Raw genomic sequence first — 72,089 nt, 5'->3', positions numbered from 1 at the left:
AGATCTGATCAGGTGGAATACTCAGTTATGACAGTAAAAAAGCAACAAGGGCAATGATGTGAGCAAAAGGCAAATTCTTAGGGAGTATCAAGACACAAAAACTCAGAAGGCTAAATTTGTGTGCAAGTCCAAGTGGTCAATTTTGGGTTTAAAATGAGATACAATGACAAAGGTCAAAATCTAAGTACACTCTGGATTCAAACAGGGAGTAAAAACAAGGAAATGGACAAGTTAAGGAAAGGTCAAGGCTACTGCCTGGAAGTGAAAGTGCTGGAGATTCTCTACATGAGACAGAAGTCAGTGTTTAAAGTAGCAAATTAAATAACACAGCAAGCAAAAAAAATTGGAAAACTGGATTCCATATCCGACAATATGATAGACCATATGTCCAGTTCCAAGCCTACACTGCAAAATGATTTCAACATCTGGATAATTTTTTTTAATCCTCTCACTCTTTTTATATGCATATAGTTGTGCTACCAAGAAAGTAAGGGAAATTCTCAAAGACCAGAAATGGAGTAACAGGCAAAATGATAAATACTATAAGATAGGTGAAAATCCCTGGATATTAGAGTAAGAAGATGTATCTTACATCTAATCGGAGGTTTAACAGCATTGATAAAGGCGATATTCCTAGAGATAAAGCCTGAAAGTTACTAGACTAATGAAAGACAAGAATCTTCAGATTTAAGATTTCCAAGCCCCAAGATGGATAAATTAAAGGACTTCCACATCCAGACACATCATAGTCCATTACAAAAGAGCAAAGAAAAGAAGATTGTAAAAGAAGCTAGAAAGGAAGGCAGATTAGATACAAAGTAACGGTGATTTTACAAACAGCTGAATTCTCCACAACAATGGTACTGACCATAAGACAGTGGAATCATACCTTGAAAATCTGAAAAGAAAACCTAGAATTGAGTACCCAGGAAAATAAACTCTCACTTAAAAAGAAAAAGGGTTAAATAAAACATTTTCAGACAAACAAAAATAAAGAATTTACTACCAACAGACTCTCAGTTGAAGGATTCTAAAGGCTGTATCTCACACACACAAAAAAAGAAATTGAATCTGGTAAGATGTGATGTGAGAGAAAGAATAAAGAAAGTGGTAAACATATGCATGAATCTAAATAAATACTGACTGTAGAAAACAATAACAACATCTAATTTGGGAGACAAAAATTAAAAAAAAAAAAACTGTTACCCTGGGAAATATTATATAAGTTGGGGGAAATTATATTTAAAGTTTTCTTATGTCCTTATATCATTTTAGAAGAGGCTAAAGATATTGATTAACTTTGTGTTTTGTTGCAGACATTAACACTAATCCTCAGTATTTATGGTTCTCCTCTCCTTTTGGAAATGCTGGGGGTCTGGACCTCCTTGCCTACTGGAAGTTACCCTTGGCCATGAAACTAGTTTTGATCAATGAAATATGAACGGAGGTGTCACTTCCAACAGGACGTATTTAGGAGCTGGTTTGAATATCCATTCTCACTTTCCCTTGCTGCTGGGACTAGTAACTAATGAACCTTCAACAGCCTGTAACCCAGAGGATGAAATCTTGGTTCTTTCTGAAAATTTGGGGTTGTTCATATAACAGTGTAACTTACTTTATCGCAACAGAAACAAGCACTAATACTGGAAGCAGTGAGGAAATGCATATTGAAGGTGAGAAAGACGTAATGCCAAAACGCTGGGTAAAATGTCATCTGCCACAAGTTGGAAGACATCACACACCTAATCAAGTCATATGTGACTCCAGGGGAAGAAGTTGGAAAACAAAACTTTCCTACTGAATGACGGTAACCGTTGGCTGCATTTGACCATTTACTAAGTTCAGGAAAGAATTTCTATGTTTGCAAACAGGAATAAAACAGAGTAGAGGGAATATAAAAATTCATGGACTTTCAGAGAGAGAAAACAAAACTACCTCACCACCCCAAAATGTAAAAGTTAAATGTAAGAAAATCTTTGAGCAACAAAGGCTAATTATAACTCAGCTTTGAGGCAGAGGTCAAATTAAAAGTGCGTCCATTATAATTTTGTGAAAACCACTGGATGGATTGAGGACTTCAGGGCAAAAAGCCAATTAAGGGTGTGGTATCCAAAAAACTGCTTCATTTAGATAAAATAACTCAGGGTAAAGAGCTAAAATATGTATCTTTCTGAGTGACATCTAATAGACTCAAGTTATCTGATATTAAAGAGGGTGGGGATTTAGGGATACATGCCTGTGAAAGAAGAGAAATATAACACTCTAGGGATGCACATCTTATAAAGAACTGTGGATATGAATCCTGGCATATACAGCTGATTGGAATAAAATAGATAGGAAGTCTATTAAGGTTTGGGGAGTTTTATTGCAAGGTGAAGTAGGGCAAGAAAAGAGCTGAGAAAACTGTATGGCCCACAAGGAGATTCTGCTGTCCTCTATTTCAAACGTAGCCAAGAAGGATAATGGAAAAGGAAAAACTTTCTAGAAGTTAGAGTTAGGGCCACAGAGAACCACGGAAAAAGAAGTCTCTCCACTCTTAGAGAGTAGATTTAATCAAGGAACATTTCTGACTCCAAAAATGGAGAGACTTAAACATATTTGCCCACTAGAATTTGAGAATTGCTATGGATCAGTGATTGCTATGTATCACAACATTTTTCTTTTCCAAATGGGAGCACTTTTCTGGTATGCTGTGCCTGTTTCATCACCGTATATTTGGAGCATGTAACAAATATAATTTTTCTTCTTAGCTCAAAGGGCTTATATCATAAGTCACCACATCAAGATCTGTTGTAGAAATTGCTGTGTCTCCACCCTACCCCACAACATACAGGAAACCTGACTCTGAGCTGAATTTTCTAACTAGCTGGGACTTTTGGGTTATCTACTTTGAGGTGGGAGTAAGTGTAATATACATGGGAGAAAAAGCATGACCCAAATATTTGGTGAGTAGAAGGGCAAACTGTGGTAGACAGTATATCTCCTCACAAATATTTCAAGTTTTCCTCCTCTTCTACTCACACAAGATGACTGCACTTCCCTGCTCCCATGAATTCGGGTGTGGCCATGTGACCTTTGTCCAATGAAATATGAGAAGTGAGCCAAGGCAGATGCATTTAAGCACCTGTAAACTATCCATTCTCTCATCTTGCTACTACAATTGGTGGTGTTCCCAAATGGTGGATCCTCCATCAGTCTATATTGCAGAGGCAGAATGGAAACCTTTATTGTTCTAAGCCACTGAGAATTTGGAATTGTTTATTCCCTGTACATAATATAGCCTATCCTAATGGATACTGGCATACAAGTTAAAATATATAGGGAAATAACTTAAAAGAACATAGAATATAATTATAAAGTATTAAGGGAGAAAAAAGTGAAAAAATTTAAATATCAAGAAGAAACAACAGGAGAAGGAATACAGAGAGAGAGAATGTGTGTGCTAAAGGACAGCAAATAATATGGTAGAAATAAATTTAAACGTATTAATCAGATCTCGTTAAGGTTATCCTGCATTAATAAGTCATCCCCAAATCTCAGTCACTTACAGAATCTAAGGTTTATTTCTCATTCACATTACATGCTAGTCTTCAGCTGGCTTTAGCTATTTAATCTGGGACCCAGATCAAAGGAATAGCTTCAGTCCGGAACACTGCAGGTATGTGGCAGAGGGTAACTCAGAATAAGGTGTCTCTAAAAGCTTCTACTCAGAAGCAGCAAATTTACTTCTACTCACTTTTAATTGGTAATAAAATAAAATAAATTAATCATGTGGCAAACCTGTTAATGGGCTTAGATGTTACTGGGGTTAGAAGTACAATATTTCAACAAAGACAGGCCTGGAAAAGGGGCCTTGCAAGGAGGAGCTGTTAGGAAGGATCAGTGAAAATTTTGATAATAAAATAATCTACCATACCAAATATAAAACTGATCCCCCAAAATAGAAACTGTCTAAACTATCCAATGAGAAGTCAAAGATTGTCAGACTGGATTAAAAATAATCCAACTCTATGCTCTTTATAAGTCCCTCACCTAAAACACAGGGACAGAGAAAGTGTGAAAATCAAAGCACAGGAAAAACAGACTAGGAAAATACTAAACAAAGAAATCTGGTGCAGCCATACTAATATCATGCAAAATAGACTTTAAAGCAAAAGTATTTATGGAGATAAAGACAGTCACTGCATAATGATGAAAGCTTCAATTCATCAGGAAAATACAACAAATCTAAACTTTATGCAATTAATAACATAGTCTAAAAATATATGGACAAATTCTCCATCACAGAGGAAGATTTTAACTAATTTCTCATAATAAATTAAACAGACCAAAAAATAAGGATATTTAGAATCTGATTAACAATTAACAAGCTTAATGAAAAGGATATATAGAGAACACTGCACTCAACAGCTGCAGAATATACATTCTTTTCAAGCACAAAATATTTACGATAGTGCCTAAAACAAGTCTCAATAAATTTCAAAAAATTGGTACCATGCAGAACACTTACTTGATAACCATAAAATTAAGTTAAAAATCAATAACAAAAAGACAAGTAGAAATACTTACATGCATTTGGAAATTTAAAAATTTATTTGTAGGTCAAAGAAAGTCATAATGGAAATCAGAAAGTTCTTAGAACTGAATGATAAAAAATGTCATATTCAATACTTATGAGACGCTGCTCAAGTCTTACTTTGAGGAAAATGGTTAACTGTATATTCCTAAGTAAGCACAAAAGAGGCTCAACACTAATAAACTAAGCATTTAAACTTTAGACATTACAAAAAAAATACAGAACTTTACAAATGCAGGGAAAATATAATCAAGTTTTTTATTAAGGGAGAAATTATATAATTACATGAGAAGTCTTGGAACAAACATACCCCTGGGCTGCCGGTTTTAGACTGAGCAGCATATCAACAGCCTCTTTTAAGGTCCATCCTCATAACTGTATTAAAAAAAATCTGTAAGGGAATGAGGGCAAACAAAGAGGCTAAGGGAAGAAGCAAAGCAAGACTGTGGTGTCAGCTGAATCTAGTCTCAGCCTGAAATCTCCAGGAGCTGACACATACTCTGCACCAGTCTTTCCCACCTTATTGCAAGGGAGTGAGGCTTTAGTTCCTCCACATCAGGCATTAGGCAGTCATTGTTTACAGGCCCTTACAGAGATGAATAGCGCATAACTTCCAGACATCTCCTGGTGATGTTGCTCCAATCTACCAAGGGCAAGCCTCCTGAAAATGTTGCAGGTGTGAGCCATAACAGCATCACATGCAGCAGCTGGACGAGAATGGGCACGTCGAAGCAATAAAAGGAAACCCAGGAGATAACGGACCGAGCACCAATACTGTCTGCTATGCTCCACCCCTTGTACCACTCAAGGCCACTTGCTTTGCACATTATGTTCGCTCCATTCTTTTACAACTTCTCCAGGATTCTGGAGAAGAAATTGATCACAATTTCTAGGAAAACAAGTTAGTGGAATGAAACTACAGACTCCACAGCTGCAGTTGCTCCTGAGGTTGGAAGTGATACTGATTATTTCCTTTTTTTACCACCCATTCTACACTTCCCTCACCCTCAGCCAGCACTTCTGCTGGTCTAGGCAGTTTGCCTGGTGGTGTCTGAGATTTTTGGTTACTGTGCTGTCGTCTGGCCACAGCTGAATTCTACTTGCCAATTTACAATGAAAACCAGGGTTCGGATTACCAAGAGATACCCCAGTGGCTCACGAGTGCTAAATATATTCTTCCCTGCCACTATCATGTAGCAGCAACCCCACCTACAAGATTATCAAAGTCAATTACCCCTTCAAGTATGTTAACTCTTTTCTCTTCTTGCTGGTCTACTGGCAGAGTGAGCCTAAAATGATAAATGGCAGCCACAGCCTTAAGTTTAGTGGAACTATTAATGTGTCCCCTACTGCAAGAGTCCCCGTTCTAGAAACCAGGACCTCTAGTTCTTAAACTAAAGAGCCTCAAGTTTCAGAAACTGGAACCGAAATCTTCCCAAGTGGGTTGCTGGAACAGGGCCATCCTCCTTCTCACTCCTTGGTTCCCAGCAGTAACCAGAACCATACAATGATTACTGGTTTAAGACAAGAGTGACAACTTTTTCTGTAAAGGGCCAGACAATAAATATTTTAGGCTTTGTGGACCCTACAGTCTCTGACATTACTCAACTCTGCCGATGTAGCATGAAAGAAGCCACAGACAATATGTAAGTGACGAGTGTGGTTGTGTTCCAATAAAACTTTGTTTGTAAAACAGCAGCAAGCCAGGTTTGGCCTTCGAACCAGTTTGCAGACCTCTGCTTTAATATATATACTGCGTCCTGAAGGATAGTGCTCCATCATTCTGGGATGTCATCTCCACGCTGTTCCTTCAGCTGTGTTTCTTAGAGGTCATTCCATTGCTCTCTCAGGCTAGCAGCTCTTGGGTGATGTGGGATGTCACAGAACCAGTGAATCACACAGGGATGTGCCCACTGCCGAACCTCTCTTTTCATAAATTGGGTCCCCTGATCTGAAGTGACAGTATCTGGGAGATTACATGTCAGTGAATCAGATACTCTGTGAGCTCCTGAATAGAGGTGCTGACCAAGTCGATGCAGGCAGGAAAGGTAAACCCACACTTACAAAACATGTCAACCTTAGACAAAATGAAGTGCTGCCCTTTCCAGGGTGGCAGGGTCTTATGTAATCAAGTGCACTCAGTGGCTGGTTGGTCTCCTGCACTATCAAGGGCTTAGCATCAGCCTCTGTTGTGGACAGGCAGGGTGGCAGCAGCAGCAAGGTCAGCTTTGGTGAAGGATGCCATGCTTTTGTGCCACGCACAGCCTTCTGCTCTGCCACCATGGCTACCTCATTCACGAGCCCATTACATCAGCACTGCAGTGGCCAACGACTGTGGCTGGTTGATATCTGCACTGCAACTCTCCTACCGGTGCTTTCTAGAGACCCCACATGGCGTCTCAATCACAGGTATCTCTACAATCACTGTGGGGTATAACTGCTAAATAACTACCTTCTAGTGAGGCAATTTCAATCGAACAGGGGCAGGTGTCCTGAGAACCATGCCAATGTGAGCCGTTAGCAGTGGGGGTATGAGCACACCAAACTGGTAAAAAGGATCCTAGGGGATCTGGATGGGGCACCAACAGTGTCTGCTACATTGACCTAGTTGGATTTGTCTCAAGAAAGGGGGACTGGATTAATATTACAAAATTAATTTATGTAATTCACCACATTAACATCTTAAAGGAGAAATATAGGATAATCACCTCAATAGATGGTAAGAAAAATTCCTTCAACATCCATCAGTGACAATTGTTAGCGAACTGGGATTAGAGGAAGTAGGTGAAGGCAAACACTACAATGACTGTGATATGGGGGTATGGAACAGGTTTTTTGTTTTGTTTTGTTTTAGGAGAGAAACTTGAAACATTTCAGCAAGACAAGACCCAATTCCTCCTTTTTCTCATAATGCAATGGAGAGATGAGCAGGGGCCAGAGCATTGCTGGGTGGAGGTGTGACTCTGCCCTGGGGGCGAGGGAGATGTTACTCTGTAGCCTGGCTGCAAGGCTTATTACTGTGTAAGAGTGGGAGTGGCCTTTAGTGCAGGAAATACAGTTAGGACACAGGTAGCAAGCAATCTGGGTAGACGCCAGCTGCTCAGTGATTTGTTGTGATGATCTCCTGCCCCTTTGCTATCCTACCTTCCATGCAAGCATCAGAGCAGCCTCGTATGCAGGGAGTAATCAGTCAGGACCTCGACACCAAGATGCCAATCAGATAATTGTCATGGAACATCAGCTGCTTTTATTGATCTTTTTTTTCTTAAACAGCCTCACTGAGATATAATTTATAGGCCAAAAAATCCTCCCATTTTAAGTGTATAATTCAATGAATTTTATTGTATTCATAGTTGTACAACCATCACCACAACCTAATTTTATAACAATTCCATCACTCTAAAAAGAAATCTCATGTCCATTTACAACCATTTCCATTCCCAGCCCTATATAACCACTAATTTATTTTCTATCTCTATAGATTTTCCTTTTTCGGACATTTAACATAAATGGAATCACACAATATGTGTTCTTCTGTGACTGGCTTTTTTCACTGAGTATAAGGGTTTTGTAGTTCATCCATGTTGTAGTATTTATCAATAATCCATTCCTTTTCATTGCCAAATAACATTCCTTCTATGATAATACCATATTTTGTCTATCAACTTACCAGGTGATGGACATTTAGGTTGTTTCCATTTTTTGGCTACTGTGAAAAAGGCTACCATGAACATTTGTGTTCAAGTCTTTGTATGGTCATATGTTTTCCTTTTCACTGATGATCTCAGGGAAATTGGATTCAGGCATCTTGAGGAAGGAGCGCCTCTAGTCCTATGTGAAGTGAGGCTTCCGGCTTACCCCTTCCTGCTGAGTTGGGAAAGGCTGTGTGCCCAGTCCCAGCTATTCCATTGTCTGGCAACCAAGGGGCACTCCCAGGATCACCCTCAGTCAAGGTAGGGTATATACAAAACGTCTACACTCTTACTTAACGGCAAAACCTTCTCTGTTACAATCAGGAACAAGACATTTCTATACAACACTGTATTGAAGGCTCTAGCCAGTAAAAGGCAAGAAAAAGAGTTAGAAGTTACAAGGACTGGAAATAAAGAATCAAAACTGTTATTATTCAGAAATGGAGAGAAAAATCAAAATAATTTATAGATAAATTATTGGAATAAGAGTACTGTAAGGTTACTGTATTTGGAATCAAAATCAAGACATATAAGTCAGTTTCTTTGATATATACCATTAAATCAGGTTAAATACACACCTAATTTAGAAAAAGATTATATTTACAATACCATATGAAAATGAGGTACCTAGGAATAAATCTAACCAAAAACGTGCAAGCCCTTTCTGGGGAAAACTGTAATACTTTCTTGAAGGACACTGAAGAAGACTTCTACAAATGGAGGGTTATGCTATGTTTATACATAGGCATGTTTATATATATATCTAGACTCAATACTACAAAGATGTCAATTCTCCTCAAATTGATTTATAGGTTCAATTTAATCTCAATCAAAAGTAAGCTGTTTCTAAAATTTCTATGGAAGAGTAAAGGACCAAGAATAGTTAGGACTGAAGAAAAAGAATAAAGTGGGAGTCTTGTTCTATCAGATATCAAGACTTATAACTAAGCTATATTCATAAGCTCAAATTCTACTTGTACAGAAACAGACAAAAACAGACTAATAAATAGATCAGAATAGAGAACTCAGAAACAGACCAATATATATACAAACTTGATTTATGACAGAGGTGATAAAATGAATCAGTGGCTTAGGAACTTTTTGGGAAAACTGTTTATCTAAATAGGTATGAAATTGAAATGTAAATTTTTACAGCCACTTTGGAAATCAATTTGTCATCATCAAATAGAGTTAAAACTGTGGATATTGCATAATCCAAAAATTTCACTCCTGGGCACACATGCTGGAGAAACTCTAGCACATTTTCACCAGAGCTTATGTACAAGAATGTTCATAGCAATATTATATGTAAGATCAAAAGATAGGGGAAAAAATCCAAATGTCCACTGAAAAGAGAACTCATAAATTACCTGTAATATATTCATACAATGGACATACAACATAGTAGAGAAAATGAATGCTTGCAGCTACAGGAATCAATATGAATAAAACTTTCATACATAATATTGAGAAGAAAAAGTACCCAAATACTACATACAGTATTATTTCATTTATATTGAGTTATTAAACATGTAAAACAAAACCATATACAATTTAGGAATACTTAGATCTGTGGTTAAAATGTAAAAATAAAATAAAATAAGGAGAGTGATAAACAAACAATCAAATATCCAGAGTAATTAACACCCTGATGAGTTGGGGTGGGGGATTGGTTTATGGGGGGGTGAGGCATAAAATCAGGCAAAAGTACTTCAGATACACTGACAATGTTCTATTTCTTAGGTTGGGTGATAGGTCTAGAAATTTTTTTAATGGCTGCTTTTATACTTTAAATGTATCAATAAACAGAAACATTCCCTTGTATGCATTAAATATTTAATAAAATTGTTGCAGATACACTGTAGGGTCAGGATGGACCCCTATTCAAAATCTGGTTTGGATGTACACACACACACACCAAGAAGGGATGAACAGATTTATTACTCATGTAATGAGGCTTTCTGGGGAAAGCAGGGTGGCTCCCAACCAGGTCCAAAAATGGCTTGAGAGAGCAGGAAAAGAAGACTGGCTTGGGGTTTTTACGGTGACCAGGGAGGGTGACTAGAGCAAGTGTTCCTGTGCATGGTTTGAACTTCCACAGACACAAAGGAAAGATCATCAGGGCTTTCTTATCAGCCTGGCCATATGTGAGCCAGGGGGGAAGAGGGAGAGGTGAGGTCTGAAAGACATCAGTCAAACATCAAAAAACAGTCACATTCTTTATTACAAAAATATTTTAGACAAAACTGTATAGGAAACACAAGGGATATCTGCCATTTCGGAAATAACACATCTGCAGAGAAAAGAATGCCACCTCCCCTTTTAGAAACCACTCCTCCTACTCTCTCTTCTCCCAGGAACACCCCACTAGAGGAACAACCATGTTCAAATTGTTAAATTTGATATAAAATTTAAACTATGTCTTATTCCACAGAAGAAACTGAATATCAAAAGGGATTATTACAATAACATAAAGTTAGATATCAAATCCTGTGGAGTAAAAAGAATGAGAATTACTCACGCTGTTTAAAAGTTCCTGGGGTTACGCAGTGGAATAAATATCGTCTGAGTCTCTTTGGTACCTAGCTGAGCCCAAAAGGAATCATTTGCTTCACCATCATATTAGTGAAGAAATTCTGCAACTTTACACCCACTAACTGCAAACCAACACCAAGCCTGAAGCCTTCTCCCAGAAGAAAGTATTTCATTCCTACTGAAAAGATACAGATAATGAATTAACAAGCGTACATCAATTTTTGAGCCACCTACTAGGTCCTGCTGTGGATATAAAGACGAAAAAGATTCAATCTCGGCTCTGTAGGGGCTCACAGTCTCTTGTATTACTTCTGCCGCCTGAGGTGTATAAATGTGGATTTATAGAAAACCCACAGCCAGACTGATGGCTCAAATGATAAAATAATTAATCAGATTGCTTTCAACATATTTCAATATTAAAGAATTCATGAGAACCATTAGAAACTTTATCTACTGCATGATATATACTTATAGAAGAAGGAAATACCCATGCTTAAGAAAATTCGTAACAAACAGGTTGGGGGTAAATGATGAGACCCTGAAGCACAGGTCAGCAGAGCTAAAGGTGAAGAAGCAACTAGATCACTCGGCATTCATGAAGATCAGAAATGTAAGAGAGAGAAGAGTAAGTTCAAACTGGAAACGTCTGAGGAACTTCTAGGAACACAGTTGTATACTCTGAAACTGTAAGTTGCTGGCAAAATTCCTCCATCTCCCCAGGCTTTAGCGAAGTCTTCTACACACACACACACACACACACACACACACACACACACAACCTTCTGAGAAGGGCTGTTTTGGGTAGAAAGAAAGAAGAGAGCCTGAGCTCAACATCTGGTGTGATGCATAATATCAGGTCAGCATAATTATAATATTGTAAAAATACTTATTATGTGCCAAGTGGTGTTCTAAGCTCTTTACATATACTAATGTATTTAAGAGCTTTATAGTAATTAACTTATTTAATATTCCTCAAGGCAAACCTATAAGGTAAGCAGTAATATTTTCACCATTTTGTAAGCGAGGCACCAAAGACACAGAGAGATTAAGTAGTTTGTCTGAAGTTATGCTGCAGCTAAGAGGCAAAACTGGATTCCAGCTTAGGCAGGTTGGTGAACAGGCTGGGGAAATGATCTATAAACTGAATGCATTCAGTGGAAGTAGAAGTGGAGTCAATGGGGGTCCTGAGGGACATGGACCCGTCTCGAAATTAACAGAAATCTTAGGGAGAGATTTAGAATTTCCACAATTCAGGTATTTTTATCATTCTTAGCTGCATCTTCAAAGATGGGATCACCCCAACTTGTTCTTCTCTCTCACATTACACATGCACATTCTCTCACACACATACACTCTCTCACACACATACAAATTACTTCAATGTTGAGTTTCCTGATTTTCATCCCTCTGAGAGTTAATAAGCAAACACAAAGCTGAGTGTCTGTACTTTATAAACACTTCTCCATTCTACCTAGAGCTCTGGTTCTATCCATCTTCCTCTTGCTAAGTAAGCCCCAGATGAGGCTATCTGGTGCTGTTTCCTTGGTTACGTACAGATGTTTTCTGTTCAGTCTCTGCCTCATAGGGGTCTCTTGCTGTCTGTCACAGATGTCAGCCCATCTTTTAAAGGCCTCATTACTCCCACTGCATGTGCCCATGTGCAGAAAGCAACCTTGCAGATAAGGTCCAAAGTCAGATGGAGATCTCAAACAGATCATTCCTAGGCTATAAGCACTCAACTTTTCCCAGCCTCCCCTCCTCAGCAAGCTTTCCTGTCCCAGTGCCCCTTGCTTTCTCCCTCCTGGTTAAGAGGAGTGCAGAATCTTCCTGTAGGCAGCACTCATACTCTGGGCCTCCAGGAAGAAAAAACTAAATGAAAGGAAGGAGAGGCAGTACCTGGGAACATTTTCACTTATAACTTCCATTTCACTTCTGTGAGGATCTTTCAATTTGCAGTGGCTATGCATGTATGTGAACGTTTGATATGAGGCATACAAGTCTGATTACACACATACACACACCCCTTACTTGGATCAGAGTTGAGATGCCAGCTCTGAATGAGATGCATCCTTCTAGGGGCTTTATCTATATTTACTCTTGTCATCCTCACCAGATAAGGAAAATGAGACCCAGAGTGATTAAGTCACCTGCCCTAGGTAGTAGACTAGTGTCAAGTTAGAGGAGACTTCCCAACAAAGCTTCTTTAACTATCGTTGAATCAATGAGGATACATAACACAGATCTAACCACATTCTTGGCTTTATGTGTGGCTCAAAGATCTATGGGAAATAACTTTATTGGAGTTTATATTTGGATTTGGGATATAGCCATACCTACCCAATGGTTGGGGTAGCCAAGCCATAGGGAGGGAAAGCAGGTCCCCATAAATGATGAAACAACCAGACACCCTGTGTTCGAGTCAGCAGTGATGCCTGAGTGGCAATGGAAATGAATTTTCCCTTGAACATGCCTTCACCCAGCAACCCCGACTCCTTTAAGCAAGCATCTGTGCACCTGGTGGGAAGAGTGGATTGAGAGAAACATTAAAGTGCTGTACCACCAGAGCCTAAGCAACTCCCCTTCCAAGAGAGCTGAATACAAAAGGAAGTGTTCCCTGACAAATGGCGCTGATTCAGAGGTGAGTAGCTCTGCGTGGCAGCAATATGGAGAACAGGTGCCCAAATCCTAACTAGATTTGGAGGTTGACAGCACTACACCAAGAATGTCGGGGGAGTTGATCAACTGAGGACTGTAGATGTGCAGGGGAGAGAGTGAGAGCTGATGGACTCAAGATGACCAGAGTACAGAAATGCAGAACAGAGGCCCCATGAGCCCAGCAGTCTAAGCTGATATCCTCCAGAGCACAAGGCAATTCTGATAATGTGTACCACGGCCCTGCCGTTTTGGGAACACCTAAGAGACATGAATGAGGCAAGCCTAAGGTCCTGCCATTGCCAGATGGGGGCTGTTGAAGACCAAGGAGTGAACTGCTCAGATGATCTTATCCAGGACCCTAACTGGGGTATCCTCAAGTACGTTTATGTTCTGAATGCATAAATATACAAATTTATGTGTGTACATTTAACATAATTTCTTTCCTTGTAAGATATATGCTTTAACTCCTTCCTTTCTTGAGTCTCAGTTTCCTCTTTCATAAACTAAGATTATACCTAGATTCCTTTCAGCTCCAGTTTTGTCTCTAAGTAAGTGATTTGAGCACTTTGCTGAAAATCTTTCAGCAAAGATCACTACTCTTCTATAATGGCCCTTATTTCTATTTGTTAATTTCCATCCTGGTGGCCACCACCCAGGTTCATATCCTTATCCCCTTACTCCTGGACTATCTGCTCACTGGTCTCTCAACCTCACCTTCTCCCTCAAGTTTTTACTAACAGATTCTTCTTTTCAACCCTACACTTTCAACGAATTTTCTGATTCTGAACTCTTCAGGATTCCATTGCCTATGTGAAACAGGTTCTCCACAATATGACCTTAACCAACTTAGTCTTCTCTCTCCAGTACCACCCCATTTCTCTACCTCCCTTAACTGCAAATATTTCTCAGAAGTTTTCCACATGAGCTGTTGTTACTTCCTTACTTCCCATTCTCTCTTCAATCTACTCCAATTCAGCTTTATCCCTATACTCCTCCTCTGAAATGACTTTCATAAACCCTGATGACCTCCATGTTGCCAAACTCAATATTATCAGTTCTCTATTCTCTTCTCATATAAAGTCTCAAGCATTTGACACAAGTGAACATTCTCTCCTTGAAAAATGTTCTTCCTTTGACTTCCATATATGCTGTCATTCCATGATAAAACCTGTTTGTGTGGGTTTTTGTTTTTACTCTGATTTTTACCTAGCCTCCTTTGGAGCATATACTCATTTGTCTTATGTCTTCTTCAGGATAGATATTGACTTTGTCTTATATATCAATCATGGCCAGCTGCTTACTAATACAACCATGCAAATAGCAAGGTCTCAGCAAGTTTGCCCCAATACAACAGACTTTTTTTGGCTCTGTAGTTTAATTCAAGCTGTTACCTTTTCTGAGTATCTGCTCAATTGTCCTTCTAAAAGCAACACTGTCCCTTTTCAAGATCGAATCCCAAGAGAACTGACTACTTCCTCCTCTGTGCTCCCTATGTCATGTCCTTATGTCTCTCAAAGCCTCACAACCCTCCATTTCACTCACTAGCTTATATATCTGACTTCATCTACAAAATTGAGAGTTCCTTGAGGGCATAGAATGTGTCTGATTTTTTGTGGTTCTGATACCTAGCTCAGTGTTCACCACTTAGTACCGGTCTAAGCAACACATGGGAAATACATGAATGAAGGCTCAAATGAACCAGGCCAAGAGGAGGGCGGCCAACCACGGAATAGCAAAGCTGGCTAGTGGGCACCACCTGCTGGCTACCCTGTAACCCTGGCTTGGCTACAGTGAACACAAGCTTGTTTGTGTGTTTTATTTTGAGTCTCTGGCTGGTGCTAGTACCTCTAGGGTGGGGAAATGTGCTCTTCTGAGGCCTCACACACTGTTCCCATCCCCATCTCACCTCATTTGGGTGAAGAAAAAGCCCTGAGGCAAAGAAGTTGGAATCAAGTCCCAGATTCACCATTAACTCACTATGAGGACATTTCAGAGCCTCAGAAGCCCATGTGTCAAATGTACACGACCGTCTGGACTCAAAAGGGCTATTGTGAAGCACAAATGAAGACTTGGCTGTCTGTGCACTCTTACTCACATGTGAATTTCCAGATCTTAGAAGAGTGCCTGGGGCATAGATGGTGCTCAGTGACATTTGTTAAATGACAAAATAAGATCAACCTGCTCCATCTCCTATTTCTCCTATACTGGTGACCAACACAACTCAGAAACCTTGGAACCTCACTCAGTTTCTCCCTCTTCCTCATTGCTACGTCTAATCTGTCACCACATACGGTCAGTTCCACCTTAGAATCTTTCCTGACTCTCTTTCCTCTATTCTGCCCTGTCTCTATTTGCCTCAGTTAGCATCCTTGCCATTCCTCACCTGTTGTATCACCGTCTTACTTTAGTCAGAAAAGCCAGGTGGGAATACTGCTTGAGGGAGGGTGGGTGATGGGAAGGTCTTGGTGACCAGGTTAATCCTTGGAGAGTGTTACTCAAGCTAGCTTTGTTGTTGAGAAGAGTCAAAATCATACTTGAGAAATCAAGATCATGCATGAAATCTCAGAGGCTAGGTAAAAGATTAGTTGCTGAATGAGTTAAGATCCAAACTGAGCAAGATGTGAGGGACAGACTGAGATAAACAGTTCAAGACAGCAGCAGTGAACACAGTAAGAGCAGAACACAAAAGTGGTTTTAAATCGCCTTGGCAGGGGCAGAGGCCTATTAAAATTGCTTCTTTCTGGGCAACACAACAGTCTGCTGGCTGCTTCTTCCCCTCTCCAGTCTTGTCCTCTTCCTATCCATGCTCTATACTGTGTGCCAAAATCATCTCAATAAAATGCAAGTTTGAGTTTTTTGCATCTCTGCTTGATGCCCTTTAGTTACCACTACCTCCACAAAGTCAATTCTGAACCTGTAACCATGACGCATCCTATCATTTGTTGTCACGGGGCCTCTTCAGCCTCATTTCCTAGCACTCTTCCCGAACAACACCTTACTCAACTACACCTGCTCTCCAAAATGTGCTCTCTACTCTTACCCCTGTCGCCTTCACACATATGGGTGCCTGTGCTGCTAATGTCCTTCCCCACTTCAGGCAACTGTGACAACCTTATTCTTTCTTCCAGACTCCGCTTCAAAATCACTTCCTCTGGGACTCCTCCTCATACTCTCACGCCTCAAGAGTTCTGACCCACTTGCTGTGCTTCCACGGTGATTTGGAAATGTTTGCCTTAGAGCACCTGCTACATTCCACTGCTTATCTTTTTAACCTTAAAAAATTGTGATATATAAAATACAAACAAAAGTGCACGTCAAAACTGTAAAGCTCAATGAATGATCACAAAACCCACTCACGCAACCATCACCCAGAGCAAGGGTTGGCAAACCTTTTCTGTAAAGGGCCAGATGCAAATGTTTTAGGCTTCGCAGACACATGGATTCTGTCAGAACTATGACACAGTTGCTGTAGCAAAAGCAGTGACAGACAATGGTAAACGAACCGATACGGATGTGTTCCAATAAAACTTTATTGACAAAAACAGGAGGCAGGCTGGATTTGGCTTGTGGGCGGTAATGTGCCAGCCCTGACCTAGATCAATTCCCATATAACCCATAATTAATGACTTTCTCCTACCTCCCCAAAAGATAAACACTATTGTGACTTATATAGTAATTGCTACTTTTCTTCATAATTTTACCATCTAAGCAGGAATCCCTAAACACAGTGGTTTAATTTCTTATTTTTGATGTTTATATAAATAGAACTGTTTACTATGTATTCTTTTATATTTGACTTCTTTCACTCAATATTACACTTGTGAAATTCATCCACGTTATTATATATAGCTGTAGTTTATTGATTTTCATTGTCATAGAGTATTCCATTGTATAATTTTTTTTCATTCTACTGATAATGGATATTTTGGTTGATTTTAGCTTTTTACTGCTACAAATTATGCTGTTATGCAGCTATGAACAATTTATATGTGTCTTGATGCACAGGCACACACTTCTGTTTTCAAATTAATTATGTCAATTTATATCCCACCAACAGGACGTGAAATTTCTAGTCGTTCCACATCCTTGCCAATTCCTGCTACTGTTCTTTTTTAAAATTTTAGCCATTCTGCTAGATATGTAGTGGGATCTCATTGTAGTTTTAATTTGCATTTCCTTCTCTGATTAATGAGGCTGAGTACTTTTTCACATTTGTATTGGCCATCTAGATAGCCTCCTTTGTGAAGGCTTTGTCCTTTTCTTTATCGATTTATAAAAAGTTCACTTTATATTCCGGACACAAGCCCTTTATCGATTTTATGGGTGGCAAACATCTTCTCCCAGTTTAAAGCTTGTCTTTTCTCAATGTTATCCTTTGATGAACCTAAGTTCTTAATTTTAATGTTGTCCAATTTATAAATATTTTCTTTTATAATTAATGATTTTTATGTCCCATCTAAAATTTATTTTTTTGCTCTGAATATATTATCTAAAATTCATTATCTAAAATTTTTTAAATTGTTTACATGTAGATGTATAGCTAAAGGAATATTGATTTTATGTGGTGTGGGATAGGAATCAAGATTCTATTTTTTGCCCTGTGAAAATCTTTGTCCCAGCACTATATTTTTAAAAGATCTTCTTTAACCTAGTGCTAATATCTTTTTAATTTTTTTCATAAATCAGGTATTGATATATATGGGTCTTTTTTTCTGGACTCTCTTACTATTTTTAATTTTGTTTATTCGTCTATCTTTGCACATATACCTTGGTTACTGTATTGGCATATCTTGGCCTTTTGAATTTCCAACATAAACTTCAGAATCATCTCAAATTTCACAAAGTAGTAGTTGGAATTTTGCTGATATTGCATTAAATTTATAGACCATGCTGGAGTGAGATGACATCTTTATGATTTTGAATCCTCTAATCCACAAAATGGTATATCATTACATTTATTTTAGGTCACTTTTTTTGTGTGTGTATAGTTTATTTTTTATAAAATAAAAGGAAGATTGGCCCAAGCTAACATCTGTTGCCAATCTTCCTCTTTTTTTGCTTGAGGAAGATTGTCCCTGAGCTAACATCTGTGCCAATCTTCCTCTATTTTTTTTTTTTTTTTTTTGTCTATGGGAAGCCACCACAGCATGTCTTGACAAGCAGTGTGTAGGTCTACACCTAGGATCTGAACCTGCGAACTCTGGGCCGCTGAAGCGGAGAGCATGAACTTAACCACTATGCCGCCAGGCCAGCCCCTATTTTAGGTCACTTTTAACCTCAATAATATTTTTTATTTATCTGTGAAGAGTTCTTGAATACCTTTTATTCAATGTAAAATACTGGGTATTTTTATGCTACTATAAATGGTATCTTTTCTAACTTTCAATTTTTTTACCCTGGTATATACAAATGCTATTGATTTTTGTCTATTGATCTTGTAAATTGCAAACTTGCTAAACTCATTTATTAATTTGAATAACTCATCTGCGGAGCCTTTCAGATTTCTCACACAATCATATTCAAATAATAACGTTTTAAATTTTCTTTCCAATCTTTCACCAATGAGTTTCATTTTCTTGCCTTACTGGATTGGCTAGGACTTCCAGTATGTTGTTGAATAGAATACTGTGGGAATCTTTGATCTGATCTCAAAGGACATGATTTCAACATTTCACCATTAAGCCTGATGTTTGCTGTAGTTTTTTATGGATACTCGGGCACCAGAATAAGAAATTTCCCCTCCATTTTTAGTACTATTAGTATGCTAGACAACCTAAAATTTTCCCCCTGCCTGTTTTTATGGTTATTTTTCTTCTCATTGGTTTTTAGCCAATTTTCTATGATGTGCATTTATTATTATTGCTATTACTATTCTGCACGTAGAATTTGCAGCTTGATATCTTTCATAGATTTGGCAAATTCTCAATCGTTATTTTGTTCAAATGTTGCCTCTGTTCCATTCGTTTTGTACTTGGTTTCTAGAACTTCAATTATAGGTAAGTTACATCTTCTCACAGCATCCTCTTTGTATTTTACCCTCTCATCGCTATTTTTCATCCTTTCATGTCTCCATGATTTATTCTGGATATTTTTTTGAGATCTTTCTTTCAGTTCAGTAATTCTGTATTTAGCTGTGTTTCATTTCTTACTATCTTACCTTCTGAGGTTTAAATACTGGTTAATATATTTTTCATATTAGAATATCTATTTGGTTCCTTTTCAAATTTACTATGTCTTTTATAGTTTCCAGTTCTTTGCGAAAATTAAAAATCTTGTCTTTTACCATCTTAAATCTATTAAGCATAGTTTTCTAAGTCTCTGCCTGATGATGCCAACAGCTAGAGCCCTTGTGGATCTAATATTTGTTGTTTCTACTGGTTTTTGTTCATGTCATCTTGCCTCTTTGTGTGCCTAGTCATTTTTTTTTTAAAATTGCCTGTACACTGTATTTGCAAAATAGTTTTTGAATTAATTTCTGGCCTAAGATGATGTTTTCACTCTCCAGAGAAGATTTCATTTTTTTTTTTCTGTTGGTGCCTAGAGGCAATAATATTCCTAAACACCTTGATCCAAATTCAGGGATTGAGATAATTAGATTTTTTATAAACAGTGTTTCTAAGATATAATTTGTATACCATAAAATCACCCATTTAAAGTGTACAATTCAGGGGCAGCCCCGTGGCTTAGCGGTTAAGTGCGCGCGCTCCGCTGCTGGCGGCCCGGGTTTGGATCCCGGGCGCACACCAACGCACCGCTTGTCCGGCCGTGCTGAGGCCACGTCCCACATACAGCAGCTAGAAGGATGTGCAGCTATGACATACAACTATCTACTGGGGCTTTGGGGGAAAAAAATAAAATAAATAAAATTTAAAAAAATAAAAAGTAAAAAAAAAAAGTGTACAATTCAAAACTTTTTAGTATAGTCATAGAGTCGTGCAACCTTCACTACATCTAATTTTAGACCACTTTCATCACTCCAAAAAGAAACTCTGTACCAATCAGTACTCATTTCCCAACCCCTGCCCAATTCTAGACAACCACTAATCTACTTCTGGTCTCCACAGATTCGCTTTTTCTAGACATTTCATACAAAAAGAATCATATAATATGTGGTCTTTTCTGACTGGATTCTTTCATTTATCATAATGTTTTCAAGGTTCATCCATGTTGTAGCATGTGTCAGTACTTCATTCTATTTTACTGCTGAATAATATTCCATTGTACGGATATACCACTTTTGTTTATTATTCATCAGTTGATGAACATTTGAATTATTTCCACTTTTGGTTATTATAAATAATGCTGCTATGAAGATCTGTGTCCAAGTTTTTGTGTGGATAAATGTTTTAATCTCTCTTGGGTATACAAATTGCTGGGTCATAAGGCAACTCTATGTTTAACATTTTAAGGAACTGTTCACTTGTTTTCAAGGTGAATGGATTCTGGGCTGAAGTTCCTATGTCAGTCAGCGCAGCCCCCTGGCCTTCCAATCCAAAGCCTTGATAGTTTACTAGGTTCCGTTTGTAATGGGTCCTGGATTTCAACTTTTTTATCCTTATACCTGCAACAACGTCATAAGTGCTGCTTAATCTCTCAGCAGCTCAGCTACCTCTTCCAAAATTGGAAATTGGCTTCGTCCATTTGGGCTGCTAAAACAGAGGTATCATATACTGGGTGGCTTATACACAACAGTAATTTCTCACACTTCTGGAGACTGGGAAGTCCAAGATGCAGGTGCTGACAGGTTCAGTGTTTGGTGAGAGCCCGCTTCCTGGTTCACAGAATCTTCTGGCTGTCACCTCACATGGTGGAAGGGGTGAATGAGCTCTCTGGGGGCTTTTTTTTTTTTTTTTTGTGAAGAAAATTAGCCCTGAGCTAACATCTGTTGCCAATCCTCCTCTTTTTGATGAGGAAGATTGGTCCTGGGCTAATATCCGTGCCTATCTTCCTCCACTTTATATGTGGGACACCTGCCACAGCATGGCTTGATAAGCAGGGCATAGGTCCACACTCGGGATCCAAACCCACAAACCCCAGGCCACTGAAGTGGAACACGTGAACTTAACCACTACACCAGCAGGCCGGCCTCTGGGGGCTCTTTTATAAGAGCACTAATCCCATTCATGAGGGCTCCACCCTCATGACTTACCTAATCATCTCCCAAAGGCCCCACCTCCAAATACCACCACAATGGGGATTAAGTTTCAACGTGAATTTGAGGGATACACAAATATTCAGCCTATAGTAGAAATACTTCTAGGGGAAAAACACCACCAAATTCCATGCTCAACTCTCTTGATTCCATTCTTCTCTTTGTTTTCAACCTGATAACTGTTCTCTATCTTGTTTCATCTTTTATGCCTTCAAGTAGATTTATTATTATAAATTTTATCTAGATTTCTAGTCTGCTCAGAGTTTGATCTGAATTATCTAGTCTATTATTATTGATAGTGGAAGTCCTGTAGTTATTTCTTTAGTTATCAGTTTTCCCCAACTCCACTGTGAATTCAATGAGGGAAAGAACTGTGTCTTTCATTTCTGTAGCACCAGATCTGTCACCTAGCAGATGCTTTAAAAATGTTTACATCAGTCTAGGTTCTTGCTTTCAAGTACACAACTGATTCTGAGTAGTTTAAGCTGTTCACAGAATCTGGGAAGGCCAGAGAGTCTACCATAGTAACAATGAAGCCAGAGCAAACCTAGCTCCACAGATATTCCAGGGCAGATATGACCACTGCTGTGGAAAGGCCCAGACACTGCAGCCTGTGTCACTGACACCACCAGCACTAGATCCTGGGCACTGATGCTAGACCTGCTGCTGGGCAAAGTAGAGGTACTGCTACTGCTAAACAGGAAGACCAAGAGGAAAAGGGATGGAAACAGGGAAGAGAGGGGAAAGTTGAGGAAGGGAGGGCAGGACAAAGTTATGATAAATTTTGGAGAAAGCTGGTTATGTGAAGGGAATTCAACCTATTTTTAGTATTTCAAAAATTGAAGTAGAAATCCTGTAGAACTAGAAAGTAGGTTTCTTGATTCCCAGAGTCATTCCAAAGTGAATAATTACATTTCCAAGGATTAAGCAGATGACACAAGTGAATAAAATGATCCAAGAAGACAGATTCCACTGTGAGTCCCTTCTTTCCTTGCCTGGCATGCCCTGCTTGAGAAGACTATGATCCATTCCACATATGTTTCTTTTCCAAAATCCCCATATTCCTTCCCTGCCATCATCCTCTGAGCTATTTAAATTCCACAGCTCTTCAAAAGGATTTCCTCAGTAGCTGCTATATGAGCCAAGTGTCCCAACAACCTCTATGCCAATGTCTTTCAAGTAGAACTAGACACTTGTTAATAAAAATGATTATATTTCTCACTCACTTACATAGATATAGTTTTTATAATAAGAATGTTTCTTCAGAAGCATGGGACAGCCCTGGGACTATCCGGTTTTCAGCCATCTTGTCGACAAACACATCAACTCCAAAACTAAGGAGTAACTCTGTAGAGGCCTAGGATGATCTGACTTTGCTATAAAGGACTTTAAAAAAAAAAAACAAAAAAAAAAACTTGCTATTTACTAAAAGATCTGTATGCAATAAGAAATGAATATCTATTATCCAGAAGCCAAGTAACTACTTCATCTCATTTCTTAACTGAGTTTTATGAGGTCCCTAGGCAGTCTGCCATCTTCCTTCCACTTCTCAGAGTCTTCCTATATTTGTTTGTTGTTATGTCTAGGGTTTTTCAGCTGTAAGAGGGAGGACTAGGGTGGCAGGGGATACTCCATCTTGGCCAGAACTAGAAGTCCTCCATCCATCCATTTTTTAAAGGGATGGGTATTATCCTTTACATATAGATATATAATTTATATATACCAAAGCTTTTTTAAGGCATATAGGTTATCTCCTTTACTCTTCAAAATTACAAATAATGTTGTAAAGAACATCTGAATATTTACTTTGCAGAGATGGAAATATTAGGTCAAAGGGATACCCATTTTAATTTTTTTTTTTGAGGGAGATCGGCCCTGAGCTAACATCTGCCAATCCTCCTCTTTTTGCTGAGGAAGACTGGCCCTGGGCTAACATCCATGCCCATCTTCTTCTACTTTATATGGGACGCCTGCCACAGCATGGCCTGATAAGCGGTGTGTAGGTGTGCGCCCAGGGTCTGAATTGGCGAACTCCGGGCCACCACATCGGAGGCGTGCACTTAACCGCTTGCGCCACCGGACCGGCCCCTCCCCTCCATTTTAAATTTTGATAAATTTATCAAATTCACATCAAATTAATTAATACCAACAGTGAATGAGTGTGCTTATTTCTGCACATTTTCACTAACCTTGTACATTATCAAATGTTTTCTTTGCCAATCCAATAAGTAGAGAATATTAAGATCTCATTGATTCATATTTCTTTGGATATTATCAAGGTTGAAAAGAATTTAAGTGGTAAGTGGTAACTTGTGCATGATTTTACATCATTAAGTATTTTAGTGAGTTGATATATGTTTATCATTTATTTTTCAAACATATTTAAGATGTCTTATTTTTTCCTATCATCTGGGTATCACATTCAGATAGGAATTCTCCAAAATAACAAAAATCTCCTTGTGGTAGGCAGGATAATGGCGCCACCCCCCCCCTCCCCCCACACACAAAGATGTCCACGTTCTAATCACTGGAAACTGTGAATATGTTATCTTACACAGCAAACAGGAACTAAGGTTGCCAAGGGAATTATGGTAGCCAACAGTTGATCTTAAGATAGGAAGATCATCCTGGATTATCCAGTGGTCCCAAGGTAATCACCAGGGTCCTTAAAAGTGGAAAAGAGAGGCAAAAGAAAAGATCAGAGCAATGTGAGAAGGACTTAACCCTCTATTGCTGGCTTTGCAGATGGAGGAAGGGGCCACGAGCCAATGAATATGGATGGCCTCTAGAAGCAAGAAAAGGAAAAAAAATGGATTCTCCCCAAGAGCGCCCAGAAAGGAATGCAGCCCTGACAACACCCTGACTTTAGCCCAGTGACACCCATGTCAGACTTCTGACCTCCCGAACTGTAAAATAATAAATTGGTACTGTTTTCAGCCACTAGGTTTGTGGTAATTTGTTACCAAGGCAATAGAAAACTAATACAGATAGCAAAGTGGTACACAGATATACGAAAAAATGTGGAAGTGTGACACAGAGTTTGGGAAGCACTGTGTGCTGAGAGGATACTGAGGGACAGATTACGTCTAGAGCTGTAACTGCCAGAGGAAAGAAGGGTTACCTTGGAGGTGGACAAAATCAGGAATTTCACTCTTCTGCTGAAACGTTCTCTTAACCTGACTACATTATGGCAAACTGAGGTTAACTAGAATATGAGGCACCTTCTCTCTGTGGCCCTAGGGCTCACAACAGGAGACTACCATAGCAATTCCAAGGTCCTTGTGCTACTTTCAAAATTGCACCTGGCTACCTATTAATATAATTTCAAGAACACAAAAGGAATGTTCCTCCAATGGTGAAAAGCAACATGGGAGTGGTGAAAAAGTGATTAGCTGGAATTCAGGAAATACGGCACTATAAAAAGGATTGTTAATCTGCTAAAGGGCTCTAGGGAAACTCCAAGAAATTGAGATTACATGTATCATCCAAATTACAGGGAGACAGAAGACATCCTGTTCGCTACTTTTTGATTAGTGACGAAGGCTGAGAAGCCAGACCACTTTCCTCTTTATAAGGTTCACTTACTAAGGTAAAGAGCTGGGTAGACCCGCCATTCCAAGTACTTAAAGCAGCAAATGCCATTTTGCCTGCACAGTGGTTACCCAGTCTAAGGAGACACTTTTGTGTACGGTAGCCATGCACAGCTTCTACAAAAATAACGAGGAGGGGAGAAGGAAGTGGCACTGATAGGGGCAAAATCCTGATTCCTGCAAAAAAAAAAGGTCAGATTAATTTACTAGTATTATTGTTCTTTGGGGAAAAAGAAAACAACAACTATCTCCCCATGTGTATACAAACACATACACACACAAATATATACGTACATATATATTATATATATTTGACAGTATTTTCTTTCCCTTCCTTCCTCCCTCCCTCCATCCCTCCCTTCCTCCCTTCATGAGGAAGATTGGCCCTGAGCCAACATCTGTTGCCAATCTTACTTTATTTTGTATAAGGGATGCTGCCACAGCATGGCTTGATGAGTGGTGTGTAGGTTCCCACCCAGGATCCGAATCCGTAAATCCCAGGCTGATGAAGCACAGGGTGCAAACAACTGCTAGGCCACTGGGCTGGCCCCCGTACTTTCTAAAGACCTCTGTCATCCCACTTTCTCTTATGCTAGGTGACCCTGCCATTCTGCCATCAACAGATGGAGTCTTAATTCCTCTCACCTTGAATCTGGGTTCAGCTGGCCTTAATGGTTTGCATGTAACTAATAAAATGCAACAGAAACGAACCTGCGTTACTTCCAAGTCTAGAGTGAAAATAAATATGTTTCCACCTGGTTCACTTAGAACTCAGTCTCCAGATACTCCTGTTCAGAAGGCTCCTTTGGAGACCCAGTACCATGCTATGAGAAGCATGGAGGGGCTATAAGTAGGTGCCACAACAATTATTCCAGCCTAGGGAAAAAATCTGTGCATGAAGAAGCCTCAGGATAATCCTAGTCCCCAGTCATTCAAATTTCCTGCCCATTGAGTAGGAAATGTGAGAATCTGAGTAGAAATATAAGACATGACTGAGGACTAAACCAAGGTGGTAGAGAAAATACATAGATGAGAAAATAGACAGACTAAATAAGACCTTGGTGAACTCTGATAGTGATGGCTGAAGGAGGTGAAGAGTAAAGAACAAAGCTTGGAAAAGAAATCAAGTTTGGTTTTGGACATGTGGAATTAGAAGTGCCTAGAATGGAGTACTGAAAAATACAGATTAATGGACAGACCAAAGAAAACCATGAAGGAAAAAGAGAAAGAGCTGCAAGCTAGCAAAAAAATGAAAGCACAATGGGGTTAGGTAAGACAACAGGCTTTTGAAAAGCAGGAAGTGAGCACTGGTAGCACATACTATAGAACAATCAGGGCAGATAAAGATGAGAAAGTACCGGATTTAGAAAGTAGTGGGTCACTGATGATATCAGCAAGGGAAACTGAGGGAATAGTAGGGAAGAAGCTGAGGCAGCGAATTGATTATTTTTTTCATAAGGTTTGTCAAAGAAGGAAAGGAGAAAATTGTGGTACTTTAAAATCCTCTTCTGTATGTTGTTGCATACAGATTACTAATATTTATCAGAGGAAATAATACACCTTGAAGATGTCATAGTAATTGTGGGTCTACGTAATAATGTGATGTTCTTTACATAACATTCTCACATGGGAAAGAGAACGTACCACTTGAGTTCCTTACAGTAGTTTTGTTAGTTAAGAGCATTGAATCCAATATTTTGTCTGCCCGACTCCAACTGTGCCAACAGGTCAACTACTGTATCTGACAGGCCACCAGAGATAAGCCTTATAACCCTTCGCAAACACGAACCGGTGTGTGTTTAAAACGAAGTGGCCTTTGTCCTTGGCCTCATTAGGATGAGTGGACTTAACTCGGATTGGAAGGCCTACCTCCCGTTCCAAAGCTTTATCCAAATTATGCTGTTTATGGGCAAGAACAACTTGCCCAAAGTCACACAGCAAAGAAAGGGAGCTGTCTGGACTCCAAGTCGGGTCTAACTGATTCCAAGGCCTAATTCTTCCAAGGTCATACCAATGTCAACCTGCCTGATCAATGGGGCAAGGTCCCTCTTCTCAGGGCACTCAGGGTGGAACGAGACACAAACACATAAAGAACACAATCAAATATCATGCGAGCAGTAACACACTAAGGGTACGTACAAAGAGCTGTAGAAACACGAGGGATAACACAGCTACCATTTTGGGACACTGTGCCAAACACTTTGTTTATCTTCACAACCACGTGAAATTCGGATGAAGCCTATTTCACAAACTAGAGAACTGATGCATGGAGATGCCCCAAACTGTGCAATGACCCTGAGAAGCCTCTTGCTGTAGTAAGCAGAAGCATACAGGCTTTGCAGTCGCCCAGACTTCGGCTCAAGACTGGCTCTGATGTACGTGAATTCTGCTACCTCCTCGCCAGCAGCCCCGTCCCCGGCCTCCGGTATTACGGATCTCTCGCAGCCAAGCAGGGGGCCCCACCCGTTCCGGAATCCCGCCCGACACTTCCTCAGCCTCCCGCCTCTCACCTCCCCAACTCCATCACCAACACCGGGACTCCGTAGCGAAGGGTCTTGTTCCTGCGCGCGGCGCGCTTCACCGCGTCTGCAAACATGACTGAACTCTCCGACCCGCTCGGACGCCCCTCCAAACGGGCCCAGCGCGACCTCCCGAACCTCAGCGGCTCAAGCCCCCTCCCAGGCGAGGACGTCCGGGACTCACCCCCTCTCTTTGGCCTCCCGATGCATGGTCCTGCCCTGATAGGCCTCCGCCAGGCAAAAGCAATCGATCCGTGGTAGCATACACGCGCGTCCGTCCGAAATCGCAGCGTCAACAGTTTGGTTCCGCCACGCTGGCGTGCAGTTGGGATTTAGGGACTTGCGCTGGCTTTGCGTTGATTATCTAACTGATAGGGAAACCGGTATTTCCCATGTTCTAGGTCTTGGCGAACGTCTTCTTAGAACACTGCATTGCACATAGCTACCCGATAAACTCAGCTAGGAAAAAAAGTTATTTTGAAGCTAGTACTCCAGCCTCCATGGCTCTTTGTAGGATGAGGAGTTTACCAGCTTAATAAAAATAACAATAAAAAAAAGAAGTGCTGCGAAAGTGAAGTGGAATGCTAATCCGCGTACTGTTTTGCTATCATTGAACCTTTAATGCCAGTGCTTTAACTGAGAGAGAGCCTGTAATCTTCATTTATGAATGCCTATTTTCCACTCATTCAACAACCATCCAGCACATCTCTCTGCGGGTCATTGGAAGACTTGAGGAACACAGATATGGAAAGATATCCCTGCTTTAAAGAAGCTGGCAATCTAATAGGCACAAATGAACGTGTGTCTTAAGTACTGTGATAGTTTAGGAAGCAGCCCCCCCATGTGCCATCTGCCAGGGTGAGTCAGAGAATGCCTCACCTGTCACCTACTATTTGAGATGAGATAACAGTACAGAGTGCAGGTGACATGGAGTAACATTTCCCTTGCTATCCCTGAAATCTTTCCATCTGTCTCTGCCTCTATTGCCACTGAAACGTTCCTGGTTTTATCCCTTATCATCTTTCCACCGATTAAAGTAGTCCCTAGGTGGTCTCCGGAAAAGAAACTCTTGATCTCCTGCCTTGAAGATTCTCCAATAACACCCATACATCTATGTCTACAGAACTACAGGGTCAAAAATGGGGCGCGGGGGGCGGGGGGGGGGGAGAAACTTCATTGTGATTTTCAAGTCTAGTTTTGAAACTGGTGAAACTTACCTAAAAGATACAAATGATGATAGGATTCTCCTGCTTTTGCCTACAGTGTTCATTCTGATTTTCTTTGCGAGGAATTTCGGGCCTTTTGTAATATAACTTTGATCTGCCTTCTTGCCACTATCTCCTATTCACGCCATACTCTGTCCTAGAGGAGACACCATTCCCTGAGTGTTCCATGAACTTCTACAACTTCAAAAGGCAGCTCCAGGGGAACTGGGTTCATGAAACCTCTCCTACTCCACAGGCAATGTAAATTAATCCTTCCTCAGAAGCTTTGACTTATGTATATATCACAAAGCACTTATCATAGACTATTATTTTTAAAGTATAAAGTCTGTGCCTTGACTATATATCAGAATATAAGCAACATGACAAGAGGAGAGTCTTAGTGTTTGAATCCCCAGCATCTAGAAAAGTCCCTAGTATATGGCAAGTGCTTAATAAATGTTTGTTGAATGAATGATGACGTAGAGGATTTTAATAAAAGTCTTCTATGTCAATTCCTTGATCAGGTCGGTGCTGTGAAAGAGTTTTGAAGCGTACTTTGTTCGAAGGCAATTTCTTCCCTGTTTTGGGAAAAAATCAGCTGGAGTGAGCCAAAGCAGGTGTTATGGCTTCTGGCTCTGTATTGCCCACTAGAGGAGCCTGAACTATAAGTGTTCCCTGTTTAACATCCTTGGAGTGTGTCTTGACATGAGTACAGCCATGTTTGGCCACTCCATTGACCTACAGCCACCAGCACAAAAAGAAATATAAAAGCTGCTTTCTGCATGGTGGGAACTGGCCCTTCTCCCATGGAGATAGTTGCAATGTGTAAAAATTTCAAGGCCCTTTGGGCGCCGCAGCCTGGAACAGACTGGCCATCTGTGCCAGGCTGGGACAATAAGCAGGGTAAACAATGCACGTGCACAACTACTAGGCTAGGATGATAGCCAGGGGGCTCAGTGCACGTACACCACTGATAACCATTTGTGCATGGGAACACAAAAATGCTTGCTCTGTAAACTCTGTAACTGCTTATATAAACTGCTGAAAACCGAGGCCTGGTGAGAGTTCCACCTGTGGAGGGGACGCCTTGCCCAGGACATGTGATCCTTGCCCAGCCGTGTCGATTGACAGGACTCTCCTGGCAGTGGGGCGTGGATGTTGTGAGTAATTGATGTATTGTGAAGTAATTGATCTGATGTGTTCTCTTTTTGGTCAGCCTGCTGTTTCTCTTTCTGGTTGATTTGTGTCATTTCCCTTCAGTCCATCTGGTGTTTCCCTTTCTGATCGATCTGATGTTTTTCTCTCTTATTATATGACCTATTCGAATCTGCTGCTATCTCAGCCAATGTGGATGTTTTCCCTTTCCAGTCGAGCTCTTGTTTTTTCCCTCTTATTATTTGACCTATTTGGATCTGTTTGCGGACTATCGCCTTTACTATCCTCTATATAATAAAATATACCTTCAGTCCATTTGTTTGGAGTGGAAAGTTTCTTTTACGTCTCCCATCGAATCCCCGAACCTCTCATAACAGAGTGGCGCCCTCTTTAGGACACAAAAATGGACAGTCACTGCAAAAAGGCTTAATACATGTTGGGAAATGTCTCTGGAATTTCAACACAGGATTGTTCAAAACAAGCCTCTTCATAGCTAACTCCCTAGCTGCCTTAAACTTTACTTCTTTTGCTGCCCTGTGCCACATTTCCATATTTCATCTGCTTGTTCTTTATCTAGATGTGAAATGTAAAAACGTCTGAAGGAGCCTTTGGCTCAAGTCAGATGCATGCCTCAACCAGTAGCCAGAGAGATATTTGTATGTAAATCAGATCATGTCATTCTTCTGCTCAAAACCCTCCAATAGCTCACCATTCCCTTCAGAGAAAATCCAAAGGCCTTAAAATGGCCAATAAAGCCTATGATCTGCCCCTCCTCCCTCCCTTTTCCTCCTGTTACTCTCCCATTGAATCACTTGGCTTCAATCCTACTCCAATCACATTGCAGCCTCAGGGCCTTTGCACTAGCTGTTTCCTCTGCCTGGAGCCCACTTACCCCAGATATGCACATGGCTAATTTCCTTACTTCCTTCAGATGTTTACTCAAATGTCATCTTCTCAATGAAGTCTATCCTGAGCACCCTATTTAAAATTGTAACCTGCTGTCCCTTCCCCTACAGACTCCCAAATTCTGTCATTTTTCTTTATTTTTTTCCCTGTAACACTCATCAATTTCTAATATACCATAGAATTTACTCATTTACATGTTTATTACATCATGTCTATATCCGGATTCTAGAATATAAGGTCCATGAGGGCAGGGGTCTTTCTCTGTTGTTAACAGTGATGTATTCCAAATGGGAGACTGTTGCCTGGCTCATAGTATTCACTCAATAAATAGTTGTCACATTAATTAATCCTTGCCATCTCTTCTCTGCTAGAATTTGTGCATGATAGAAAGCCCCTGAGCTGCCTGACTGGTGATTTCCTAACATTTTATTCAGTCCAGGATCTGTCATGTTTTTGTTGCCAATAAAGCACTTTGTGCCTTTCTTTAGGCTTACAAGGTGGTACAAACAAACAAAAACTGATCAGCAGTTGCTTTGCAAAATTCCCACGATTGGGAACCATGTTTAAGTCATCCTCATCCTGACCAGCCTCAGACTAAATGTTTCCATTCCTAATATTTTTTCTTTATAAAACTTATTTCCCCACTGTAACCAGAAACCTAATTCCTAGTGCCCAGGTGTATTTTTGTGCATTGCAACATATCATAAAACTGATTTGAGCAGAGAGGCTGGAACTTGAGTTTAAATCTGATATCCACCAGGCCGGCCCGGTGGCATAGCAGTTAAGTGCTCGCAGTCTGCTTCAGTGGCCCGGGGTTTGCGGGTTCAGATCCCGGGCGCGCACCAACACACTGCTTGTCAAGCCATGCTGTGGCAGCGTCCCATATAAAGTAGAGGAAGATGGGCACGGATGTTAGCCCAGAGCCAATCTTCCTCAGCAAAAAAAGAGGAGGATTCGCAACAGATGTTAGTTCAGGGCTAATCTTCCTCACACATACAAAAAAATAATAATAAATAAATAAATAAATAAATCTGATATCCATTAGTTGATGAGATCAAAGAGAACTTAAATGAGCCCATTCCCTGCACAAAATTCAGTGCAAATGGTGGTGAGTCAGGGTATCTAACCTTTAATTCACCTAGTGTTTATTTTGCAGAGATAGGAATTAAGCTCAGGTTAATTCTCATTTGCAGAGAAACACATTACAGTTTGACTCAGCACTAACGATGACCTCCAGCCATGGTACTATAGTTCCTCGTGCTGGGGATCACAGACCCAGCTGGAGCAGCCACGCCTGTTCCCAGATATTGGAGGCAGCAGCAGAATCCATCCAGTGAACCTTCAGAGACTTACTCTCCTGTAACTGACATGTCAAGTGCTGGGAACCTCAGCTCCAAAAGAGGAGAGCTGTTCTGTGCTGGTCCTCTTCTTCCAGTCCCCTCCCCTGGCCTCACTGTCTACCTGATACAGCAGCAGCACTGGAGCTTTGGGGCAGATGTATTCATAAGTGATGGGTGGTCTGGGGATGGCAGTAGGAAATGTAATTTAAGAAACCAGCTTCTTTGTTTTTTTGGAACATTTTCCATAACAGATAAAAGAAGAATAAATGGTTACAGGACACTGATTTCACTGGACATGGATGGGATATGAAATGAAATCAGTGGCAAACTAGGTACTAAAAATTTAGACAGCCCACTGATTATTTCAAGACTGTTTTGGGGCCGGCCCTGTGGCTTAGCAGTTAAGTGCGCACGCTCCGCTGCTGGCAGCCCGGGTTCGGATCCTGGGCGCGCACCGATGCACCGCTTCTCAGGCCATGTTGAGGCCGTGTCCCACATACAGCAACTAGAAGGTTGTGGAACTATGACATACAACTATCTACTGGGGCTTTGGGGGGAAAAATAAATAAATAAAATTAAAAAAAAAAAAAAGACTGTTTCACCAGCTACAAGCAGTTCAAAATGGAACCCTCTATCTCTTTTCCAAGTTCTCATTCTTCACGAACGGAGGAGAGGGAGAAATGGGACTTGGGATTTGGGAGTGGAGCCAGATGTGTTGGAGGCTAAGAGGTGGGAATGCTGGTTTTCTACCCATTACGTGTTCCAGGAAGACCACCACCACCACCAAGAAAAAGAGCACAGTGTCACAAGACCACAAGACAAAGGGATCTTCCTGTGAAATTCATTTCCTCCTTGAGGCCTGTGGTCTGACATAGGTCTGGGACAATCCCTAGAGATCTAGTTTAGTTACTTAATGTTATGGGAGATAAAGAAATGGAGCCCAAGGAGGTGAAGTCCAATCCCAGGCTCGCAGACAGGACTCTCAGCACACCGGCGCTTACAGATATCGATTATACGCAGATACGCTCTACCTCACCAAGGCTTCCTACCCAGGGGACAAACACACTCCCTAACACCTGTGTCCTTGACTTGTCTGCTTTGGTTGAGTCATGGGTAATATTGTGCATATGGCCACTCCCCATCGCCCTGTTCACACACATTCATCCTTTCACTCAATAAACATTTTTTAGCATGTATTCATGTAGTACTGTCATAAATGCTGAAAACATTGTACCTACTCTTAGGGGCTTGTATCCTCACCCCACATTCACAAATAGAGACATGCAGACTTTATCACTTTTGGGAAAAAATAATGGTTCCCACCCAACCCTTTCAACTGAGGGTGAACAGGACTGTCTTCAACTGGTAGTCAGGGTAACTGGATTTCAGCCCAGAATCTTTCACTAACTAGCTGTGTGACCTTGGGCAAGTTGCCTTTCTTCTCTGGCCTCATCTTCCCCTTCTGTAAAATGAGGATGATCTTTAAGCTTCTTTCTCAATTTCCCCTTCTCTAACTTTATGACACTTGAATAAAGTAGGCCCTGTAGGAGAAGGCCCTGTTAATAGGTGAAGGCCCTGTATCAGTTGTAGGAAAAGCTGAGTTTATTAGCTGGAGGAAATTGATGAAGAGCCTAGATTTTTTTCCAGTGAATTGTAGGAGATAGTGTTTTCTGGGGCCACATCAGCAACTGTGGCCTGGGCCCGTGGGATGGTATAGCACTTAGCTATCTGTGTAGGCCTCTCTGGTCTCACACACCAGAACTTCAGAGAAAGCTCCTGGTAAAAGCAATTAAGAGAGCATAGCAAAGGAAGAAGGGAAAAGGGGTGACAAGTGTGGTGGCTTCTTGCCCTTCCTTGATGGGGAGGGAAGGTCAAGGCAGCAGGTAGGGAGAGAAGGTTGCCCTTGGGGCCTTCATGTCCTGTGAAGTCCACGGAACTGGTAAGGAGTAGACACCTTTACAAGGCTTTGGTCAAGATTCTTTTTCTGTGTGTTTAAAGGGGGTCACACTCCAGTATAATTAGTCTGCTCACCCAGGCCCCTCACATAAAAATCACCAAACAAACCTTGAAGAACCTCACCAGTGGGCCTCTGCTGGCGAAGTGCTAGGATTCCTGAAAGTCGGGCAGCTTGTCATGTACATCTTCTCATATCACTGTAGAGTTTGGAGTTTCTTATCTTGTTCTCCAAGTGCCTGAGGAAAACTTTGATTTGTCCAAAAGAGACTCCCCAGGTCAAGGGAAATGCAATATGCAAGGACATTGTCCCTTCAGTGCACAAGAGTAAACATGCCCCCTGGGGATATGATAGACTGGCAACTACTCTGAGGGCAGGCCTCAGAGCTACTTCCCAGGGCTGCTGCCCAGTTGGCCCCTTCCCACTCAGGTACCCACCGTGGGGAGTTGGCTGGTGCACCCATGTGTGTGCATGTGTGTCAGTATGTATGTGGAACAGCTGGTTCAAGGGGCCAGCAAGACGATTTGATGATTACTGCCAAGGCATCTGATGCAAAGGAGCCCCAGTTTCTTGTGATTAATATACCCACACAAGGAAAAGGGAGCTGAGAAGGAATAGGACAAAGCTGAGCACGAAGCATGAAGGGAGAAGGAAATAGCTGAAGGAAGAGAGTAGAGCCCAACTCAGACACAGGAGGCTCGCAGCTCCTCAAAGCACCAGATGTGGAAGACTTTCTCATCTGTGGTTTCTTACGTCTCCTCTTTGTGGAGTCCAGGATTTATGTCGCTCTGCGGTGCTGCAGGCACCAGCCATGCCTTGGGCAGGCAGCTCTGCGCAAAGAAGATGCAGTAGCCGAGGAGATTCACCCAGCCTGGGATCTCCTGTCCTCAGAGTATCTAAAAGGAGAATGCAGAGAGACAACGATTCATGATTATGAGACCCCTGTGGAGAGAGCGCCCCTACACCAGAGCTGGACTTATCCAAGAGGTAGAGCCCCAAAACTCAGTGTTGTGTGGTCGCAGGGCGCCCTCTGGTGGTATTCGGCAGTGACTCCAAGGCCCTCACACACCAAAGTAATTCCTGTTGGGAACACCACAGACCAAAGTGACCCTCTCAGCCCTTTTGCCGTCAAAGTCTAGTCCTCCCTCTCGCAATCTAGAGGAAATTGAAAATCTCATTTCAGAAACGTTTTGTCCACTTACCTTCCATCATTTGGTGATGCTTCCAGCAGGTTAAACATTGTTTAAGGGTCGAAAGGCAGAAAATAAACCAGAGAAATTGTTTTTTAACTGAATTATTTTAAGCCATGACTTAGGACAGAATGTCTATCATCTGTAAGCAGATTCTTTGTCATCTACTAGTCAGTAACAATACTAGCCCCTCCTTTATCACCTCTCTTTTCTTTGCTGAGTTCCTTGCATATCTCACCTGGGATAATTGACACTGGCAGCCACAAACTCCAATTCACAGGTGAGGTAACTGAGACTCAAGTGGGTTGTATAATTTGTGTGAAGTTACATAGTTCATAATCTGACAAACTGACAGGCCCAAGATTCCAGTTCAGGTCTATCAGTTTGCAAATTTTCCCACTGAACTTGGCTGATTGCAAAAGAGACATACAAGATCATTTAGATAGATCTTTCCACACAGGATTAATTGCTATTAATTTAATAGATGGCAGAGCAATGTTATTAAAATATTATTTTAGATGTGACATTTGACAAGAACTTTTGTTGTTACTAACAATCCTTTCCTATTTAATAATAATAGCTAAGATCTGTCGAGTGCTTTTTCTATGCCAGTCATTGTTCTAAGAGCATTCCATAATTAACTCACATCAATTCTATGATGTCACTACTGTTACTATTATTCCCATTTTCCACATGAAGAAACCAAGTAGCTAAATGATTTTCCCAAGATAATACATGTATATTTAATTTATAGAATGTAATGTTCCTCAGTAGTTCCCTGTGACAGAAACGAGCTTATTTGCAGAGGATCTGGGGATGGGTGTGCCGGTTTGCAGGAGCTGGGGAAAAGCTAATTTGCTGTGCATGTGAAAGTAATGAGTTGGAGGGAGGGAGGGAAAAGGGAATGAGTTGGGAGGGTATTGGTTAAGAGCAACAGAAGATCCATCCAGGCCGGGCCCTACACAGGGCAATGGACAAGTGAGGAGAGGATGGGATGCTCACGATGGACTTTGTGGGGAAGAGAAGTTTAGTAAGGGGATTTCTTGAGTTACTCGTTGTATGGTGTGCAGTGTGTACTTTCTCTTCTCTATGAAATCTTCAGTAAATTTTACATCGCCTACTAATACTTTGTGTCAGAAAGCTGAGTTTTCTTTAGGGTGGGGAACTCAAAGACAATGATAGAACACAGCCAGTCAACTGCATTGTAACTTGAAACGCTCCCATGGATGCTCAAAGGCAAAAGATATCAATGTCTTAAATCTATATATTCATTCCTTACCAGGAGCTTGGAAAGACCAGGAAAAAGTCCTTCTCCACATCACGTCAGCTCAGAAAGCAATTGTCTTGGGTGGTGTGGTGGAGAGAGGAGAGAGGAGAAGAGATGGGGCAGGATACTTAAAAGAAACAGTTTCTGCCCTTGAGGCTTACACTCTAACCAAATTCTAATGCCACTCCTGTTAAGTGTCTAGTATCCCTATGAGTGCTGAATTCATTTATTAGTTATAATAGATTTTAGTGGATCCTTAGAATGTTCTACAAGATCATGTCATCTGCAAATAGAGATAGTTTTACTTCTTCCTTTCTAATCTGGATGCTTCTTATTTCCTTTGTCCCCCTCTAATCATCCTGGCTAAAACTTCCAGTTCAATGTTAAATAGCAGTGGTAAGAGCAGACATTCTTGTCTTCTTTCTGATCTTATGTGGAAAGCACTCATTCTTTGCCTATTAAATATGATGTTAGCTGTAAGAGGTTTTTGTTGTTTTTTTGTAGATGCCTTTTGTCAGGTAGATGTTTCTTTCTGTTCCTAGTTTGCTGAGTCTTTTTATCATCATGAAGAGGTGTTGAATTTTGCCAAATGTTTTTCTGCATCTTGATATGATCACATGGTTTTTGTCCTTAATTCTATCGATATAGTGTATTACATAAATTTTGAATGTTAAATCAATCTTGCATTCCTGAAATAAATCTCACTTGATTATGATGTATAATCCTTTCTATATATTACTGGATTCGGTTTGCTAGTATTTTGTTGAGGATTTTTGCATCTACCTCATAAGAGGTATAGTCTGTAAATTTCTTGTGACGTCTTTGCCTGTTTTTTGTATCAGGATAATACTAGCCTCACAGAATGAGGTGGGAAGTGTTCTATCTTCTTGTGTTTTTTTGGAAAAGTTCGTGAAGAATTTGTATTAATTCTTCTTTTGAATATTTGGTAGAATTCACCAACCAAGCCATCTGGGCTTGGACATTTTTGGGTTTTTTTTTTTAATACTAATTCGATTTCTTTACTTGTTATAGGTCTATTCAGAACTATATTCCTTCTTGAATCAATTTTGATAGTTTGCCTTTCTAGGAATTTGTTTATTTAATCTAAATTATCTAATTTATTGCCAAACAGTTGTTCATAGCATTCCCTTATAGTCCTTTCTTTAAAAATTTCTGTAAGGTTGCTGGTAATGTCCCTTCTTTCATTCCTGATTTCAATAATTTGAGTCTTTTTTCTTTTATTATCTTGGTCAATCTAGCTAAAGACTTGTCAATTTTGTTCATCTTTTTAAAAAGACAACTTTTGGTTTCATTGATTTCTCTATTTTTCTATTATCTTTCATTTACTTCTGTTCTAATCTTTACTTTCTTCTGCTTGCTTTAGGTTTGCTCTTCTTTTTCAAGTGCATTAAGGTGGAAGGTTAGGTTACTAATTTGAGATCTTTCTTTAAATATAGGTATTTACAGCTGTACATTTCCATCTAAGTGCTTTTTAGATGCATCCCATAGTTTTGTTATGCTGTGTCTTCATTTTAATTCATCTCAAAGTATATCTAATTTCCCTTGTGATTTCTTCTCTGACCAGTTGGACATTTAATTACATTTAATTTTCACATATTCGTACATTTCCAAAATTTCCTCTATAGTTGATTTCTAATTTAATTCCATTATGGTCCCAGAACATGTTGTTTGATTGCAATCCTTCTAAATTTATTGAGGCTTGTTTTACGGCCTACCATAGGATCTATCTTGGAGAACGCTCTATGTGCACTTGAGAAGACTGTATTCTGCTACTGTTGGATAGAGTGATCCATAGATATTTTTCAGGTCTCATTGGCTTACAGTGTTGTTGAAGTCTTCTATTTACTTGATGATCTTCTGCCTGGTTGTTCTACGCATTATTGAAAGTGGATATTGAAGTCTTCAACTATTATTGTAGAATTGCCTTTTTCTAAGTTTTTTCTTCCTATATTATTGAGCTGTGGTTAAGTTGTACATGTTTTATAATTGTTATATCTTCTTGAACTATTGACTGTTTATCATTATAAAATGTTCCTCTTTGTCTCTAGTAATAATTTTTGCCTCAAAGTATACTTTTTCTAATATTAGATAGCCAGTGCAACTTTTTGTTTACTGTTTGCATGGTATGTTTTTCCATTCTTATACTTTCAACTTATTGTGTCTTTGAATCTAAAGTGAGCCTCTTGTAGACAGCATATAGTTGGATCATGTTTTTTATCCACTCTGTCAAGCTCTGCCTTTTAATTGGAGTCTTCCTCAGCAAAAAAAGAGGAGGATTGGCATGGATGTTAGCTCAGGGCCGATGTTCCTCACAAAAAAAAATATTAAAAAAAAATTCTTTTATGTTTAATGGAAACTGATAAGTAAGACTTCTGCCATTTTTAATATTTGTTTTCTATATGTTTTATGTAGTTTTCTCTCTCTATGCTTCCTTAACTGCCTTCTTTTGTATTAAGAGGATATTTTCTAGTGTAACATTTTATTTCTGTTATGATTTTTAACTATATTTTTGAGTCATTTTCTCAAAGATTACTCCAGGGCTTACAATATATGTTAATTTACCAGAATCTACTTCAGATTTATACTAACCTAATTTCAATATGATATAGAAATTTTCCTCCTATTTAGCTTGATCTTCCTCTTTTTTGTGCTATTATTGTTATACATATTACATCTATGTATGTCACAAGCCCAACAAAAGTGTTATAATTATTGCTTTATGCTATCCTATGTGTTTTAAAGAAGATAAGTTTTTTTTAAAACTTATTTATAAACTTTTTATATTAACCTTATTTACCATGTTTGGTTCTCTTCATTGCTTCCTATGGATTTAACTACCATCTGGTGTCATTTCTTTGCTCCAATAAAGCTTCATTTCCACCTCCTTCTTTTGTTCTATTATTGTCTAGTATATTAGATTTCTATATGTTATAGACCTCAAAATACATTTTATAGAAAATGTTTTATCTGCTCTTAAATGAATTAAGAGAAGGAAAAGAAATTGTAATTATACTTTTTAAAAAATAATTACTGGGGCCGGCCCGGTGGCATAGTGGTTAAGTGCACGTGCTCCGCTTCTGCGGCCAGAGGGTTTGCAGGTTCGGATCCCGGGCGTGCACCGCGCACCACTTGTCAACCCATGCTGTGGCGGTGTCCCATATAAAGTAGAGGAAGATGGGCACAGATGTTAGCCCAGGGCCAATCTTCCTTGGCAAAAAGAGAAAGATTGGCATCGGATGTTAGCTCAGGGCTGATCTTCCTCACAAAAATAAAAAATAATAAAAAATAATTACCTATCTAATTGCCTTTATCACTGCTATTTGTCTTTTCTTGTGGATTCAAATTACTATCTTATTACTTCCTTTTAGCCCGAAAAGTTTCCTTCAATATTTCTTGTAAGGTGGGTCTTCTAGCAAAGAATTCTCTCAGCTTCTGTTTATCTGGAAATGTCTGTTTCACCTTCATTTCTTAAAGGAGATGATTTTCTTGGTTGACAATTTTTTTCTTTCAGCACCTTGAATATTGCATCCTACCGCCTTCTGGCCTTGTGTCTGATGAGAAATTATCTTTCAATCTTACCGTATTTTCTCTTGCTGCTTTCAAGATTTTCTCTTTCAATCTCAACATTTGACTATGATGTGTCTGAATGTGGATCTCTTTGCTTTTCACTACAAAAGTTTGTTGAGCTTCTTAGATATTTAGATTAATGTTTTACATCAATTTTGGGATGTTTTTAGTCTTTCTTTGAATATTTTTACACTCGTTTCTCTTTCTCCTTTCCTTCTGTTGCTCTTGTTGAATATATTACGTGCACTTATTGGTGTCTGACATTTCTCTGAGGCTCTTTTCAGTTTTTTCATTTTTTTTCTTTCTGTGTTTCAGATTGCATAACCTCTATTCATCTTCACGTTACTCAATTCTTTCTTCTGTACTCAAGACTACTATTGTGCCTCTCTAGTAAATTTGTCATTTGGGTCATTGTGCTTTTCAACTCCAGAATTTCCATTTGTTCCTTTTTTGTAATTTCTACCTCTTTATTGATGTTCTCTATTTGATGAATCTTTGTCATCGTATCTTCCTTTAATTCTTTCCATAAAACTTTAGAATAAGTTTGTTGATATTCACAAAATTGCTTGCTAGAATTGATTGGGATTACATTGAATCTATAGATCAAATTGGGAAGAACTGACATCTTAATATTGAGTCTTCCTATCCATGAACATGGCACATCACGCCATTTATTTAGATCTTCCTTGATCTCTTTCATCAGAGATGTGTAGTTTTCCTCATTTAGATCTTGTACATATTTTGTTAGATTTATACCAAAGGGTTTTTTAATGCTAACAAATGAAATTGTACTTTTAATTTCAAATCCAATTATTCATTGCTGGTATATAGGAAAGCGATTGACTTTTGGATATTAACCTTGTATCCTCCAACCTTGCTATAATTACTTATTTGTTCCAGGAGTACTTTTATTGATTCTTCAAGATTTTCTACATGTCACACGTGAACAAAGACATTTATTTCGTCCTTTCCAGTCTGTATACTTTTTCTTGTCTTGTCTTGTCTTATTGCATTAGCTAGGACTTTCCATATGATGTTAAATAGGTGTGGTAAGATGAGACATTGTGTATTGTTCCTGATCTTACTGAGAAAGCATCCAGCTTCTCACCATTAAGCATGATGTTAGCTGTAGATTTTTTTGTAGATGTTCTTCATCAAATTGAGGAAGTTCCCTCCATTCCTAGTTTGCTGAGAGTTTTTATCATGAATGGGCATTGGATTTTGCTAAATGCTTTTTCTGCATCACCTTATATGATCATATGATTTTTCTTCTTTAGCTTTCTTAATTGAGGTCATACTAGTTTATAACATTGTGAAATTTCAGTTGTACATTATTATTTGTCAGTCACCATATATACGTGTCCCTTTACCCCTTATTCCCACCCCCAACCCCCTTCCCCTCTGGTAACCAATAATCTGTTCTCTTTGTCCATGTTTGTTTATCTTCCACATGAGTGAAATCATATGTTGTTTGTCCTTCTCTGTCTGGCTTATTTCACTTAACATAATACCCTCAAGGTCCATCCACGTTGCTGCAAATGGGACAATTTTGTCTTTTTTGTGGCTGAGTAGTGTTCCATTGTGTATATATATATACCACACCTTCTTTATCCATTCATCAGTTGTTGGGCACTGGGTTGCTTCCACAACTTGGCTGTTGTGAATAATGCTGCAATTAACATAGGAGTTCATAAGTCTCTTGGAATTGTTGATTTCAGGTTCTTTAGATAAATACCCAGTAGTGGGAAGCTGGGTCATATGGTATTTCTATTTTAAATTGTTTGAGAAATCTCGACGATGTTTTCCATAGTGGCTGCACCAGTTTGCATTCCCACCAGCAATGCATGAGGGTTCCCTTTTCTCCACATCCTCTCCAACATTTGTTGTTTTCTGTCTTGGTAATGATAGCCATTCTAACATGTATAAAGTAATATCTCATTGTTCTTCTTTAGCTTTTTGATGTTATGGATTACGTTAATTGATTTTTTAATGTTGAACCAGCCTTGTATACCTGGGATGAATCCTACTTGGTTGTGGGGTATAATTCATTTTATACACTGTTGGATTTGATTTGCTAATATTTTGTTCAGGATTTTTATATCTATCTTAATGAGAGATATTGATCTATGATTTTCCTTTCTTGTAGTGTCTTTGTCTGCTTTTGGTATTAGGGTAATGCTGGCCTCATAGAATGAGAATGTATTTCCTCTGCTTCTATTTTCTGGAAGTGATTGTAGAGAATTGGTATAAGTTCTTCCTTAAATGTTTGGTAGAATTCACCAGTGAACCCATCTGTGTTTGGTGCTTTCTGTTTTGGAAGGTTATTAATTGTTGATTCAATTTCTTTAATAGATATGGGCTTATTCAGGTTATCTAGTTCTTCTTGCATGAGTTTTGGCAGATTGTCTTTCAAGGAATTGATCCATTTCATCTAGTTTATCAAATTTGTGGGTATAGAGTTGTTCATAATATTCCTATATTATCCTTTTAATGTCTGCGAGGTCAGTAGTGATGTTCTTTTTTTCATTTGTGATATTAGTAATTTGTCTTTTTTTTTTCCTTAGTCTGGCTAATGGTTTATCAATTTTATTGATCTTCTTTAAAGAATTAGCTTTTGGTTTCATTAATTTTCTCTATAGACATCTGCTCTAATTTTTATTTATTTTCTTCTGTTTACTTTGGATTTAATTTGCTCTTCTTTTTCTGGTTTCCCAAAATAGAAGTTAGATTAATAATTCTAGAATTTTCTTTTTCTAATATACACATTCAATGCTATAAATTTCCCTCAAAGCACTGCTTTCACTGCATTCAACAAATTTCTATAAGTTGTATTTTCAACTTCATTGAAAATGTTTTTCATTTCTCTTTAGACTTCTTTGACACATGTTATTTAGAATTGTGTTGATTAATCTCCAAGTATTTGGGATTTTCAAACTGTTATTAATTTCTAGTTTAATTCCATTGTGGTCTGAGAGTATACTTTATGTGATTTCTATTCTTTTTAAATTTGTTAATGTGTGTTTTATGTTGTCTTGATAAATGTTCTGAGTTGGAGAAGAGTGTATTATGCTGTTGTTGGATGAAGTATTCTATAGATGTCAATTAGACCAGTTGATTGATGGTGTTGTTTATTTCAACTATGTCATTACTGATTTTCTCCCTGCTGGACCTGCCTATTTCTGATAAAGGGCTTTTGAAGTCTCCAACCATAATAGTGGATTCATCTATTTCTCTTTGAAATTTTGTGAGTTTTTGTTTCATGTATTTTGCTGCTCTGTCATTAGATGCAAACACACTAAAGATCATTATGTCTTCTTGGAGAATTGGCCCCTTTATCACTTTGTAATGCTTCCTCTCTAACCCTGATAATTTTCCTGGCTGTGAAGTCTGCTTTGCTTGAAATTAGTTACTCCAGCTTTCTTTTGATTAGCGTTAGCACGGTATATGTGTCTTTCTCTCACCTTCTCTCTCTCTCTCTTCTTCCTTAGTCACATCCATTCCATTGATGACCCCATCAAAGGCATTCTTCATTTCTGTTAGTTTTTGATTTCTACAATTTCCTGTTAATTCTTAGACTCCCATCTCTCTGCTTACACATTATGCATCTGTTCTTGCATGTTATGCACTTTTTCCATTAGAGCTCCTAGCATATTATTTTAAACTCTCAGTCTGATAATTCCAACATCCCTGGCATGTATGAATCTAATTCTGATGCTTGCTTTGTCTTTTCAAACTTTCCTTCAGTCTTTTAGTATGCCTTGTAGTTTTTTTGTTGTTGTTGGACATGATACCCAGTTGTACTGGGTAAAAGAAACTCCAGTGAATAGGCCTTTGGTGATGTGGCAGTAATGTGGAGGGGGAGGGGAACATCCTCTAGTCTTTTGATTAGGTCTCAGTCTTTTAGTGATCATGGGCCCCTGGGATGTGACCTTCACAACTGCTTCTCAGTCTTCCTAACACACCCCTCCCCCATTTTGGTGAGATAGGAAGGCTAGAGGGAACTGGAGTTGGATATTTCCCTTAGCCCAGTTGGTTAGGCTGTTAAAACCCAGTGTCATTGGGCTCTAGTAAAATAGTTTCCTTTGAGGCCAAGCTTTTGTTAAGAACAGAATTTGGGAGCCATATTTCAAAATGTTAACTTTCCCCTCCCCCTGCTGGAAGCACAAGGAGAGGAGATTTTTCCCTGATATTCACTGTGAGAATCTGGTGGGGCTCCAGCAAGTAAAACTCACAAAAGTGTGCCCCGGCCTGGTCTCCAGCTTTTAACTCTCAAGTTAGTCCATGCTCAGTCTCCAGTCATTAGTCAATTACCCTTTAAGTATTCCTACCTGATGCTGGCTCCAGCAGTGGTTTCTCCTCCAGGTAAACTGTGATTCTGCGTATTTGTCTGTGTCTCAAATTTTCAGAGTGGTGATTTGCCCTGTGACCTCAATTCTCTCATAGATCAAAAAATAGTTGATTTTCAGTTTTTCAGCTTTTTTCTTTGTGTTAAGATGGGAGTTATGACTTCCAAGTTTCCTACATGTTGGACTGGAAACTGTTAAGTCCCTATGCTGTTTTTTAAGAAACTGCCAAACAATTTTCCAGACTGGTTTTACCATTTTACATTATACCAGCATTGTATGAGAGTACTAGTTTCTCCACATCTTGCCAGCATTTGGTATTGTCACTATTTTTTTATATTAGCTGTTCTATAGGTATGTAGTGATTTATCAATGTGGTCTAAATTTGTATTTCCCTAATTCATGGGTCCTAATGGCTAGTGATGTCAAATATTCTTTTCATGTGCTTATCTGCCATCCATATATCCTCTTTTTTTTTTAAAGATTTTATTTATTCATTTTTTTCCCCCCAAAGCCCCAGTAGATAGTTGTATGTCATAGGTTCACATCCTTCTAGTTGCTGTACGTGGGACTCGGCCTCGGGTTGGACGGAGAAGTGGTGCCTTGGGGCGTGCCCGGGATCCAAACCCGGGCCGCCAGCATCAGAGCGCACGCACTTAACCGCTAAGCCACGGAGCCGGCCCAGCCATATATGCTCTTCAGTGCAATGTCTTTTTATTCTTTTGCCATTTTCTAATTGGATTGTTTGCTTTTTTACTGTTGAGTTTTCACAGTTCTTTATATATTCCAGATATGAGTCTTTAGCCAGATGGGTGGTTTACAAATATTTTCTCTCACTCTGGAGATTGTCTTTATATCCTTTTAAAAGGATCTTTGGAGAGCAAAAGTTTTTAATTTTGATGAGGTCTAATTTATCAAGTTTTTCTTCTATGAATTTTTTGGTAAAAACTTCATCAAGAACTATATAATGGGTCCTGAAGAATTTCTGTTTTTTCCTAAAAGTTTTGTTTTACATTTAAATATGAACCTTTTAAGTTACTTTTAGTACAAGGAATAAGATTTAGGTGGAGGTTCTCTTTTTTTTTTTGCCTATGAAATCCAATTGCTTCCTCAGATAACTAAGTTTTATGAATCATCTGTATGACAAATTATCACTACTAGATGATCAGCTTGCTTTCCTTCTTGCTAAAACCAACCCATTGAAAATAGATTTTTTTTTTTTTTTTTTTTTTTACTGAGGAAGATTCGCCCTGAGCTAACATCTGTTGCCAATCTTCCCCTATTCTGTTTGTAAGCCGCCGCCACAGCATGGCCACTGACAGACGAGTGGTGTTGGTCTATGCCCAGGAACCGAACCTGGGCCGCTGAAGCAGAGTGCGCTGAACTTAACGACTAGGCCCCTTGGGCTGGCCCTAAAATACAGATTTTCAATTGGGGAAGAGGTGGGGTAGATTTATAATTTTTTGCAATTATAGGGGAGTATTTCAACTGAGACTTTAGGCATCTGGAACTCAGCATGAAAACATCAGAAGGTAGGAGAACAAAGCTACCCAAGACAGGGGTGGAAAGAAGAAAATGAGTTGAAAAAAACTAACTCCCCTCAATGCTACCCTTTTGCCTAGTGTTTAGATAATAGCAAACCCCAAGTTAAAAAAACAAAACAAAAAACTACACAATTTTCATGCAAATTATGCTAAGGCACAAAGCATACCTTAAATCAGTGTTTCCCAAACTGTAGTCATCTGTGGATTACCTGAACAAATTTGCCATATCTGCATATAATATGTACTACTTCATGATTTTTGATTTACTCAGGAACAATAACCATGTGAAGTATTAAAAATAAAACCAAGACTCATATCACACTGTGATCTGCATTATTTTCCTACATAGGTTTCACGTCAAATCTCTGCTTGATGTTACTGTGAGAAATCTGGATCCCTACCTACTATTCTCATTAAGCATCAGACTGAAGTATCAAAATGTTGCCCTAGTGGCTGGTGGAAAAGAACACGGGTGGGTAGTTGGGAGTGGAATAAATGATACTCTCTAAGTAGCAATATTCACATTTTTATTCAGCAGTATAAAATATATGTAGTCAACATTGTTACTTTCATTTGCAAATGGCAGAGTTGGGAAGTATAAAAACCTCTACTTGACTTTTTATCAAGATCATCTACCACTGAATTACTCACGTCCAGGCTTCTGCAGGTCTGAAATTTTTTTCCCACTGGATAGGAGCAGAAATGAGAATTCCAGTTGATAATATTTTTATTTAAAAAAAAGAAAGACTCAGCATAGTCAAGTTGTTTTAGTCTTAAGGATTTCTGGATTTCGTCCTTGGAGGAGATCAGGATCTTCCCAAGGCCTGGGTCCTCGAATATTCTTCCAGTCATCAAAAGCGGAGTCCTTTATTTTCTATAGAGCCACAAAAATTAAAGTATATATATTAGTGTAGGAGCCCTGTGGCTTTGATTAGGACATCACTGAATGAATGAATAAATAACTGAGTAGACAGAATCCAACAGGCCCTCAATTATAATTTTAATAAATAAATCAACTGCATATCAAGCATAATAATTGAAGAAATGTTTCATATGAACATTTGAATAAATGTTCATATTTCTTAGGATTTGGAATTTTTCTTGCTTGCTATTGATGTTAATGCCTATCTTTTCCCCTTAAGAATAAAAGTATTAAAACAGAAAAAGAGTCTACATGCTTTATTTTTGAGAGCACAAAGAAAGGGAAGAAACTGGGAAGACAAAAGTCCAACTCCTGAGGCTGATCCAGCATAATAATGACCAGCACAGGTTAGCATGGGTGACGGTAATAAATGAGAGGAAAAGAACAAAGGTGGAGACCCTGAAGTCTGCTAGAAGGAAGAAAAGAGAACAAGATGATTTGTCCTGCACCTGAGAAATGGGCCTGGGCTTAAGAATAAGAAGACTCTCCATAGCTGCCAGGAGCAAAGTCCCTTTGGGCAATAAAAACTAGCTTCAACTCCAGTTTGCATCATCCACCTTCAGTTGGTGTGAAGTGTCTCTCAAGCACAGGAAGGAAGGCAGGACAAAAGAGAACACAAACGTTTCTTCACCCTCTGACACCACCCTGATGGTAACTTTCATAGATCTTCATTCATTTTCATATAAAAAATGAACAAACTATAAGAGATGGAGAACACCCTCCCTTCACTACATCCTATGATACAATGTGCTGTTAAAGTCTTTATTTTTGCTAACCAGATGGGTGTAAAATGACACCTTATTATAATTTTAACTGACATTCCTATTATAAGTTGAGCATCTCTTCCTATGTTTAAGAATGATATTTATTTCCTTTTCTCTGAATTCTTTACATGCTTTGCCCACGTTCCTACTGACTGAGTTGTTGAACTTTTACATATCGATTTGTAGATGTTCTTCATATATAAATAAATAAATTTATCATGATAAGATAAACAACATTTTTAGGATTTCTCATTTAACTAGTGACTTTATATACATTACATTTTTTAGGCTGAACTTTTTAATTTTTATGCACAAACTCATCAATCTTTACTTTTAAAGCTTCTGGGTTTTCTATCACACTTAAATAGGCTTTTCTGACTCAAGACCACAAAACAGAATCTCCTTTTTTTCCTCCTAGTACTTTTAGCATTTTGTTTTTTATTTTTAAATTCTTGATCCATCTAGAATTTATTCATTTATAGTAGATAAAATACAGATCCATCTTTATTCTCTTTTTAAATGACTACATAGTTGTCCCAATACCATATGTTCAAGGTAAATAATTTTCTTCTGCACTGGTAATAATTTAAGTTTACCTTAAGGCAGATAGAACCAGTCACTAACTAAGAAGATTGTTATAAAAGAAAGACTATATTAACGTACTGCACCTCATACTCTGATTCCAATGATACTTTATTCATTTTCAGTTTCTTTTCTAATTCAGGATCAATCTGTAGAAAAGAAAGAGGAACCATAAGTTATTTAAGTCTGTTAGATTCAATTTTCAATTCAAAAAGTTACAAAGGGGATAGCTGGGATGGTATGGCGGATTACAAACACACGGAAAAGTCTCCACCATCCATCCAATCACACGATGATAACTAATGTACCATCACTACCACCACAACTAACAACAGCTAAGATTTACTTATTAACATTGAGCCTGTGAGCTACCAGGAAGAGGTTCTTCAGCTTAGGAAGGTTGATTCCCAGGGTGCTGTCCAACTGGTTCCCCCGAAGCTCCAGTGTGTGCAGGCTGATCAGCTTTTGGGGGTCCAGACCTGTCACCATGTGGATGCGGTTTCCTGAGGAGCAGGAGGGTGTCAAGAGCTCAAAGCGCCACTCCGAATGTTCAGCAGTACAGCCTGAACTTTGGGAGACTCTGCATCATATCCTCTCCCTCTAATGCCAGGTGGATATGAGGAGGGACAGCTCCAGACTTAACACTTTTGGGGCCCTGGGGCAAGTGGTCTGGTAGTCCAAGGGGCTGATGGTCACCTCCCCATCAGCCAGGCATTTTGTTATGTGCCAGGCATTTTGACGTTTATTATCTCTTAATCCTCACAAAAACCTATGAGATAAGTATTATGATCACAGGTAAGGACAATGGGACACAGGGAGTTTGAATAACTTGTCAAAAAGGCAGAAGTTGGCTTTCAACTTTGGCTCTCTGCCTCCAGGTCCATGCTATTAACCACCATCCTAAATGGTGTTTTTACAGAGAAATGATATAAAAATACTAATAAATATAATGCTGCTCTTGAAAACAAAAAAGAACAACTCCCATATACCAGAAAGAAAGAAGTATCTAAGAAAAAATAAGACAAGATTCCATAGTGGTAAACAGGAGCTGATGCCATGTTAGCTATCTGTGGCAAAGTCTTTAGGAAAGAAGAAAGTGATTGCTGAAATTAATAAACAAACAACAAAACCCAAATTAAAATAAATGAATAGCAGAATAGGGACTGAACACAGCTTAAGACCAAATTAGTACACTAGAAATACAACCTAAGGATTCCACTAGAATGACGCATTCTACAATGAAGCATTCTGGAAAGCACTGGGATGAATGAAAGAAAAAGTATATTATGAAAGCTAGATCCAAAAGTTCTAACATATGTCTGTTAGGGGTTTTAGAATTAGAATACAAAGAGCATGGAGGAAGGGCAATAATTAAATAATTCATCAGTAATTAAATATATAATATAGAGAGAGGACATGAGTTATCAGATTGAAAAAACACAATAAAAACCACAACAAAACAAAAAGAGCCCATTCTCAATCAAGTAATAGTAAAACTTTAGAAGATCAAGGATAAAAAGAAAATCTCGAAAGCAAAAAGAATGAAAAGACCTTACGAAAGGACAAGAATTAGAAAAAAAGACTGCTCACAAGCAACCTCAAATGCTAAAATGAGATGAAATTATATCTATGTTGATATTGAGAGAGGATTACTTTGAATCTCAATTTTATGTTTACTATTTTCTCTTTTCTTCTTTAATGGCTTCTAATTGATTTTTTCTCAATCACTGTTTTGAGAGGTAGAAATATATACAAACATATCAATAATCCCAGTAAATGCTGAATTAATCTATTAATAGAGATTTTCTGACTGAAATTTTTAGAAATCCAGCTATACACTACTTACAAGAAATGCACAAACAAAAAAAAAAGAAAGCACAAGGTTGAAGGTAGAGGGTTACAAAAACGATATACCACAAAAAAAAACCTAGTGGGGGTAGGGAAATCAATAAATAGCAACATTTATAATGGACAAAACAGAATTCAAGGCAAATAGCATCAAAAGGTAATATTTTATATTGATAAATGAAGCAATTTTTCAAGAAGATATTAGAACTATAAAATATTATGTGACTACACTGTTTTGAAATTTACATAGCAAAATGCATAAAAATATAAGAAACAAATACACAAAACATACTAGAAGAGCTTAACACACCTTTCCCAGTAACTAATAGATTAAGCAGATTATAATCATGATTATTGAAGATATGAGTAAAATAATTAACAAGCTTTTTCTAATAGGTATATATAGAATTTTGAGCCCAGCAAATTTAGATTGCCATTTCCCCTCAAATACACACGAGGTATTTATAAAATTAAACTTGTTCTGGGGCAGAAAGGAAAACTAGGCAAATTCACATGTAAAAAATATTGTCATACATACCATATTCACTGACTATAATTGATAACACTTAAAATCAATAGAAAAAAGATATTTGCAGGAAGAATCCCTATATACGAAAGCTGAAAGGTTTTAAAATACATTAACGTGTTAAAGAGGAAATCAAAGTGAAAATTAAGTACTTAGAAGTGAAAAGCTGCCTTGTTGAACTGTCTTTTTCATTCTAATAGTTTTAATCTTCGTAAGTAGACAAATTTCTTAGTAAACAACATTTCATCTGTGCATAATAATGACATTTTCATTTCTTTCTTTCTAAACTTCATACCATTTATTTCTTTTTGCTGTTTGATTATACAGGCTATGACCTCCAAAATAGTAGTAAAAGGTAGCTACAGCTATGGATATTCTTTTCTTGTTCCTAGCTTTAATGGGAATGCTTCTAATGTTTCTCTATTAGGAATATTTACTGGGCCTGGCCTGGTGGCATAATGGTTAAGTTCCTGCTCTCCACTGTGGCAGCCCAGGGTTCACAGGTTCGGATCCTGGGTGCGGACCTATGCACCGCTCATCAAGCCATGCTGTGGCGGCGTCCCACATACAAAATAGAGGAAGATGGGCACAGATGTTAGCTCACGGCTAATCTTCCTCAGCAAAAGATAAATAAATAAATAAAAGAATATTTACTATGAGCACAGTTAAGAGAATTCAACAAAGTGGCTAAATCAACACACAAAAATCAAAGTGCATAAATCCACATACAAAATCAATAGGGTTTCTTTACTCAAGTAAACACCAATTAGAAAATGTAAGAGAAAGAGGAATACATAACCAGAATAGTGTTATCTACTTAAAAAATTGAATTTACAGCTAAAAACATTCTGAAAAAGAAAACTTGAGGCCCAGATAGTTTCACTGGCAAATTCCATAAGATATTTAAAGAAGTAACACCAATTCTACACAATCTCTTACAGAAAATAAAAAAAAGAAGGAACACTTCCCAACTCATGTTATGAAGCCAGCATTATACTGATACCAAAACCAGACTGTTGGGGAGGAAAAATTTTCCCTTTTTCCCTTCTAGGTTCATTGTTTGGCCTAATAATTAAATTGACGTGGGGGCTGGCTCCATGGCTTAGCAGTTAAATGCGCGCGCTCTGCTACTGGTGGCCTGGGTTCGGATCCCAGGCGTGCACCGATGCACCGCTTGTCCGGCCATGCTGAGGTGGTGTCCCACATACAGAAACTAGAAGGATGTGCAACTACGACATACAACTATCTACTGGGGCTTTGGGGAGAAAAAGGGGGAAAAAAAAAAAAGGAGGAAGATTGGCAATAGACATTAGCTCAGGGCTGGTCTTCCTCAGCAAAAAGAGGAGGACTGGCATGGATGTTAGCTCAGGGCTGATCTGCCTCACAAAAAAAAAAAAAAACAAGGTTTGGGGCTTAATCATAAAATAAATAAATAAATAAATTGACGTAAGACAGATTAACAGGAGAAAAACAAATTTAATTATGTATGTATGGGAGCCCCACAAAGACACGAGAGTCACAGGCAGTCAGGCAATTGAGGCTTATATACCATCCTGAGCTGAGGAGAAAGGGAGTAGAGGTCTTGGGTTCCAAAACGGAGGAAGACAATTCACAGGAAGATGAGAAGAACAAATGTTTGGTAAACAAATGTTTGCCATGCCATGCAGATAAGTCTTTCTCATATACAAGGTTATCTTTGGGGGCTAGCCTTGTGGCACCGTGGTTAAGTTTGGTGCACTCACTTCGGCAGCCTGGGTTCACGGGTTCAGATCCCAGGTGCGGACCTACACCACTCATCAGTCATGCTGTGGTTGTGACCTACATAACAAAACAGAGGAAGACTGGCACAGATGTTAGCTCAGGACAAATCTCCCTTAAGCAAAAAGAAGAGGAAGATTGGTAACAGATGTTAGCTCAGGGCCAAGCTTCCTCAGCAAAAAAAAAACAAAACAAATGTTGTCTCTGGTAATAGCTTTCTTCCTGGCACAGGCCTCCTATCTAAATTCTTTTAGCAGTTAATGGAGGGGTAAAAAGCTTTTCCTGAGCCTGCTGGGTCTTAACTGCCTTTAGCTCAAAACAATCCAAATGCCAAAGTGGCACTTTCTGGGGTAGCACATTCTGCTCCCCCTCAAGACCAAGACAGTAGAAGGGAAAAACAAAAACTACAGAACACAATAATCTCTAGTATAACCTCTACTGGAAGAATAAAAGTATAGCCTCCAAACTAACAGAACTACAACAAAATAATAAAGTATTAGTAATCCAAAAGAGGACCTAAAAAAAGAGAAAAAGAAATAATTGCAACAAATAGTACATAAAAAGAAGGTATATTTAAACCCAAATATATAAAAAATTACATAAAAAGGTATATTTAAACCCAAATATATTAAAAAATTACATTAAATGATCCCATTAAAAACCAAGACTATTAAAAACATACATTCTGTTTGTAAGAGATACATGTAAAAACTTAAGTTTACAGAAAGGCTGAGATTAAAAAGAAAGCTAGTGAAGCCATACTAATATCCAACAAAATAGGCTTTAAGGGGAAAAAGCATTATTGGCAAACAAAGCTTCATTATAATAAAAATTCAATTCACCAGGAAGATGTAACAATTCTGAACTTATATGCACCATTAAATATCATGGTGAAATAGACAGAGTCACAATGAGAGATGTTAACACAATTCTCTCAGTAACAGAACAGATTTAAAAAGTCAACAGTACAGAAAATTGGAAAAACACAAATAACAAACTTGACCAAATGGATACATAAACTTTTATTACGTACCCAACAACTGCAAAATATACATTTTTTTCAAGCACACATCATTTATACAAACTGATCATGTGTTGGGTCTTAAAGCAAGTCTCAACAAATATGAAAAGAATGAACTCAAAAATATTTCTTTGATCACAATGCACTTAAGTTAGAAATCAACAAAAAATACTAACTAGAAAATCCCATGTTTATAAATTAAGGAAAAATATTTCTAAACAGTGATGGGGTTCAGGGTAGGCCACCCCAACATGTGCCACTCTGGTATGCAGATTATTTCGAGCTGAAGACAATAAAGACTCAGAAGACTCAGAAAGAAACTTTGACACCCCCACCACCACCACTAACTGCCTAAAAGGGTTTAAGATAGAAGGCCTGTCCCCAGGACAGGCCATCACCATAGATAACTCTGGGTATCAACAGACTGGGAGGGTCCCTGCCCAGCCCATTCTTAATCAAAGTTCTGTTTACCAAACATTTACATTTGTAAGGGAAATCTCCATTTGTAAAGGTATCTGCCTCTCTGTACTGGGAAGAAGGGGGGGATGACCTTATCTCTAGAAACTCTTATCAGTGCAGAAGGCAAGGACTCAAATCTGCATATTCTTGTTTACTGTGCTTTTCTGGTAGTCTCCCATAGCTGACTTCCCCCACTCCCAACATCCTCCTTTGTCTTTACCTGAATATGCTATTTAAGATGAGCACCTCTGCCATTTTGTCAAGTTACCCAGTTTTTCCAGGTCTCTCCCATGTATACATGTTATAAAGCTTTGTTTGGTTTTCTCCTGCTATTCGGTCTCATGTCAATTTAATTTGTAGCCCAGCTAGAAAGGATCCAGAGTGGGTAGAGGATAGTCTTCCTCCTCCTCAATAACTCATGCATAAACGAAAATTTTTTAAAAACTGAATGATTATGAACATACTACATATTAAAACTTGCATGACACAGCTATGGCCATACTTAAAAAGAAATTCTTCAGCTTACAAGCATATATTACAAAAGAAAATGGAAAGGGAAGGAGTGAAGAATCTGCCTCATAAAGTTAAAAAAAAAAGAAAAGTAACCCACAGGAAAAAGTAAATAAAGAACAAAAATTAACTAATGGTAAAACAAATGCATGACAGAAGAATCAACAAAGCCAAAAGCTGTTGATCAATCTCAGGTGAAACTGACTTAGAAGAAAGACAAGTCACAAAAAGAGTATTCAAAATGAAAAGGGTATCAACATAAATTCTATGTGCAATAAATACATCCTGGGATAACATGAATAACTTTATGCCAACAAACTTGAAATTTTAGACAAAATGGACAAATTCATAGAAAAATACAACTTTCCAACACTAACAGAAGAAGAATAAACAATTTGAATAGTATTATAACCTATAAAGAGTTGAATCTGTAATTAAAAACCTCACACAAAGAAAACTCCAGGTTCAGATGGCTTTACCAGTGGATTCTACTAAGGAAGAAATAATACCAATGTAACAAAAAATCTTCTAGTTATGTGGTGAGCATAACCTTGATATCAAAACTTGAAAAGACAGTAAGAGAAAAGAATAGGCCAATTTCACTAACGCGGAATTCCTAAAGAAAACACTATAACAAGAATTCAGCAATGTACCAAAAACACACCACACCATGATCAACTGAGTTCATTTCAGGAATGCAAAGTTAACTTGAAAACCACAGTGTAATTTGCAAACTAACCCAACAGAACACAGGCCTGAAACAGACTTATGACAAAATAGGCACAGAAGAGCAGGAAGAAAAAGATGTTATTGTCAGTAAATGGTGCTTGGACAACTTGTTACCTACATTAGGGAAAACATTCCTCCAACTGTGTGTTTTTCTCACACCACCAAGCAATTAACTCAATTCCGCAATTAACTCAATTCCGACACTATCTACCTGGAGATAGTGTCAGATTCCACAGGTTAAGGGCTCAGTCCTATAAGACCGCCCCCTCCCCCAACTTCAGACACCTGTACTGTTGTCACCCGTACTTCTGACTGATTGGCTATAGATTGGAGGTTCCAATGCCCTCTCCTCAGGTTCAATTAATTTGCTACAGTGGTTCACAGAACTCAGAGAAACATTTTACTTACTGGATTACCAGTTTATTATAAAAGGTATAACCCAGGTACAGCCAGAGGGAAGAGATGCATAGGGCCAGGTATGGAGAGAGGGCTTGGAGCTTCCATGCTCTCTCCGAGTGGGCCACTCTCCTGGCACCTCCACGTGATCACCAACCAGGAAGCTGTCGGAACCCTATCCTTTTGGGTTTTTATGGAGGCTTCATTACATAGGCACAATTGATTACATTATCGTCATCGGCAATTGCTTTTACCTCCAGTCCCACTTCCTTCCCTGGAGGTCAGGGGGTGGGACTGAAAGCTTTAACCTTCTGATCACATGGTTGACTCCCCTGGCAACCAGCTCCCATCTTTAGGTTACCCAGGGACATTCCAAAAGTCACCTCGTTAACATAACAAAAGACACCTTGATTGCTCTCATCACTTAGGAAATTTCAAGGGTTTTAGGAGCTCCCTGCCAAGAATAACCACATACATATTTCTTATAAATCACAATATCACAATTCCTCATACCATATACAAAAAAATCAATTCCAGATGGAATGTAGACCCAAATATAAAAGGCAAAAACAAAGTTTTTAGCAATAACATAGAAAAATGTTTATATTTTAGAGTAATAATTTTTCATAAAAAGACAAAAAGAAAAAGTAACCATAAAGTAAAAAAGGAATAAAATAGACTACATTAAACTTAAGAAAATTTGTTCATCAAAAGATACCATTAAGAGGGAAGACTAAAAGGTTTATAATCTGGCATGTATAAAGAAATCTTATAAAACAAAAAGAAAAAAACCAACATCCCAGTAAAAAAAAAAAAAGAGCAACCAAGACCTGAAACATCACAATAGAGGATACACAAAAAAGGAAACATAAATGACCAACAGACATATGAAAAGTGATCAACCTCATTAGTCACCAAGAAAAATTCAAATTCAAGAAATAACTAGATAATTTATAACACATACACCAAAATAGTCTAAAAAAAAACCACTCTAGAATACCAAGTATTGTTACCGCACAAGTGGGGTTCTCTGCCCGGTGTACATTAAAAAACCCCAATTATTAAGGCATCAGCTTTTGAGAAAAGGCTTTAGTGTGAGGTTGACCTGCAAGGAGACAAGAGGCAAAAGTTCTCAGATCTGTCTCCCTGATTCAGTATTTGAGGTGAAATTTAAGAGGTTAGGGAGAACAGCTGGTACGTGGAGATGCTGGTGGGGCAGGTTTTGATTGGAGTGCTTTAGACATTTATGGTAAGGTGTGGAAGGGCTTTAACACCAGACCTTCCTAGACAATGGACCCCTCGCCTCTGATGAAAGTCTGACTTTCAAGTTCCGATCATGTCCCAGTCCTTTGGTTCCATATGGAATCTTTAGTTCCAGTGTCATTTCAGGTCAAGATGTCCTCTTCTGTGCATGCTCTGGCTATGTGACTTTCCAAATTTTCTGAAAAACAACTCTTAATCACTTTGTTGATAAGAGTTGGGGTCCATTCAAACTGGTCCTAGTGGGCCTGTGGTTACAGTATTGGCAAGTATTTGGAACCTTGGGAAGAATAAACTATGGGCAGTGTAGATTGTGAAGGGGAGCAGAATATGACACCCCAAAATATGCTCCTTTAGCATAAGGATTATCTTGAGCTGGTTGTTTAAGAAACAGCAGACAGAGGAGAAGCTCTGAGAACCAGTAGAAGTTACCCTTTTGTAAGGGACATGTACATTTATAGAGGAAATCTCTATTTGTAAGGGTGTCTACCTCTCTGTACAGAGAATGATGACTCTAAATCACAAGAAACTCTTATTAATGAGAAGGCACCCACTTAAATCTACATAACAATCTTACCCTATTTACCGTGCTTTTACTGTTTTACTGGTAACTTCCCATAACTGGCTCCCCCAACCCCCAACATCCCTCTTTTGTCTTGAGTTGAAGACGGTATTTAAGGTGACCGCTTGGGCCATTTTGGGGAGAGTTTTGCTCAGGTTTCTGGGTATCTCCCATGTATACAGGAGGTATACATGTTATTAAACTTCTGTTTGTTCTTCTCTTGTTAGCCTTTTCTTACAGGGAGTTCTTAGCCAAGAATCTAGAAGGGTAAAGGGAAAATTATTTTTCCTCCCCTACAATTGATTCATTGACTCTGAAAAAGAGTTTGGAAATTTTCAAATAAAGGTCAAGTATGATACACATACCCTATAACCTAACAATTTCTTTTTTGTACATGTGCAATGAGAGAAATATGGAAAATATGTTCTGTTAAAGAGAAAACCACCAGCCCAAAACAGCATCACTCATGCTAAAGCCCACAATACCAAACCTAGGTTTAACACATAACTTAATTGCAGTTTCAACCTCTCCAAGAAATGCAAATCTTAATCAACAAATCTGGAATTTTCCAGTCAGCACCAATGGAATAATCTGTCACGTAGGCCCTCTTGATCCCCCAGAGAAAGAAGAGGCAATCTACAAGATAAAACCCTTGCCTGTCCCTTCTCTGCAAAAAAGAACATGTCCTGGCCTAAAAATAATCCTTTCTTTTCTTTTGCTAATAGCTCCCTTGACCCTATTCTTCCTATAAAAACCTTCTATTTTGTACAACCCCCTGGAGTGGCCTTCTAATTGTAGATGGGATGCTGCCTGATTCATGAATTGTTTAATAAAGCCAATTAGATCTTCAAATTTACTCGGCTGAATTTTATTTAACAGATTATAGCAGCATTATTTTCACTAGCCAAAACTGGACATCAACCAAATGTCTATCAACAGTAAAATGGACAAATTATGGTATATTTAATGGAATACAATATAGTAATGAAGAAATCAGGGGGTCGGCAAGCATGGCCCATGGACCAAATCCAGTTTAACACCCGTTTTTGTAAATAAAGTTTTATTTGAACACAGCCATGCTCATTTGTTTATGTTTGTCTACACTGCTTTCATGCTACAATAGTAGAGTTGAGTAGTTGTAAAAGAGTCTATAGCTCACAAAGCCTAAAACAGTTACTATCTGGCTCCTTACAAGAAAAGCTTGTTGACGCCTGAATTTAGAGCTAAAACATAGGTGAATTTCACACACATAATATTGAAAAAAAAGTCAGACAATCAACCAAATGATAAGGCAACAGACTGAATGGGAGAAAATAATTACAAGTCATATATCTGATAAGGATATCTGTTAATATCCAAATTATATAAAGAACTCATACAACTCAATAGCAAAAAAACAAACAATCCAATAAAAAAAATGGGCAGAGGATCTGAATAAACATTTTTCCAAAGACATACAGATGGCCAACAAGTACATGAAAAAATGCTTGAACATGACTAATCATCAGGGAAATGCAAATCAAAACCACAATGATACGTCACCTCACACATGTCAGAATGGCTATTATCAAAAAGACAAGAAATAACAAACAAGAGTTGGTGAGGATGTAGAGAAAAGGGAAGCCTTGTGCACTGTTGGTAGGAGTGTAAATTGGTGCAGCCACTATGGAAAACAGTATGGAGGTACTTCAAAAAATTAAAAATAGAACTAATATATGATCCAGCAATTCCATTTCTGGATATTTATCTGAAGAAAACAAAAACAGCAACTCAAAAAAAGATAAACGCGCCCGCATGTTCACTGCAGCATTATTTACAATAGCCAAAATATGGAAACAACCTAAGTGTCCATTGATGGATGGATGGATAAAGAATATCTGGTATATATATACAATGGAATATTCTTCAGTCATAAAAAAGAATGAAATCCTGCCATTTGTGACAACATGATGGACTTTGAGGGCAGTACGTTAAGTGAAATAAGTCAGAGAGAGAAAGACAAATATTGTATCATCTCACTTACATGTGGAATCTTAAAAAAAAAACAACAACAAAAACTGAGCTCATGGATACTGAGCTCACAGACACAGATTGCTGACTGCCAGAAGCTGGCGGTGGGGAAACAGGTGAAGGGGGTCAAAAGCTACAAACTTCCAGTCATAAAATAAATAAGTCATGAGGAAGTAATGTACAGCATGGCAGCTATAGTTAATAACACTGTACTGTATATTTGAAAGTTACTAAGAGAGTAAATCTTAAAAGTTCTCATCACAAGAAAAAAAAATTTTTTTAACTGTGTATGTGATAAATGTTAACTAGACATTGTGGTGATCGTCTTGCAATATATACAAATATTGAATCATTAGGTTGTACACCTAAAACTAATGTTATATATAAATTACACCTCAAAAAAAAGGAAGACAAGGGGCCGGCCCAATGGTGGAAGTGGTTGGGTGCACGCACTCCGCTGTGGCGGCCTGGGGTTCGCTGGTTCGGATCCTGGGTGCGCACTGATGAACTGCTTGTCAGGCCATGCTGTGGCGACATCCTATGTAGAGTGGAGGAAGATGGGCATGGATGTTGGCCCAGGGCCAGTCTTCCTCAGCAAAAAGAGGAGGATTGGCAGATGTTAGCTCAGGGCCAGTCTTCCTCACCAAAAAAAAAAAAAAAGGAAGACAAAAGAATATGTATGATTTCACTGATACAAAATTCAAAGCAAAGAAAATTAACTATAGTGTTTTGGGATGTATTCTGAAATAGTAAAAGCAATGAAGTAATTACTATAAAAAGCATGGTAATGCTTATCCTTGGGGCAAGAAGAGGGCATGGAGAGAGGAGCATGCTTGAGTGCTAATAATTTTCTACTTCTTGACATTGACAGTCGCTATCTGGGTGTTCAGTTTATAATAATTCATTATTGTTCATGTATTTTGAATGCGCTCCTTGATTTCTGTACTATATTTCACAATCAAAGAAATGAAATAATGAATTACTATATTAATCATTGAATGTATGTAAAGGGAATAAAACCTAAAACACAAGTTAACTCCTTCATATGGTTTCAACTGAGAATATGGCAAATAACCAAATGCTGGTGGGGGAAAAAAACTGGTTATACTATTGAGAGATGATATGTCTGTACTTTGCGTGATTTTAAAGCGATTTTCAGTGCTGATTTTTGATAGTGTGCAATTGTACAATTCCTGCCTTACTAGCATACATTTAACCAAACCCCTATACCACTCTATTGTATAACATTTTGATAAACCATTTTCCTGTGCCTTCATTTTCTGTACAAAATAGGATTACAAATGTGTCCAATGATGTCAAAGTAATTTGCAAAATCAAAAACCACCGCCACCAAAAAAACCACTACCTGCAGTCTCTTGGGGTTTAAGAGGTTAAGACCCACCAGGGGAAGGGTGCCACAGGAGCTGAGAGTTGAAAGCCCATTTCTGCCCTGGGTACACTTGCCAAATCTGAAACAGCTACAGGATAAGAATCAAGGCTTGAAACGAAGCTGCTCCTGGGAGTTAGAGAAACCATCACACAGGACTATAGTGACAAAAAGACAGATCAAGGGTCTTAAATATCCAACATGGATCCCACTGAGAATACACCCTAAATTCTGAAACTGCATAAGGCAAGAGTATACAACAAGGCTGGAAATCGCTGAAAAGTAAAGCTGAATTTCCTGGAGTCCCAATAGAAAGCCACGTAGGGTCATGCCCTAGGAATAGGGAAAAAGCAGAGATGCCTAAACTGCAGTCAAGCCATGAGCTGGCTCCCTCCTGGAGAGGGTCAGCCTCCTACTCTACCTGCCTAGCAGAAAAAAGGATAAACCCTTTTTGGAGGCAAACAATACCATCTGGAATCTCTACAGTTGTTTACAAACATCTAATATTTAATTAAAAAAAAATTACAAGCCACGTTCCAAGACAGAACTACATAACAGGGCTGGCCCCGTGGCTTAGCGGTTAAGTGTGCGCGCTCCGCTGCTGGTGGCCCAGGTTCGGATCCCGGGCGCTCACGGACGCACCGCTTCTCCGGCCATGCTGAGGCCGCGTCCCACATACAGCAACTAGAAGGATGTGCAGCTATGACATACAACTATCTACTGGGGCTTTGGGGGAAAAAAATAAATAAATAAATAAAATTATTAAAAAAAAAAAGACTACATAACAAAAAACCAAGAGAAAAAAATGAGACAATAAAAGCAGATCTATAGTTGATCTTTATGTTGGAGATAGGACTTTAAAGTAGCTATGATTCATACACATTCAAGATATTAAAGGAAAAAAATAAAAATATGACTTCATGGAAGATCTCGCCAGAATATTACAATATATAATTATGAATTAAATGTACATTTCAAAACTAAAAAATACTGTAACTGAAATCACAAAATCAACGGATGACTTTAATAAGAGATTGGACACAGCAAACGACAGGTTTAGTGATGACAAGTTAGAACAACGGAAAACATACAACTTAAAATTGAAAAGATGGGAGAAAAATAAAACATAAAAAAAGCATAACAGAAATGTTGGACATAGTTATAGAGTCTAATATACATCTGGATTGGAGTCCCATAAAGGAAGCAGACAGAAAATTGGGCAAAAGCAACATCTGACAAGATATCAACAATTTTTGGTTTTTGTTTCCCATGGTTTCACTAAAATCTTCAAAAAAATCAGAAGACAATTTGAAACTTCATTTTCAAATCAGAGCACCTAAGAGCTAAGGTGAACATTTTTTGTAGCCATGATTCAGTTCCTCACTTGACTACTTAGAAAGCACCACCCTTGGTAAGATTTAATAGAATCAGCTCTATACTGTAGGGGGTCAACGCACCTGCTGCCAAAATTTCCTCTTCTGTTTGCCCACAGGATTTAGTTCTAACCTCTGAATCAGAAAAATGTAACTTGACTCAGTTTCATAGACCAATCAAGGGAACAGCATGATAATGCATGTTCTCGTTAGTGTGGTATGCACGACTAAGTCAGCAGCTGCTATTTTCAACTGAGCACTGGTGTTTTCTGGGGAGATGAGTAAACTTTTGATTGATTTCCAAGTACCTGCCTGTCTCATTCTGGACCTGTGAGATTCAGTCTTCCTTCATATGTGTTTTCACATCCCCGTCTCCACCATGCCCAACCTCACGTTCTTTTCTGCATATTTTGCAATATGTTCTGTTTGGGTGATTTAACTCCCTAATCCAGTTGTATGTGTCCTTCCATCTGTCATTAAAATAACATAGTCACTTAGCTTTCTTTTTCAGTGATGTCTGGATCATACTGGCATTAGTATTGTAACTGTTCTCATTTTCATTATCTGAATCTTAGAAAACATGGTCATGGTACTTACAATGTTAAAAATTAAACCAGCACAATTTTCCTTACAAAGTACAACAGACAAGCAAAGTCAAAAAAAAAAAAAAGACTGTTAATACCCAGGATTAAGATGCACTTAACTGCACACTTAAGTCACATCACTTGGAGTGATGCAACAATGGATGCTCTATTATTGTGGATCCATGGTCATCAGCATTAGGAGGCAGGAGGAAAAAGAGCAACGGCCACTCAGGAAGGCAGAGAAACTGTCATATCTATTTCACACTAAAACTAAAAGGTACTGGTGTCAGCTTATTTTTTTAGCCTACCTCATGAGTTCTGTACTTTTCTTTCAACCTTGCACAACCATGACTGAAAAGCAGGAATTCTTGTGTCCGGGGATGCCAGACTTTCAGTCCTAAAATCAGGACAGTTTCAGGCAAACTAAGATGTCTGGTCACTCGGAATCAATACTGTCTTTTTCCACCCTTCTCAAAACTTCTCAACTGAACTTATCCTTTCTTGGTCCTTCTCAACTGGATCTGTCCTCTCAATGCCAGTTGTGAATCTTCCTGACCTCAGCAATCTTGCCCTCTTGGCTCACCCTTACTCTTGTTACCACCCAATGTGGGGCCTTCTGATCACCACAAGACATGCCCATAGTCAAGATGCAAGGTGGTAGGAGAAAAAGGACTTTTTTATTACAGCTTGCTAGCACAAGGGAAGAAGGCTGACTCATGTCCAAAAGAACCATCTTAAGGGGGCACGAAATCTTACAGCAGTTATATAGGCCATTGGGTTACTGGGGAAGGGGTCAGGAATGTTGACCTTCTGGTGTTACAGACTAGGAGTGCCACACCAGATCTTTCAGTTTTCACTGATGATCGCTATCAGCATAGACTCACTGTTCGGGTGTCATCACATTCCTAAGGAACTCATAAAAACGAAGTTATCATCTTATCGCAGCTGGGAGCTACATGCAGAAGCAGGGGTCGTAAAATCTACAGAGCAGTTAGATCTCCTAGAGGGTGCATATCCAGCTGGGTTAGTTTGTCAGAGGTCATCCAAAGTTACCACAGAGTTTTTCTTTTCTACAATATGGCTTCCCTTATGTCAACCTTGTCTTGAGCCGGTATCACTCTCACCTCTCAACCCTTATCAACCTCAACCAGTGTTAACCTCTCACTCCCTCTCAGATTTAGTCCACCTCATCCTCTCTACCTTGTTTGAACTCAACGTCATCCAAATGCTGACTCTTGACTTCACCTGAGTTTGACTTCTCAACATCAACCAACCTGGACCTCTCAACCTCAGTAGGTCTTGTCCTCTGATGTTTCTCACCTGAACTCTGTCCTCTCAGCCTCCTTCCACAGACCCTGACCAACTTCCATCCTCTCAACTTTGTTCTCTCAACTTCAATGAACCTCATTCTCTCAACTTCACCTAACTCTGTTCTCTTTGACTCCATCTTCTAGACCTTTCCTGTTATCACAATCTTCCTCAATCTCTCTCCTTAACTGAGTGATTAACACCACCATTTATCTAGTTCTCAAAACCAAAACTTCAGGCTGAGACTTATTCATATTTTTATATTATAATCATCACATTAGTCATCAAATACTATCAGTTTGCTGCTAAAAGTTTTCCTGGAACCCATTCATTTTTATCTTCATTGCAAATGTTTTATTTTAGGTTCCATTTTTGTTCATCTATACTACTGCCAAAGCGTCCTAACAGGTCTCTTCATCTCCAATTGAAGCAATCTCTTCCCTCCTATTGCTCCCCCAATCCCCAACCACCCTGTACTCCACTGCCAGAGATATTTCTAAATTGAAAATCTGACCATATGCCTAATACTCCCTCTAGTTTATAGAATATTAATCATATCTACCATTTAGCTAACTCTTACTCATTCTTAAAGCCTTAATCAAAGGTTGATACCTCTAGCAAACCTTCTCTGATACCCGCCTCTCAAGTCTAAACTGTATGCCTCTCCTGGAAGTTCTAGTAATGTTTTATGCAAAATTCTAATATAGCATTTTACTGGGCATTGTTATATTTTTGGGTACATTTTTATATTAGATGTCTTCCAGCCTTGATTATGCTAGAAGCTTTGTAAGAACCAGTTTCTTGAAACTTTATCTGTAGGCTCTAACACACGACAAATATTCAATTATTTTTCAAATATGTACCTGTTGTTTCACTTCCAAAAGTCAGATTATTATAATTTTCATCTTAAAGGGAAAGCGAAAAATTCCTTAATAAAATAATTGGAATGCTAACAGAAGCTTCTTAACACAATTGATAACTGCTCTATTCCCTCATACAACTATATATTCATTTTAAATGTAATATTTACTCTAATACCTGCCATCTTTAAGACTAGCTGGAGTTGGTGTTTCTCTTAAACCCTAAAATTAACTGAGAAAACTGAATAGGCCTTTAATACTCTTTACTTTCCCTCCAATATTGCTGCGGTCTGCTAATGAAATATATATATTTCATTATATATATACACATATAGAAAAAGCCTCAAATATCAGATGTGCCCCACAAACAAAAACTACACACTTCCGAAGGGATTAACCAGAGTTCTTACATAACACTTGGCCTGAATCTGACAGTAATCATGTAATCACAGAGAGTGGGAATCCTAGCTCTACCTCTAAGTAACCACGTGTCCTTAGGCAAGTTACTTAAACTCTCTGAGCCTCCATTTCCTCACCTGTAAAAGTGAGACAATAATATATATACATAAGGAATTAGTATAGTCTTACCCAAAGGCATACCTATAAAAAGATAGGTATCATTATAATGAAAAATAATTTTCCTTTCTTTTAGTATTAGTTACTAAAGATACATATCAATATAACTTATAAAATTACTGGTATTAATATGAAATAGCCAATTTATAATTGGAGTCATAAAGTGGAGTGAAATTGTTGTCCCATGTTCTTTAGTCCCTTCTAAATCCTAAAAACAACTACACCAGAGCATATTTTGTCAGAGAAAGCTAACAGTATTGCAAATTTTCTAGTGAGTAAGGAGAAGGATTACTAAATTCTTTATACTTCATGATTCACTTCCATGTGATCATTACTGTTATTTTAAAGAATAAGAAGAGCCCAAAGATCATATATCAGTCTTGAATAGCAAGACAAATCTCAGACTGCTTAGTATACTCAATATACACGTCTCCTCAACCAAAACACACCTATACACAGACACACGTCAAACTCTAATTACAGTTCTTACTTTAATCTTCACAGCATCATAACGGATTTGTGAAAACTCACGAAGACCAAAAGAACCTCCAACAATCAGCAACTGAAACAAAGAAAGGAAACAATTAAACAAAATACAAGGGCAGAATTCAGTCTATCTATAGATTACTTCTCTAAATACCAACAGTGACAGATTATACAAAATCCTATAGATTATTTCCCCTGGTGAGTTACCATTCATCTGTTCAGAGTAGATGGAGTATATACTGTCACTGGGAAACATTATCAACTACCAAAATCAGTACCCCATATCTGTACTCGACCTTATGGTTTAAATAACATCATCACAAGCATTTCATTAGTTGATCCTTACAAAAGACCTATGAGCTAAGGGAAAAAAAAACATTTAATAGATGAGGAAACTGAAGGACAGCCAACTAAACAACTTGCCCATGATTACACTGGGTAGAGCCAGGAATAAAATGCTGGCCTTGTTTCTTTAAGATCAGAATTCTTTCAATTTTATGATTTTGCAAAATAAGCCAATTGTACAGCATTTTTTCCATTTTCTTACCAAGTGAAAAGAGAATCTCATGAAATATGCCACACTTCTCAATATGTGGTAAACCTTAAAAGATCCCTTGAATTGTCATTGCTGTTTTATCATCTCCTCTAATAATCTAATGGGCTTTCATCCCTCATCTTAAAGCTGCAAAAGTCTAGCAATTTAGAAAAAAATAAAGTTTGATCCCCACCTTCCTTTTTATATCAACAATATTACAAATTAAAGAAATATAAAAAGATATAAAACATTGTACAATACAAAATTTTATAATTTTGAAGTTGGAATACTACAAAACCTTGAGGCTATGCATTTTTCAAAAGCCAATAAATCTGACCACATAAAAATTTTATGTGTCTATCCTGAAAAATAAATGAAAACAACATAAAATCAAAAGACAAAAAATCAGGCAAAATGTGTTACATATAAGCAGCTAATACCTGCAACGTCAACGTATAAGAATTCTTTGCGTAAGTAAAATAACTTCTGTCCCTTAGTTTCAATGAAAAGACACACCCCTGGTTTTCCTAATTCCTTCTCGGTCTCCTTTTATTCATTCTTCCTCACCTTCCCAACCTCAATATGTTGGAGTATCCCAAAAGGCTCAGTCTTCTCACCTCTTCTACCTACTGACAACCAACACTGAGTCCCTAGGTGACGTTATCCAGTTCTGTGGATGTAAATAGCCTCTATAACCTAATAACCTTCAAATGTACATTTTCAATGGAAAACATCCCACTGAACTAAAGACCTGCCCTCCTATTTGACATCTCCACTTGAAAGTCTAACAGGTATATACAAATTAATTTTTTTAAAAACTCTCTTGATTTTTGTACCCCAACACTCTTTCTGCCCCAACCTGCCCCTAACCAATCTTACACAGCCCCGTAAATGTCGATTCCTTTCACCCAATTACTCAAACCAACTTCTCTGGAGTCATCATTAGCTCCTCTCATTCCATCTCACAGCTAATCCATCCCTGAGTTCTGTCACCTCTACTTTCAAAATATTTCTTGAATCTGACAATTTCTGACCATATCCTCTTCTAATACTGTAGGCCAGGCCACCAACATCTCTTTCGTGGACTACTGAAATCACAGTACCCACATGTCACTATAAATAATAAAGAATTTGTCTGGTCTTTGTCCCAGGTTCCTGGGAGGGAGCTACTAACTTGGAATTTCCTGAGTGACAGAAGTATCTTTGCTATTCACAATGCGCCCCTGGGACCACATCTGAATTTATGCTAATGAGGTGACTCATGATGGGCCCCTAGATAGTTATAGGATAGAGGCTGACCACGCTGGAATGACCAACCTTGTGACTAGAGGGCTGGGGCTTTGAGCCACGCGATATCAACCTGACTTTCTGATGTCCAGGGAGGAGAGGAGGGCTATAGACTGAGTTCAGTCACACAGCCAATGATTCAACCAACCATACCCAGAAAATGAAACCCCAATAAAAAACTCTGGACACTGAAGCTTGGTTGAGCTTCCTGGTTGGTGAACACATGAATGTGCTGGCAGGGTGGCATGCCCTGATTCCATGGGAAGAAAACATGGAAACTCTGCATTTGGGACGCTCCCACACCTTGCCCTATGGGTCCCTTCTTTTGGCTGTTCCTAATTTGCATCCTTTATAATAAAACTATAATCATAAGTATAGTGCTTTCCTGAGTTCTGTGTGTCATTCTAGTGAATTGTTGAACCTGAGGGCATAATAGGAAGCCTCGAATTTGTAACCAGTTGGTCAGAAGCACAGGTGCCCTAAGAATCTCAGAGCTTTCAGCTGGGGTCTAACGTAAGGGCAGTTCTATGGAGGACTGTGCCCTTAATCTGTGAAGTCTGCACTAATTCTCGGTAGTTAGCATCATAACTGCATTGCACCACCTAACACTCATTACTATAGTAGCTACACTCCTAACTAAATATCTTCACTTGTGCACTAGATCCCGTATCATCCTATCTACCAAAGGAAACTGCTTTGTCAATTCTCCCATTTCCCATATCATCAAAATCTTGCTCACTACTGCATGATTCATCGTAAAAAATGCTATTATTTCCCCCATCTTATTAACAAACTTCTCTAGACCTCACTTCCCCACCAGTTACAATCCTATTTCTTTGTTCCTATCTTCAGTAAAATTTCTCAAATGAGTTGTCTATGCTGGCTGCTCCTCCCACTCTCTTAGACCCATTCCAACCATCAATGACATCCATGTTACTAAATCCAATGGTTAAATTTCTGTTCTCATCTTATTTCACAAGCAAAATTTGACACAGTTGATCACACTTTCCTCCTCTTCCCGTAAACCTGGTTTTTCTTTCGCCTCACTGAGAATCCCTCCTAGTCTCCTTTTTTGGTTCCTCCTGTGCACCCCAACTCTCAAATGCTGGAGTATCCCAGGGCACAATGTTTGGTCTTCTCTGTCTACATTAACATCTTACGTGATCTCAATCAATCCTACATCTTTAAAAACATTTACACGTTGATTACTAACATTCCACTCCTAGAAGTGATGAAGCGAGCACCAGGTGAACAAAGCAGACCAAATCAGCACCGCAAGGGCTCTGGAGCCTAAATTATCATGGGAAAGAAAGCCCCAAATAGTAGGCTACTGCCTACAAGCTAAACCTAAGCATGGTGACTGCCTGCTAAAGTAGAAGACTTAATGAATTCAACATTTTCCTCTACAAAATTACTTATATGTTTAGGACCCATATTTTGAAACATGATGCCCTAGGTCCAGTATAGACATAGAGAGCAGTATAGAGTAACACACTTGGCAAGAAGGCTACTGTGGTACTTTCCATTCCATGAAATAAAACCAATGAGGAACCCCTAGAAGATACTTCAATAGTAGTTGTTTTAAGACCTTGACTTTGATGATTTTGAAAAGTAAGAAACAAAATCAAACTGGCTTCCATTGGGACAAGCAGGTGACTTCAAGTTAGTCACCACAATCACAATGCTTCTGAATGGACCTCCATTTGGGGGGCAGAGGAACCTGCAGAGGACAGTTTTTACACATGCTCTGTCATCTACACAAATATAATTACTACATTATCTTAAAAAGACAAAGTCTTCTTTAAACTTTTTAAAATACATATAAAAAGGAGTTTCCAAAGATTTTTTAAAAATCCAGATTCATCAAAGATGAGTAAAAAACTCATCACTTTTCTAAGGTTGCTTCTTCATTTACTCCTGCTTAAAAGCACAAGCTGGTAACTTCACCTGTACCAAAATCATACCAAATAAACTATTCTGTATTTTTTTAAATGGCATTTGTCCACATGATTTATTTAAATAGTTACATTTACTATGATATCAAGGCCTGCTGAAGCAAAACAACTTGTAAGTAAGGGGAACTGTCTGGCTGGATTCCAACTCTGGTTGGTGTTATGTCAACCTCAACCTGAATCTTCATGACGAATGGGATCTTCAGGGAACTCAGTGTGGGACTGGGCGCAAATATATACACACCAAAACTACTTTCAATGTGCTTTAAAAATATCAACTATAATTCAGCAACCTTTTGAGGGCTGCTACAATGTGGCAGGCGCCGTGCTAAACATTCAATTCACAAGGTTTTATTTAACTAATAACACCACCCTGGAAAAACGAAGCCAGCTCACAAATTAGGCACCTGAAACAGAGATGCCCGAAATTGTGGTTAAATTAAGTAAATACATCTAGTCTCGATGATCCCGACTACTGTCAAGCTGTGGCGGGGGAAACAAAGGCAAGCTTAGCAATCATCCAAATGTGGGTTAAAATCTGGTTCTGACACGGCTCTCTGAAGCACAGCCTGCTAACTAGCAGCGAAGGTAAGAGGGGAACTCGAGACCTCACTCCCGCGGCGAGAAGACTAGCAGGACCGCCTAACAGCTCTCGACCTACCGCCAGCCCCCTCCTGGCCCAGGCTGCTGGCCCTCGCCAGAGGTACGACTGACGCCCGCAGTTTCGATCAGCCAAACTTCAGGTCCCGCCCCTCACGGAAACCCGCCTCCACGCTTTTCCTCCCTGCACTCACCAACATGGGGACTCCGTAGCGAAGGGTCTTGTTCTTGCGCAAGGCGCGCTTCACCGCGTCTGCAAACATGACTGAACTCTCCGACCCGCTCGGACGCCCCGCCAAACGGGCCCAGCGCGGCCTCCCGAACCTCAGCGGCCCAATCCTCCTCCCAGGCGAGGACGTGCTGGACTCACCCCTCGCCTTAGCCTCCCGGTGCATGGTCCTGCCCTGATAGGCCTCCGCCAGGCAAAAGCAATCGATCCGTCGTAACGTACACGCGCGTCCGCCCGGAAATTGGAGTGTCAGCGCTTTGGTTCCGGTACGCTGGCTTGCCATCGGGACTTAGGGATTTAAGTCGTGTTGGTAGTCATCGTCAATTGATGTGGAAACGGTACGCCCCACGTTCTGGGTCTTGACCAGCATCTTCTTAGAACGCTTCTTTGCACACTGCCCCTCGATAAATCAGCTAAGGAAAAAGGGTTACTTGGGAGCTAGTACTTTAGCCTCTGTGGCTATTTGTAGCATGAGAAGTTTAGCAGCTTAATAAAGATTTTTAGAAATAAATTACCACGAAAGGTTAGTTTGAATGGTAATCAGTGTAGTGTCTTGCTGTCATTGAACCTTTAATGCTAGTGCTTTTACTGTGAAATAGCCAGTAATCTTTAGTCGTTTATGAATGCCTATTGTCCACTCATTTAACAACCATCTGGCAACACCTTTTTGAGGGTCATTAGAAGACTCGAGAAACACAGATGAAAAGATATCCTGCTTTAAAGAAGCTGGCAATCTATGGGCACACAAATGAACGTGTGTCTTAAGTACTGTGATAGTTTAGGAAGCAGCCCCTGTATGTGCCATCTGGCAGGGTGAGTCAGAGAATGCCTCACCTGTCACCTACTTTTTGAGATGAGATAATAGTACAGAGTGCAGGTGACATGGAGTAACATTTCCCTTGCTATCCCTGAAATCTTTCCATCTGTCTCTGCCTCTGTTGCCACTGAAATGTTCCTGGTTTAATCCCTTATCATCTTTCTACTTATCAAAGTCGCCCCTAAGTGGTCTCCAAAGGAGAAACTCCAGATCTACCTTTAGGCTGCTCCAATAACACCCAGATCAATAGGCCCACCGGGTCAAATATGAAACACAAAACAAAAACCCTTAATTGTAGTTCTCAAGTCCATCTTCCACACTGCTGAAAGTTATCTACCAGGCATAAACAATGATGAGATTCTCCCACCTTTTGCCTACAGTAGTCACTCTATTTTTCTTAAGCAAGGAATTTAAGGCCCTTTGTAATATGACCTTGGCCTGCATTTTCCGCCACTGTACCTCATTCATGCCATACTCCATCCTGGGGGAGATATTCCCTGAGTATTCCATGAACTTATACATCTTCAAAATGCGGCT

The 72,089-nt window shown here is 39.0% G+C and overlaps 1 protein-coding gene across 1 annotated transcript; it reads right to left on the bottom strand.

The window, feature by feature from the left end:
• Positions 1–46,721: 46,721 nt before the first annotated feature.
• COX16 (cytochrome c oxidase assembly factor COX16) lies at positions 46,722–70,910 on the bottom strand. The gene is made up of 4 exons (XM_004426300.3): positions 70,701–70,910; positions 66,137–66,208; positions 48,566–48,628; positions 46,722–47,085 (listed from the first exon to the last, which is right to left on the bottom strand). The coding sequence occupies exons 1-4, from the start codon at positions 70,899–70,901 to the stop codon at positions 46,969–46,971; spliced, it is 453 nt and encodes a 150-aa protein (XP_004426357.2). The 5' UTR covers positions 70,902–70,910; the 3' UTR covers positions 46,722–46,968.
• Positions 70,911–72,089: the final 1,179 nt, after the last annotated feature.

This window comes from Ceratotherium simum, chromosome 24 (genome assembly GCF_057802395.1).
Source record: "Ceratotherium simum simum isolate JZ-2026a chromosome 24, ASM5780239v1, whole genome shotgun sequence".
Lineage (NCBI taxonomy): Eukaryota > Metazoa > Chordata > Mammalia > Perissodactyla > Rhinocerotidae > Ceratotherium > Ceratotherium simum.
This window is presented reverse-complemented; position numbering and strand designations above follow the sequence as displayed.

Excerpts from the sequence above, each read along its gene's own strand:
- COX16 (XM_004426300.3), bottom strand. The coding sequence starts at position 70,901 with ATGCACCGGGAGGCTAAGGCGAGGGGTGAGTCCAGCACGTCCTCGCCT. Across the intron at positions 66,209-70,700 it reads GCTACGGAGTCCCCATGTTG|TTGCTGATTGTTGGAGGTTC; the intron begins GTGAGTGCAGGG and ends TCTTTGTTTCAG. Across the intron at positions 48,629-66,136 it reads ATGATGCTGTGAAGATTAAA|ATTGATCCTGAATTAGAAAA; the intron begins GTAAGAACTGTA and ends TCTTTTCTACAG.